This window comes from Sciurus carolinensis, chromosome 5, assembly GCF_902686445.1.
Source record: "Sciurus carolinensis chromosome 5, mSciCar1.2, whole genome shotgun sequence".
Lineage (NCBI taxonomy): Eukaryota > Metazoa > Chordata > Mammalia > Rodentia > Sciuridae > Sciurus > Sciurus carolinensis.
In genome coordinates, this window is record NC_062217.1 from 103,726,827 (window position 1) to 103,798,915 (window position 72,089).

The following is a 72,089-nucleotide window of genomic DNA, read 5'->3' on the forward strand; positions in this document are numbered from 1 at the left end:
CCTCTGAAACTGAACCAAAATATACTCTTCCTTCTCTCTGTGTTCTTGTCAGGATATTTGGTCACTGAGACTAAAAGGCTAAAACGTGTCTTCTTGATAGTATGCTTTCTAACAAGAATGAGGTGATATTTCATCGTGGTTTTAATCTGCCTTACTGTTCATTATTCACACATCTTTAGTTTTGATGAAGATAATAAGATAATATTTTATTCATGCCACTTGCTTACTTTTCAGCTGGGCTATTTATTTCTTAAATTTTAGTTAAGTTCCTCAGATATTTTGGATATTAAACACTTATTAGATAAATTCTTGTAAAGATATTCTCCAATTTTAGGGAGATTTTTCTCTTCATTCTATTAATTGTTAGCTGTGCAGAACCACTTCATTTGATGTAATCTAATTTTGTAATCTTGCTTTTGTAGCCTAGATGTTTATGTTCAAATCTGAATATCATTGGATGTTAACTTTTCTGTTTAGCTTTCTTCTAGTATTTTCAGTTTTGGAACCTACATTTGTGAGTTGACTTTTGACTATAATGTAACATAAGTATGTAATTCCTTATTCTGAATTTGAATATTCAATTTTCTCTAAATCAAAGAAAATTTATTTGGTTTATTAAAGAAACATCCCATATCTCATTGGATATTCTTGGCATCTTTGTCAAAAATCAATCACCATAAGTGTGTGGATTTATTTCTGGGTTTTTGATTCTGTTGCATGGTCCATTTTTAAATTTTTGTATCATTACCACATTGTATTAATTACCTTAGCTTTCTAATACAGTTTGATTACAACTAGTGTGATACCTGCATTTTTTTCTTTACTCATGAGTGCTTTAGGTTTTCAGGATATTTTGCGCTACTATATTATTGGTATTTGGGACAGAAGTCCCACTGAGAATGAGGATGGCGATGTCTCCCAATGAACACAGACATGGGAGACCAGGCTCAGAAGACACAGATCTAATTTTCTTATGATTGTACAAGACACATATAGGTACATTATTCAATCAGGTTAAGATGCTTGTTCAAATGTAACAGAATCAACCTATAGGTAAGCTATACATCCTATTAATGTAAACAAACCAATTATCCCTAAGTGCTTCTGTCTGGCAACAAGTCTGAGACAAAGGACAGGGGGAAGGTCAAGCTCCATCACACAGCATGCGACAAGGCAACATAGGCACACTCACACCACAGCTTGCCGTGATGCCTATTGAGCGAGGCATTCCCTCAGCTCGTAGCTCAGCCTCAGTAACCGCAAAGGCCTATAATCCATGGCGAGTCTTTACCTTTTCCTCAGTTTCTCCATCCAGACTGTTTGGTTTATTTAAACCATGGTGTCAGTGACTGCTGACATATAACCTTGAGGAATGTTCCCTACACTATATGAACTTTTGGATAGTTTTTTTTTTTTTTTTTTTTTTGTGTGTGTGTGTGTGTGTTTGTGTGTGAAAAACTACTTTAGAATTTTGGTAGAGATTGCCCTGAATCTCTAAATCATTTGGGGTAGTATACATATCCATAAGCATGGAATATTTTTAATTAGTTTGCATTTTCATTCATCAATATTTTATAGTTTTCCATGTACAGATCATTTACCTTGTTGGTAAAATTTATTTCTCAATATTTATTCTTGTTTGTAAGCTATTGCAAATGAATTATTTGGTTCATTTATTTTTCTAATACTTCACTGTTAGTGCATGGAATTGCTACCCATACTTCTATTTAAGTTGGTGTTGCACAATACTACTCAAATTGTAAGATCTAATAGATTTCTCCTTCACTTCCCAATTTTTAAACCATACACTTTAAGAAAACTTTTAAATAATCCTTTTTCTCTTCATTCTTTAATATGTAACTCTACTCCCAGTCTCATGCCAGATTTACATCCCAGGAATGCATGTCACAAAAATCAGAAGTCATACCTTTAAAATGGAATCATCATGAAAGACAGCACCACAGTCTGCCAGTTCCTTTGGGAGATTAGTAACCTAAATTTAATAAGGAGTAGTTAGCAATCACAATGACATAATCACAATGACTCATTTCTTCCCCCAACATCCCTGAGTACCTTTTCACTTCCTCACTAGTCATTAATATTCCTCCAACCTTTGTTTCCAGAGTTGAAGTTAGTATCTTTCCAATATAGCAAAAGTCTGTTTAACTCTGGATCAACTTTCCAATGACATTTCTGATCTTACTATGGATATCAGGATATTCAGGATATCTAGGAGGTCTTCCTCATACACAAGCCATTCCCAATACTGTAGCTAAACTGCTACTGAAAATTATTTTCCCCATTCAATGAATCTCTTCAGTTCCTTCTAGTAACTGAGCAAATCACTCCACTGCTCAGGTTATTCAGGATATGTGATGAGCATTTCTATTCTCACAAAAGCTACAGTGTACTTCCCACTGACAGTCCTCAGAAAAATAGAATGGGCCAAGATGATTCTTAAATAAAAACTAGCCAAACTCTATGGGAAACTCAATCAATTTCACAAAAGTCTAACTTTATTCTTAACTTGATGATAACTTGATCCCTCCTATTCAAATAAATTATCTATTTGCAAAATGACAGTCAAGCCAATAAAGATCACTACACCATCTGTGCCTTAAAGAACTCTTTTCTGACCTACCTGCCATCTTTAATTACTACTAAGGGCTTATTATATATGTTCATACTTACCACTAACTGATCAAATCTCTACATCCTACATATACATGCTCATATTATCCAATAATGTAATCACTTCTATTATAACTATATCCACTAAAATTTAGTGACATCACTGATTTAAAGAGAAAATGATCTTAAAATTTTATCCTTAACTCCCTCTTGTATTTCAGATCATATTTCCAGGACAATTTTCCTCTTAATTTAGACAATAGACAAATTTAGACAATAGACATGTCTGCAATGAAAATCTACAACATTCATTTTTTGATAATCTAAACATCTTTGCTTTATATATGGTCTTTTGAAGTAATATTATTATTATGTGCTAAACCTATACTTTCTTTACATTTTTAAAAGACTTAAGGCAAAATTTTATTTTCATAATAAATTAATTTCCATGACAGACATTTTTTTCACACTGGCAAATACACTTTAATTGTCTCCAAAACTTTGTCCCATCTGCCAAGCATGATTATCATTCCTTAAGGCAGGTAACACTATCCTTATTTTACATTCCTTTTAGAATATACCTCACAGAGCAGCACATACCTCTGAGCATTGAGAAGATTAAAAATATAGCCAGAAACCTAAATTCCAGGTTATATTCACAGCCTCAGAGCCACTCAACAAGCATATTTATAGGTAAAATCTGAAGTTCCAACAGATCCATCACAGGACAGAAACCCATCTCCAGGGATGAAGTGAACATTTGTCCCAGCCAAAGCAAACCTAAGAAACCCAGCCTAAGCCCTACTGGTTTGAACTTGATGAGACTGCAAAAGGACATGCCCACCTGGCAAACCTTATGTGGCCTCTACACCCTCTATTAGCAACAAAGAGGACCTCTCCACAAGAAACGTGAAGTGACTGGTCAGCACTAGGAGGAAAGTAGGGATTCCAGCTCTGGCTCTTCAACTGCCATAGTTACGATTTATATGACTGGTTAGTAAGGGATACAATGAGCTTTTAATCCACTCATTTGAAAAATTACTAAGGAATGTAATGTCACAAAATACTATTTTGCATACATGATGATAATATTGAGAAAATATTGTATATATATCATGTGGAACATTTTTATTTCTAATTTATACTTTGTAAGATGTGTGTCAATGTACAAAAATGTCCAATGCTGGTGGTGATTTTTTTGTATTGATTTATTTATAATATTTTACCACATAATAAGAACTACCTTTAAGAAATTTGGCTTTGGTTCTATAAAGGACACTAGGATAATTTTTCTTTAGTTGTACATGGACACAATACCATTATTTTACTTATTTATTTTTATGTGGTTCTGAGGATTGAACCCCGTGCCTCACACATGCTTTGCAAAAGTGCTCTACCACTGAGCTACATCTCTAGCTCCACATTAGAATAAATTCTTAAGCCTACAAAAGACACCTTGGTACCATTGCTGCCAGGCACATCTGACTCCAAAGCAGCATGCATGTAGTTTCTGGTTCTAATGATACACAGTCATTCTGAAGCACAACCATTTAATTCGATAGGCAGGGACAGTGGAAGTCTAGGCAGTCCTATATACCTCTGTGAGAGGTATACATGAGCCTATCAGTAATGTCCTTCTACCTGTGCCAACTTTGGAATGGGAGCACCATGCAATCTTATCACACTAACCGTGGTTCCCCTGGGAAAAAAAGAAGCAATTTTCTTAATTTTGGAAAATATTTTCCCAATAAATTTCTGAATTGCTCTGTCATTACTCATAAATCATTTGGTATCCTAAAAATCTTTTTCGATTTATATATCTAAATTTTTTTTAGATTTATATACCTCATAGAACAGCACATACCTCTGAGCATTTACTGACAAGATCAAAAATATAGCTAGAAACCTAAATTCCAGGTTAGATTCACAGTCTCAGAGTCACTCAACAACCATTTATATTTGTTGATTTAGAATCATTTTATCTTTGCTCTTCTTCTATTTATCCTGGAAAGTAATCTTTCAAATTCCTGATTCTGTATGTACATTTCTTCCTTTGGACAAGAAAAATTGCCATTACATCTTTGGCTATTTTCTTTGATTAATTTCTGCATTTTCTATTTATTCTGCTTTTAGATTAGGAGATTATAGAATCTTTCTTTCAAAATAATTAAATGATTAAGTTACATATTAAAAAGTAACATAGGGGGCTGGGGAGATAGCTCAGTTGGCAGAGTGCTTGCCTGTGAAGCACTAGGCCCTGGGTTCGATCCCCAGCACCGAAAAAAAAAAAAGTAACATAGGAAATTGTATAATCAGAAATTTCCAAACAACAAAAACTGATAAAAATTCTCCAGTGGCCGCTGCCGCTGCCTCTGCTGTGCTAGTGCTGCTGCGGCTGCTGCTGGTGAGTTGAAGTGAGGTGAGCTATGGTGTTGTTGGGCTGGTGCCGCTGCTGCAGCCCCGGAACAGGGTGAAAAGCTGGGCCATCACGGGCTGGCGAGGGCGGCGAATCAGCTGCAGCGTTGTTTCCTTAGGTCCGGTCCTGTCTGCATTACCGCAGGGAGATCGCCTGGGCCCAGGGAGTCGAACCAATGCTGGATCTGGAGGTGGTGCCTGAACGCCCTCTGGGGAGGGAGCAATGGGAATTCACGCTGGGAATGCATCTAGCTCAGGCAGTAGTCATTCTTCAGAAGCACTGTCGCATCATCAAAAACTTCCAGGTTCTCTACAGTGAGCAGTGTCCTCTAAGCCATGACCTTATCCTTTACCTGACTCAGGACAGGATCAAACTACTGTTTGATGCTTTCAATCAAAGACTTAAGGTAAACGAAGTATATGACTTGACCAAAGTAAAGTTAAATATTGTGGAGTACATTTTAACTCTCAGGTCATCGCTCCTACCATTGAGCAGATTGACCAGTCTTTTGGCGCAACCCATCTGGGAGTGTACAACTTCGCTGAACAGCTCTTCCACCTCAACTTCAGAGGTCTGTCTTTCTCTTTTCAGTTAGACTCATGGACTGAGGCTCCCAAATATGAGCCCAATTTTGCGCATGGTGTAGCTTCTCTCCAGATACCCCACGGAGCAACAGTAAAACGAATATACATCTACAGCAGAAATAGTCTACAAGATACCAAGGTTCCTGTGATGCCCCTGAGCTGTTTCCTGGGCAATGTGTATGCTGAGAGTGTAGATGTTTTTGAGATGGAACAGGATCCTCAGGTTTAAGACTTTGCCTACTTGCTGCAGGTTGTGGGGCTGGCCTACTAGCAGAGGCCAAAATGCGGGTATTTGAATGCTCAGTGTATTTTGGTGATTCCTGCCAAGATGTTCTTAGCATGCTTGGTTCTCCACACAAGGTCTTCTACAAGTCAGAAGACAAGATGAAAATTCATTCTCCTTCCCTTCATAAGCGAGTTCCATCCAAGTGCAATGACTACTTTTTTAACTACTTCACTCTTGGGGTGGACATCCTCTTTGATGCAAATACAAAGTGAAGAAATTAGTCCTACACACCAATTACCCTGGGCATTATAATTTTAACATTTATCACCGCTGTGAGTTCAAGATCTCATGAGTCATAAAGAAAGAAAATGCAGATGGTCAAACAGAAACATGTACGACCTACAGCAAGTGGGACAATATCCAGGAGCTCCTGGGCCACCCTGTAGAGAAGCCTGTTGTCTTGCACAGGTCCTCCTGCCCAAACAACACTAAACCATTTGGCTCCACATTCTGCTTTGGTCTTCAGTAAATGATCTTTGAGGTCATGCAGAACAACCACATTGCCTCAGTGACCCTGTATGCGTGCTCCCCCCCCCCCCGCCGCCTGGTGCCCACCTGAGAACTGCAGAACTCCCCTAGAGACATCACCACCCTTGCCCATCTGCCCATGGAATTGTGTGTTGCATCCTGCTCAGTGGGTCTCTGTGCCACCTCTGGGTATTCTTGGACACCTTGCCAGTGTTGAAAGGCTCTTGGGATGTTCTGAGGTGGGACTCAGGCTGGGTGCTCTGCCATGAGACAAAGGGCCCAGATGTTCTTCTGTCCATCCTAAGCCTGCTGCTGCCAGCAGGGAACACAGACTGCAAAGAGAAGCACAAACTTTGATCCTTGATATCTGGACACAGAAACTCTCTAACATATAAGGAAGCAAGACACATCAGCCCCTGTCCCACACACATTGGGGAAACTTAGGGCTCTTTCTGTGGCTGGAAACATAGGCACCCAGGATGAGGACAAAGTCCTGCTTTTGGCCCCACATTGCCATGTGACCCTACGGCAAGCAGGTAGCATGTCCATTAGTTGCAACATTTGCACTACATCCACTTTAGTTATTGATGAGCTGGCTGTGGCCAAGGTAGCCTACCTACCCTTCCTGGTTCCTTTCTTGGACCCATTCCCCACCAGACCTAGGAAACACACCCAAGTGGTTGAAACAGCTTTCTACCATCCAGGTATGTGCTCGGGCCTGGTTCCCACCACTCTTGGAGCCAGCTTTCAAGGTTTCCTGTGCCCTGTTCTGCCCAGCCTGGCTGGCAGGGCTGCATGTTTCCATGCTGTTTGCCTCTTTTATTTAATGCCAAAGTTTTAGCCAAAGACATCTTCCTTCTTTTGTTGTGTTTTAGCATTCTGACCGTACTATGGACCAACTCCCTGCCCCAAACCTAGGCATTGTCCTTTGGCCAGGCCATTCATGACTTGAAGCTGGGGGCCTCAAGGGATGTTGGGTTGCTTGGTCTCTTCATGGGTCTGTCTAATGGAAAGTAGCATATATATGCTTTAAAAATTATTAATCTTTTTGGAAAGAATTAAGAAGAGAAATGTATAATTTTATCCCATTTTTAATATTTTGGTTTAGCAACTTGTGATACATAGATGAAAATTTTGTGAGTTTTTTAAATGTGTGTACGGATTTTTGTAAATATGACTTTTTTGTAATTAAAAAAAAAATGCTCCAGTAAGGAGCCAAGAAGCTCACTGATCTGGAACCAATCAATCTCTCTTAGCATGCTGACGTACTGTATATATGAATATGCCTTAGCTTCCTACCCTTACTAGCTTATCTCTGATGGTTCTTTTTCTACAATTTATTTAAGTCTTCAAGGGAACCACATCTTATTTGTGGTTTATGTCTTGCTCTTCTCATATGTAGATTTAAGTCATATTTCATGAGTATCCAAATATTTTGCAGTAAAGGGGTCACGAAAAAATTTTAATTATAGATATTACTTAACACAAATTTTTAATAGTGCTATTTCAATATCAAATAACACATTTAGATCTTACCACATTTCATCATTAAATCTTTTGCTTAATAGTGCTATTTCAATATCAAATAACACATTTTAGCTCTTACCACATTTTATCATTAAATCTTTTGCTTAGGGACCATATAATTTCTCATAGTAAATTTAGAGATAGAAAAACTATTTGCTATTCCCCTGAGAAGAATAGAATCTTAGATAGCATATATATTAGTAGTAAGCCTGGTAAGTTAATTCCTCCCTTATTCAGTGTTGTTGAAATAAGTAACATAAATTCTAGTTGTTTGAACTATGAAATGCATATTTCTTAAAATCTGTGTGGTCATTCATGAAATAAATTTTAAGCAAGATTTGTTTCCTCTGTGAGCTTTATGCAAGTTAAAAATATTTCATGTTGAATATTGAGATATATACTGTTTTAACTGTATGTAATATAACACTGGGGTTATTTTACTCAGATGTGTGTAGTATTCACTGTTTTGACATCTCTGTCTTAAAAGATATCCACAACTTTCCTCTCTGTTTACAATTTTGCACAAAGAACAGGGGATATTCCTTGGTATTTACTCTTCCTGCTCTATGATGAACCATGATTATTTCATTGGCCAATTTCCATTATGGCCAGTATTACATATGGGTGACCCTATTTGCATAAATTTAACATTTACTGCTCTGTGGTAAAGTCAAGTCTTTCCTATATTTCTGGGTATGCAAATAGCTTCTAGATATTACATTACCTTGAGTGTTTTACTATCCATTTTCATTCCACTAACCTCTGTAACTATGTCTCTGAATATTTAGTGAATTTTTAGTAAATTATCTAGTAAATACAGCTTTTGATTATTTCATCAATTTCCTGTCAGGTTTGAAAAATTAATAAATAGGCTAACTGAATTTCAGCAAGATTACATTCAAATAATTAGTATTTTATCCATTATATAATGCTAAGTTATTGAAAGTAGTACAGAAAATGATTCTGAGCATTTTCATCCTACTTGAAAGATTAGGAGGAAATGAGTCAATTAGATTTGTCCTATAACATTATCCCTTTTCCTCCCAAGATGCTTCAATGTTAAACAGTTAAAATTTGAAGATAGAAAAAAAAAATACCCTGAGCATAGAAGCAAGTATGAACTGCTACAATTAGTTTGACTTTAATCTATTTAGTGTGGAATAAATAAATGCACTTCTTTAGACTCTGCTCTTATAAGTAAAGACATGTATTCGGCACAGTTGGAAATAGTTTAGAATAGACTTTTTATAAATATCCTTTCTGTGTAAATCACACATCTTCTGTGAAGGAGAACTAAATTTCTAACGTATGGGAATCTTGTACTATGAATGCCCGGTATTTAATATCAATTTCTACTTGTCATTTTTGCATGCATGATAAAATATTTCTATTCTTTGTAAAATTCACTTTATTTTGAAGCCCAAAATTCTATTGCTTAATGAGACCAAGATAGAGAAATTTTCAGCTGCAGATAAAGTTATTTAGCAAGTGTTTCTGAAGCCCCAGTGTTTCAGGTCCATTTCCTTCTGGATTGTAAAGAGATATTTGAAGTTCATATACATTTTCTCTCTATTGAACCATTATTTGAGAACTCAGAGGCAGAATTAAGGTTTGTTGACTTCTAATGCTTTATTTTACCAAAAAAAAAATCAATTTAATAGCACTTAGTCTCTGATTTTGTTATGGTTTTAATTTAAGATATACACTAAAAACTCCTGTGTTGATGCAGGAATATTCAGAGGTGAGATGACTAATTTGTGAGAGCTATAACCTAATCAGTCTATCCTAATTTGAATGTACTGAGTGGGTGGTAACTGTAAGCAGGTGTGGCACAGTTGGAGGAATATGTCACTGGACCCATGCCATTTGAAATGTTCATTGTATTTTCCTGCACTCTCTCTGCTTCCCAGTTGTCATGAGGTGAGCAGAACTCTTCTGAAGGAGGCTTCCTCCATGATGTTTGGCCTCACCTTGGACCCAAGAGCAATGGTGTAGGCTCTGTTGGATTAAATATTTGAAATCATGAGCCTTAAACTTTTTTATTCTATGTAACTCTTATCAGGTGGAATGGATTTCTAGGGAACCAAAACAGAGACATATGACATTGAAGATGGGAACATTTAAAAATGATCACTTCAGTGCATATTAAATCATAAAAGAATTTCAAAAAGACTAGAGCCACATAATAGAAACATAAATGTGAATGTGTTCTCCTCAATGGAGAATAATGTATTAAATTAATAAACCAAAAGTAATCTAACTTCTTAATTCAAAATTTTAATACAGTTAGTAAACATAAATATCAGCTAGTTCTTTTGGATTTATTTTTGCAATTATGCTTAATCTATCTCTATGTTATACTCTTTTATGTCTAAATTTTCTTTTTTCCATCTTTTTGTTTTGTTTTGATTTTAGCTTGTCAATTCTTCATTTTAGTTTTTCCCACCCATTAAAATTTTCAGCATTACATTTTTGTATTGGCTATGCTATATATTTCATCTTCACAAAATTAGCAAATATTGGAGTTATTGGCTCAGTTTACTAATCATACCATAAAGTCAGGTTTGTCAACTGAAATTCATTATCAAGTAGAATTGGTGTAGTCAGAATCACAGTGTAATTCTCAAATGAAATAGTCATTTATATTTCTAGATAGTTCACACTTCTGTGGCAAGTTATATTTGTCAACCTGACTAGGGTAGGCCATATTACCTACCTATTTAATCATATAGCATCTATGTTTTGCTATAAAGTCATCTTGTAAATGTGTTTATCATCTATATTAGATGATTTAAGTAAGATTACCTTTAATAATGTGATTGAACAAAAAGATCAAATGAATCCCAATTTTATGTATAATTATAATGTTCCAATAAAAATAGTGTGGTTACTTTTCATCTAATTAGTTGAAAGATCTTAAAGCCAAAAGACATACTCCTAGAGAAAAGATTTATTATAAAAAAAGGACTCCTGGGATTGTGGCTTTGTCAAGATGGAAATCCCTAGATCAGGCAGGAAGCTCAGGCAAGAATTAACTATTTTCTTGAGACAGAATTTCTCCTTTTCCAGAAATCTTGGTTTTTCCTCTTAGGGCCTTTCAACTAATTAGTTTTGTTGTATTTCCTAGAGAACTCTGACACTGATACTCACTTCCAATGTTCCAACTTCTGCAGCACTGGTATTACACAATGGAATGGAAGTGATCACAAGGCCATCTTTCCTCTCCTTTTACTGTGAACTTTGTCTGTAATAAAAATAATGTAGCTTATAAATTCTGTGCACAAGTAAGTGACACAAGTCCTTTGTGGAAGAACACCAGGCTTGGATAAGGACCTACACACATAACCTCATTTTACATTAATAGCCTCTTTCGAGATCTGTTCTCTAAACAAAAGTGTCATTCTCAGCTAATGGGATTAGGAGTGCAGCATATGAATTTTACAGGACACACTCTCGACTATAGCAATGCAACCTGGGAATGTTTCTTCAAATTTCCAATATCTCATTTTTCATGCTTGATCTGGGTTGTCCTTTGTTTCTATGGGGCTAGTTGACTGACAATGGGATCTCAAATAACTTGCAGAGCACAATAGTATTTAAGATAAAAAAAAATCTAAATTTTTTTAAAGTCTTCACCCTCTCCCCTCCAAGTCTCTAACTCTTTGTCCTGACATTCCAGAAGCTGATCATCTTCCATGACTAGAGTGTACTTTGGATATGAGTCATTTAGGCTGACTTTTATAGCTGAGACAATTCATCCTCAGAATATTAAAGGACACAGAAGTGGAAACCGTCAGGGTGAAACCAAACCAGTTTTAATGTTAAGACATAATTCTAGAATGCCATTATTATAAATACCACAATGTTTTGATCCATTCTTAAAATATTTTTAGGCAATCTCATATACTAAACTTTCAACTCAAAAAGTACAAGAAATAAATCATGTTCATTTTAAAATAACATTGTATGATTTGTGACCAATTTTGGGAAGCTTCCTGAGGACATGAGTTTGAATGCTTAAATAGGGGTGCTAGTCTTTTGTTATGATTTGTGTATCTGTGGTTTATGAGATATTTTTCTCTGCTTTTCACCTATGTAATGCAGTTATTTGTTCTACTATATAAAGAAAGAGGGAGGTTGGTGAGATCTTTAATTTGTGCTTTAATTTGAAAGTTCAATACTTTTGAGATCCAGAAACCCAATTATTTAATTTAGGTATTTTGAAATGTAAACACAGGTATATATAAGAAAACCAAAAATCCCTGCTGGATGGTACTGGAACAATGTCAGTGACATTAAATACAAATGTAAAGATGTTCTAGAATGTTCTTTACACTATAAGCAATGACATAATCTGATAAAAGAGGCTTTAAAATATTGGTAATGAGGTTGGTGATGGTGACTAACACCAAGGCACAGGAAAACATACAAGTTCTTTACATTTTAATTTTATTGTATCCTCATTAAAAAAGTGATCAGGTATTTCATTACAGACTTGACAAATTCAGGGAGAAAAAGTTCATGACCTGTCCAAGAAAACCCTGCTACCAAGTGGCAGACTTCTAGTTTAAAAATCAGATACAAACATACACTAATATGCAGATGAACACATTCTCATCTTTTTAGATTAATATTTTCATTTGAATGAGTCATGCGTAAAGTGTAAAAGTCAAATTGTTGCTCCATTAATTACCAGTAAATTAAATGAATTCATGGAATCCCCACAGATGTAAAATTAAACACTAACAGCATCTCAACATTTGTCTGCCCACCATTTGTTGCAGAGCATTTATTACTATCTTATATTATATTATTACATTTTTGTTTATGTGTATATTGTTACTGTTCCCCACTAAAACATAAGAAATAGGAAATATGCTTACTGCAATAAACTCAGAGCCTAGGCCACTGCCTGGCATCCAGGTACTCAATAAATATTTACCAAATAAGCAAATGACAAATTAAGCACTGCTGAATCAAAGAAACAAAGCATTCAAATAAAACACATCAGACAGTGCACAGTAACCAACAAAAGTTCCAGGGTTAAATTCATCCATGGAATTCAAACCCCTATAATTTCAACAGGCAGACACCTATACTAATGGAAAACTTGCTACTTGAAGGAGCCACTTCTTCAGAATCATATGATGAGAGCTCAAATTAGTATTAGAAATCTTCTTAAATATGCCATGTATCACCAGTGAAAGCAATGTTAGAAAATCAGAATAGCAATTATCAAGAATACAAGCAACAATAAATGTTGGTGAGAATGTGGATGAAAAGGTACACTAATACATTGCTGGTGGGAATGCAAATTGGTGCAACCATTATGGAAAGCAGTATGAAGATTCCTAAGAAAAGATGGAATGGAGCCACCCTCTGACCCAGTTATCCCGCTCCTTGGTTTATATCCAAAGGACTTAAAATCAACATACTACAGTGGCACAGTCACATCCATGTTTATAGCAGCTCAATTCATAAGAGCTTAACTATGAAACCAACCTAGATACCTAGATGCCCTTCAACAGATGAATAGATAAAGAAAATGTGCTACACACACACACACACACACACACACACACACGTGCACACACACACACTCACGCACACACACACACACTGGAATATTACTCAGTTTTAAAGAACAATGAAATTGTGGCATTTACTGGTAAATGGATGGAGTTAGAGAATATCATGCCATATGAAATAAGCCAAACCCAAAAAACCAAAGTCTAAATTTTTCTCTGATATTCAGGCACTAATCCACAATAAGAGTGGGGGATAGGGAAGAATAGAGTTACTTTATATTAGGTAGAGGGGATTGAAGGAAGGGAAAGGGAATGGGGGAAGGAATGATATTAGAGTGAAACAGACTTTATTACCTCATGTACATGTATGACTGCATGACCGATGTGACCTTGCAATATGTATAATCAAGGGTTTGATTCTCAGCACCACATGTAAATAAATGAATAAATAAAACTCTATCAACATCTAAAAAAGTTTTCAAAAGAAACCTCACTTAAAACTCAATTACTTCACAATTACTTGGGCCACCTGACACTAGGGCAGAGTAAGTAGTACTGCCAAATACTCATGATTAGCTTACACCAGATGTAACCTAATAAGAGGGTTAATACCTTTTATGGATGAATAATCCAAAAGGGCTACTGTACTGGGTAAAAACCACAGACAGGGAATTGGAGGAAGTAGATCATCAAGGTTGTGCCTTTAGGGTTTGCATTTTGTCCCTGGCACCTCATGCTCTGCTTCCTGGTCCCCATGAGGTAAGCAGCATTCCTCTACCATGCTGTTTTACCATGATGTTCTGGCCTTATCTGGGATGCAGAGCAACAGAGTCATTGACCATGAACTGAGACCTCTGAAATGCTGAGCCCAAAGTACATTTTTTCCCTCTGAGGTGTTCTTGACAGTTCCCTTTAGTCACAGAGATGTATATATATAAATAATACACAATATTAGTGGAGAAGGATCTTGACAAGAACTAAAATACCCACAACTGTAAAATTTCCAACCTTAAATTCAAATGTTTTGTAAAAATGTCAGATACTAAAAGTTACTGTTCAAATGACGCAAAGCAAGACAATGCAGAACAGCAAATGAAATCCTAGAGCAATGCCTTTGGCATCTAGGAATACCTAATTGCAACCCTCTGACACATGTCAAATTTTTTGAACTTTAAAAAGTTTTAGTATATCATATTCAAGTTCTTAGGAATATTTTACTTCATGCTGGAGATTAAAAATCTATATTCATATGATCACTTGAATTTCTGAAAGCTTCAAATGATTTCTTCTCAATTAGATTGACTAGTAGAATTTATCTAATAAAATATTTGATTCTACCCTAAGAAAAATAAGTACAGAGGACCTAAGAGTCTGGCAAATGGACATGAGATTCTCCACTACCAATCATGTGCCTCCTCCATCCTGACTATTCAGAGCCAGCCCAGGAGCAGACACTATAGATGTGATGACACTAGATCTGAATGGAATTAAGAGTCATTCTACTCTCAGAAAAAGTGGAGCCACAGAATAATTGGGGAAGATCACTGGAAAGAAGGTTGCTACATTTTTTTCTCTGGAACTTCTTCCTCTAGCCCTGCCATTTCAGGACCAAGGGTATTCATTCCTTCTGGGAAGAAAGACGTACCTGAGAAAAAGAGATCATTCCTGAGTTTCCAGTAGAAAATTGGATTTCTCTTAATATCTCTAGTGAGATGATAGTATCAAAAGGTATGTGGTTCACTGTGAGAGCTGAGTACTTAACAGAGGGAAAATATCAATGCTCTCACAAGTTGTTTTTCCTAGCAGGCTAGGAAGGATGCAGAATATAAGGGAAAAAAAAGAGACAGGCAAGACACAAAAGTCCTTCCTGGGTCAAGGGAGAACTTACAAGGAACCACAGAGACAGAATCAGGATTTAAATGCCACTCTATAGGGTGTGCTCCTTTCCTCCTCCCCAGATAGAAATGAGCTGGGGAAGAGGAATCTGTGGAGCAAAAGAAGGAAAAGTGAAACTGGGAAGCCCAGATCATAGTAATTTGTACCCAATTTCCTGTTTGGACCTCAATGAAAAGTTTATTGCATGTCTTATTAACAATACGAGCAACTTCTGGAGAGTAAGAGTGGTGCCTGGCACATTTAGACATGAAGCACTTCTGAGAAAGTGTCTGGATTTGGAAGCAGTAAAGGGATGACATGCAAGTGTTTAATCAGTGGACATATTTTCAGGAATCTGTGCTACATCACACATTTTTCAAGTGACTGAGAAATTCACATTAGATATAAATGTGTGGACAACTCTACAAGGGGAGAGAGAGAAAGAGAGATTGTACTATATTATAGGCAAATATTATGTTATATTTCAAATTTCAAAGAATAAGATGGTGGGATGTCCTGCAGAGGAAAACCATTTCTTCCCAAACTGTACATGAAAATCCCAAAAGGGGGATATAACAATGCATTTCCATTGAACTATATAAAACTCAAGCTCAAAACAAATATCAAGTTTAAAATCTCAGTCCCGTCCTTAGCCCTCTTAGTTGCTGGAGTACTCATAATGCTTTCTTGACTTTTCACAAGGTGCTCTTTCTAAACCTGAGGAAATTCCTAAACATAATTGTTTAAGGTAAAACAAATGACTCACATACATTGTTAAAGATTTTAAGATTGCTTTGACAAAGTCACACCTTTTAACTTTCTAGTTAACCAATTCTATATAAATAAGGATTCAAGGACAAAAGTCAACATACCATCACAGCTAATTGCGCTACTAATCTGGACTTGCCCTTTTGGAAAAATTAATTTTTTAAAAATGCATTGAAAAATATTTCAATCAATATACAAGGGCATAAAAAGTAAAAGTTTCTCACACATTAGTATAAATATTATCCAAACACAGTCATGGTAACTTTCTACAAGGCTACACAGATTAATGTGGGGTGGGCAGTACACAAAAACACAAGATGTTTACTTATATACAAATAAGTGGTTTAGTTTTTTCTTCACAAATCAAATGAGCCAGTACCATATTTGTTATTTTGTATTTTACATATTTTGCAAAGCAATAATCCCAGAAAATTTGCCCAGGTTCATATGTATAGATCAACAAACATTCTTTTCAACAGCTTCAACATAACATAATTCAGATGTAATATCATCAAGTAGTTATTTTTCTTATTGATGAGCATTTGTTGTTTCTAAACCTTTCCTATCACACTATTACAGCAAACATTGTTATATTACTATTTCCCCAAATGTTTAAGTATGTGTTGGGTCTACTTTTAGTCATACCTAAGTAATAATCTCATTCCCTTATGAGAAGATACATGACATGTTTACCACCGGTAGCACAGTTCCTTTAGTGTTGAGTCTGAATGCAATGATCTATTGGTGTTTGTTCAAAGTTTTGCTTTGGTAGTTTCTCTCTTAATCATAATGAGGATCAGAATTTTCAAAGAATCCTGGAATGTTCAGTGAGAAGAAACGCTGGTATATTTGTAATTGAGAGTTGAAAAACAGACTTCCAAGGCAACACAGCTACTCAGCAGTCAATGAAAGACTAGAAATAAGCTTCCTAATTCCAGGCCACCCTCACTGGATGGTACTCCACCTGCTTGCTGGAGGAGACACCCACAACAAGAAACCTTATTACTAAAGCAGCAACTGGAACTGTAAGAGCTCCTGATGTGGAGCTTCCCCAGGGGCTCCCTTCTCACCACAGAAGATCTTAAGCAGTTTCTTTTATTCACTTAATTCATCACAAGACACTGATAGGGTCTGCATGGCTGGATATAGAAAAGCAAACTGTGTGCTTTATTTTTAAAATACTTCATTTGAAATAGGAACAATGAGGTTAGTAAATTTTTCAAAGGATTTCTTTTGCCTCAATTCATTGAGGTCAATCAAGGAAAAAGAAAAAAGATCAATGGACCACTTTGGAGGTTCAAAGCAGTCAAAAATAACATCTCACTTGATGAGTCAGAAAAGTCTTCATGGAGTGTATTACCTGTGGCCTTTAAAGATCAATAGGGGAGAGGATTAACAATGTGATCCTTTTCTCTCTCCCCTATGAAGTCACTTTCTAAATGTAAACATTTTCATTTGCATACATACACACAAAGAAGTAACATAAAATTCTAAGAAAGTCTTATATAGATGTAGAAAAAATGTTGAGTAAAAAGTACATACATTCAAAAGGCAAGAGCTTAAGAAATTTCCAGTCCTATTCAGTACAAATTGAAGAACAGAAAAGCTTTGTTCAAAAACTTACCATCCCACATGCACTCCTCTGGCATCTGCAGGATGAAGACACACCAGTCCTCACAGGCAAGCAGAATTGAAATGATCCAATTTAGAGAGAGGAACTGATTGATGGATTTGATTCCTTCTGCCTCCAGTCTCTTATGTACAGTAGGATTTTTGATAGTTTGTTTAAAAATACATATTAGGTAGAGATAAAAACTCCTGTGCTGAATACTAATTTCTTTCAAATAGGATTTTCTCTGTGTTAGAGAGAAAACAGCTTTGGTACTTTCCACCTCTTTCTGAAGAGGAGAGAGGGAAAGACTCTGGAAAGAACTTGCCCTTGGCAATCAATCTTGCCAGGCTTGTAATTGGTCACTAATTAGCCTTTAACACTATAGTCCATCTTGCAGGCCAGAAACACTTTCATCATCATCCACGTTCCTGTGCCCTAGGTAGGGAGGCATTTCAGTAGTGTAACAATCTTCCTCTGCCCAAACAATTCCTACTGCTGGACAGCTCTCCTTTCTCCCTATTCTCAAAAATCATGTATTCATCATTTAAAGCATTTCAAGTGTTCCTCTGAAGCTTTTGCAAAGAAGCCAGGCCTCATACTTCATGCTGACATTGTCCCCCTCACATAATATGCTTCAGTCATACTGAAATGATGATGGATCCTAGGTTCTTTCCAACTTAAGGATCCCTGTTCATATTATTTCCTACATTCAGAGCTCTTATCCTTCAATTCCTTGGTTGGCTAATTCATACTTTTCCTTTGAGTCTCCATTTAAAATCATGACTTCAGAGGCCTTCAGTGTGACCCTCTCCTAACCAGCACCCACCCACACACACATGGTTCATTACTAGCAAAGCACATTCAAAAACCATGGTCATTTTTTGTTGTTGTTGTTGTTCCATGTCTTATAAATGTTCTCAGTGAAAAGACTTTTATAAGAATGTTTTATTTGAGAAAATTTCAAAACATATGTTTTTAAATTTTTTTACATTCTTAATAATTTCTTTTATTTTTACAGACTGCATTTTGATTCATTGTACACAAATGGGGTACATCTTTTCATTTCTATGATTGTACACAATGTAGATTCATACCATTCGTGTAATCATACATGTACATAGGATAATGATGTCTGTTTTGTTCCACCATTTTTCATACCCCCCTCCCTCGCATTTTCTTCTACATAATCTAAAGTTCCTCCATTCTTCTCGCACTCCCCACCCCCAACTCCCATTATATATCATCATCCACTTATCAGGGAAAACATTTGGCCTTTGGTTTTTTGGGGATTCACTTATTTCACTTAGCATGATATTCTCCAGTTCCACCCATTTATCTGCAAATGCCATAATATTCTTCTTTATGACTGGACAATATTCCATTTGTATATATACCACAGTGCCTGTTCAAAAAATGGTTCTGGGAAAACTGGAAACCCATATGCAGTAAAATGAAATTAAACCTCTGTCTCTCACCCTGCACAAAACTCAGTTTGAAATGGATCAAGGACTTAGGAATTATACCAGAGATCCTGCACCAAATAGAAGACAAAGTAGGACTGAATCTTCATCATGTTGGCCTAGGATATATATATATATATATATATATACCTAATTTCAATTACCTTACATATAAACAGCAAGTGCCAAAGAAAACACTAGGGTCATTATTTCAAAGACCGGCAAACACATGAAAAAGAGTAACATATTGCTAGTAAGTACTGGTCCGTGTTTATCTACTTATCTGTGTGAAACATTTTGTCTAATAATACTTGGAATTGAAATTTTTTTCCAAAAACACAAGTACATACCTGTGGGAAACCATCCATGTTGATTCATCTGAGAACCAAGCATAGTTTGAGCCTTTAACCAAGAATATTTGAACTCAGGAACTCACAGTTGGATAATGACTGTTCAAAACACCTGAGTCCCACATTTGTCCTGTGATAGCTCACCACTCAAGTTCAAATACAAGCATTGGATGTGGGAGTGACCTGCCAGAGGCAAATGTCTTGCTTACCTCCACACTCATCCTGTTTTTCTTGAAGAAGCTCCTACTGTTTCCCTTTGATCTGTACCACTATAAATAAAGCAAGCTCAGGCGCCATCCTTTGTTAGAGCTAGACACTTCTGGACAGCTCAATTGGTCACACCCCTGCTCTTAAGATAATTTTGCCTTCTGTCTTTATTTTTGATACATAAATTTCATGCATTTATTTTGCAGCCAGTCCATCCCTCCAACAGGAACCATTTCTCTTGCCCACGCAGGACGTGCAAGAGACATACCTGTTAATGGTTCCCTTCCTTTGTGTGTTTTCAATTCTGCCACACTACCAGGCTCACCTTTAAAATAATGGGTAATACAAAAATGAGGGAGTTTGAAAATCTGGTACCAGAGGAACAAAATTAAAGATGCAAAATAAAAGCAATGCTGAAAGCTTAGGATGCACCCAGGGATCAACACACTACTATTCAACTGAAACATAGAATTTGCTGCTGGATACCATTTTAGTGTTAAATCAAAAACTGTCAATCAGCACCATTTATTTATAATCCCTCATCAGAGAGCACATTTCTTCAGTCTGAGTATTCATAATAAGAATGCAGAGACTATATCAACAACCACCTAATCTTCATCAACCACATTGGTAAATGCTCATTAACATTTTATCATCCCACTTTCCAGTGTGACATAATTCATAAAGAATAACTTTCTGATGATTGTTCAAGAAAACAGCTGAACAGGCAGAGTGCTGAGGTGAACACTCATAGATTATATGGTACAATAATGCATTACAATTGGTATAAACAATCATCAGCTCATGTTCAATAGTTTTGAAAAGAAGGAAATGTCACTAACACAAACAGCAATCTCCTCTAACTTTAATTGTGCATAGCCTGTCATCTGGTTCTCTTAACACTTTACTATTCTGAAATAAATCACTGACACTGATTACTGTACTTTCATGAATGGTATGAATACTTTTGATGTAGTACAGTCAAATGTAATCTAAGCTTATGATGTATGCATTTTTTACCAATGTATACATGTTTTACCAAGAAACACAGGAGAGTTTCATCTCTTTCTAATAATAACTGCTTAGTATTACATCTCATAAAATTATTTTATTTTTTTAAAGTCAGGTTTTTTCTTTATTCGATACATTCTAATCAAACAGTAACAGCAGTAAATAAACACTTTGAAAAACAGGCAAGTATTCCCCTATATCTGGAAGAAAATTAAGTCAAAGTATTCTACATGGTAGAAGGGAGACAACTACTGATGTCTGTGGTGAGACAATTCAAGGACTGGGAACTTTCTAAAGCCAACAATGGCAACAGATTGGGACACAGCTACTTCAAAGAGTAGAATGTCTATATCTACACTGTTTTTTTTTTTTTGTAATCATACGTTTACATAGGGCAATGATGTTTATTTTTTCCCTTCCCCCCCACCCCTCCCACCCCTCTTTTCCCTCTATACAGTCCTTCTTTCCTTCATTCTTACCGCTCTCCTTATCCCTAACCCTAAACCTAATGCTAACCCCTCCTACACTGGTTTTTATTTACAGGAATTGGGTTTCACCTGTAGAGCCTGATATTCTTGTTTAGCCTTAAAGGAAAAGAAAGTATTTTCCATTTGCACCAGTTTGAAATATTTCTGAAATAAGCCTCTCTTGAAATGGATTACTACAGTACTCTTCACAGGAGAGAGTTGATACCTGTAGTAAAAAGACAAATACAGAATTTCATAGTCAACTTTTTTTTTAGGTTGATTTGGTTAATTCCATAAAATGAGGGCCAAATACTCACAAGCATGATGTGTTTGACAAAACTATGTACATCAGAATGCAACATGTAAAATGTCCTTAAAGATACTGATCACCAGGCACATAAACTCAAGGTAAGCCTGCTTCAGCTTGGTTTCTTTTGCTTCTTCAGTACTCTACTTGGAGCTCTATGTTACTGGTGCTTGGAGCTTGGACCTTGGACCTAATGCAAAGAAACTTCAGAAAGACAAATGATCTGATAAAATGCTTCCTCAGCCTTCACTTGGGGCATTTTATTTTTAATTTGAAAGGATCCAACTGGTCTTGGTCAGCCTTAGGAAAAGAAGCCTCACTCAGATGAAAATATCCAGGAGAACTTTAGCTACCTCTTCATTCCTTTAGATTAGGTTGACCAGCTGTTCTCAGAATTTTGTGCAGTTATCCAGTGGCTCATAGCTATATTCAGAGATACTCTATATGATGATGCTTAGAAAAACAGAAACACTTATACCTGGAAATTAAATTCTTCCAAGTAATCTTTTAGTGTTGTTAAAGGCAGTCCCCAGATGGTACCAGTACATTTGTTAATGGTGAGTGACATAGATGCTGAAGAAATGGTGCGGATGTGTAGAGTGGTTTCATCAGTTAAAGGTGACCAGTGCCATTCCGGGGGTCTTCTGGGCGAGATCACTTATCCTCGTACATCTTAACATACTAGTCAATCAGATGAACCATACTGTCAAATTGCTTAAGCTTGGACTTGAAACATATGATAGAATCCAATTGAAATTTCTCATCTTGGTACTCATTTTGCATATAGTTGGTCCAGTTGATGTTTCAGCAGATATCGTTAGTAGGTAGTTTGAATGCTAACTATCTCTAATCAAGGAAGTTCCTTTTGGGACCTCTTTTAATTTCTCTTTGGCTTCACTAACAGTCATACTGCCCCAGGGCTATGCATTTGACCCAGTTGGGCAGGACCTCTCCAGAGGCCCACCTGGGGATGGTTCCTGGGCTGACCCAGTGGTCCCCCACTGGCTCCATACAATTTGCGCCATTCCCAGAGGCCACCAGGCACCACAAGGTCATGAAAGAAGGGTCACCGCGGCAGACAGATGGCCACCTGAGCTGAGGTCACAGAGGGGCTCCAGTCCTTCCTGGAACTCAGAGGGAACTCCAAGACGCATCCCTGCAGAGTGTCCAAACTGGTGGCGGAGGGGAAGGGTTGGGGAGTTGCTGGTTATTTCTTCCCAAGTCCCAGCGGTGGGATGGTAAAATCTCCTGCAGAAGCGGTCACCCACAGGTCGCCTTGGCCAATGCTGTCGCCTCTGCTTCCGCACCAGGCAGCCTCCACAGAGGACATGGGACAGGGAGGGGGACCGGCAGGAGAGGAGGGGTGTCCGCCTGAGTTTCCCCTGTTGACGTTTAATTTGGGACTCAAATGCCTGGGGATACGACTGACCCTGTGCTCTGCGGAGATGGCCGGACTTCTTGGTCGAGCGCCCTGGCTCCGTGCTCCAAGGATCCTGAGTAGGTGCGTCCGGGTTCTGGCGCATACACTCCGCGGCCAGCGCGCGCTGGTGGCTGCGGGCGAGAAGGCTCATGCTTCAAGGGAAACCCAAGGCCCACGAGCAGCGGTAGCGAGGTGACTTGGCAAGAGTTCAACGTTGGTCCCCTGGGCAGTGTGTGTGTGTGACGACTTTCAACCCCGAATCGCCTCCCTAGCTTCCTGCCTCCCTCCCGCTTCTGCGCTCAGCAGGAGCCCTGCCCAGCGCCTGCAAAGCTGCTTTCCGGGAACTTTCCAGGAATCCACCTCACTTCACCACAGCTCCCAGCTCCCAGCCCCCAGCCCCCAGTTCCCCAGTCCCCAGTCCCCCAGCCCCGGTACCACTTTAAAGAGACCCTGCGTTACTGTGCAGGCTTCAAGAGAGAACCGCTCAGAGCTCCCTGGTGTGGACCGCTGCCTTAGTGACGCCTGAGATATGCCCTCCAGTGACCTCACACCTCGGGGACCTATGGGGGAACGGGGGAAGTTGGAGAAGTTCCCTGTTACCACCAACCGAGTTTTGGCTGCCTGAACATGCCGCCACCAGCGCCAGCTGGACACCCTGGTCCAGTGAATAGTACCAGTCCTTGCCCTTCTGCGGGGAGGAGTTTCTCTTTTCCACTCCCTTGTCACCTCCTGGACTTGACCCTCCAGGCCGCACTTTGCTGGGGCGGCCTAGAAGACTGCCAAAATTATTATTTTAAACAGTAGAATATTAGGCTTAAAATGTCAATTTAGAAAAATTATTTAATACACAGAAAAATCTGGAATGATAATAAAGGAATTCTAGATATAGAAGGGAACTCAGAATATCCAGTTTAAGTCCCACTTGTAGCAACTGTGAAAGGTTCTCTAATTATCTGCCATGCTGCAGTATGCATAAAATGAAATTAATGTAATGATAATACAAGTTGTTATTCATGGAGTACTGGGAATCAGGGACTCAATATACTATCTTTTAATAATCCCATCATTAGCTATTAACCATCAGTTTCCGATGAGAAAATCAAAGCTAATCTGAAACATATTGAAAATAGACAACAACTCCAAAAATCAGAGAAAAGATTCTAACACGTAGTCTGATTCCAAAACTGAAGTTTTTCACCTGCTTCATTGACAATTTCTCCATTAGACTCCCATTTATAGTTCCATTATTCTTTCCAAAACTTGTACAGTCCTTTGCAGAATTAGACCTACTGCTATAAGGTCTTTGTTTCTCTGTTTGTACATGGAGTCAAGGCAAACCATTTGTATAATCATAAATTTACATAGGGTAATGTTTGATTCATTCTGTTATTTTTTCCTTCCCCCCATCGCTCCCACCCCTCCCTCTCCTCTTTTCCCTCTATACAGTCCTTCCTTCCTCCATTCTTGCCACCCTCCTTAACCCTAACCCTAAACCTAACCCTATCCCTAATGCTAACCCCTCCCACCCCCCCATTATATGTCATCATCGGCTTATCAGCGAGATCATTTGTCCTTTACTTTTTTGAGATTGGCTTATCTCACTTAGCATGATATTCTCCAATTTCATCCATTTGCCTGCAAATGCCATAGTTTTATCATTCTTTATGGCTGAGTAATATTCCATTGTGTATATATATATATATATATATATATATATATATATGCCACAGTTTCTTTATCCATTCATCAATTGAAGGACATCTAGGTTGGTTCCACAATCTGGCTATTGTGAATTGAGCCTCTATGAACATTCATGCGGCTGTATCTCTGCAGTATGCTGATTTTAAGTCCTTTGGGTATAGGCCAAGGAGTGCAATAGATGGGTCAAATGGTGGTTCCATTCCAAGCTTTCTGAGGAATCTCCATACTGATTTTCAGAGTGGCTGCACTAATTTGCAACCCCACCAGCAATGTATGAGTGTACCTTTTCCCCCACATCCTCTCCAACACCTATTGTTGCTTGTGTTCTTGATAATCGCCATTCTAATTGGGGTGAGATGGAATCTTAGGGTAGTTTTGATTTGCATGTCTCTTATTACTAGAGATGTTGAACATTTTTTCATTTATCTGTTGATTGCTTGTACATCTTCTGTGAAGTGTCTGTTCATTTCCTTAGCCCTATGTTGAATGGATTATCTGTATTCTTGGTGTAGAGTTTTTTGAGTTGTTTATAGATTCTGGAAATTAGCGCTCTATCTGAAGTATGAGTGGCAAAGATATTCTTCCACTCTGTAGGCGCCCTCTTAACATTACTGATAGTTTCCTTTGCTGAGAGAAACCTTTTTAGTTTGAATCTATCTCAGTTGTTGATTCTTGCTTTTATTTCTTGTGCTATGGGAGTCCTGTTAAGGAAGTCTGATCCTAAGCCAACAAGTTGAAGATTTGGACCTACTTTTTCTTCTGTAAGATGCAGTCTCTGGTCTTCCGAGGTCCTTGATCCATTTTGAGTTGAGTTTTATGCAGGGTGAGAGATAGGGGTTTAATTTCATTCTGTTGCATATGGTTTTTCAGTTTTCCCAGCACCATTTGTTGAAGAGACTTTCTTTTCTCCATTGCATATTTTTGGACCCTTTGACCAGTATGAGAAAATTGTATTTATTTGGGTTTGTGTCCATGTCCTCTATTCTGTACCATTGATCTACCTTTCTATTTTGGTACCAATACCATGCCGTTTCTGTTACTACTGTTTTGTAGTAGAGTTGAAGATCTGGTTTTGCGATACCCCCTGCTTCACTCTTTCTGCTGAGGATTGCTTTAGCTATTCTGGGTTTCTTATTCTTCCAGATGAATTTCATAATTGCTTGCTCTATTTCTGTAAGGTACATCATTGGGATTTTAATTGGAATTGCATTGAGTCTGTATAGCACTTTAGGTAGTATGGCCATTTTGACAATATTAATTCTGCCTATCCAAGAACATGGGAGATCTTTCCATTTCCTAAGGTTTTCTTTAATCTCTTTCTTTAGTGTTCTGTAGTTCTCATTGTAGAGGTCTTTCACCTCTTTTGTGAGATTGATTCCCAAGTATTTTATATTTTTTGATGCTATTGTGAATGGGGTAGTTTTCCTAAATTCTCTTTCTGAAGATTCATCACTTATGTATAAAAATGCATTGGATTTATGAGTATTTATCTTGTAACCTGCTACTTTACTGAATTCACTTATGAGTTCAAAATTTTTCTGGTGGAATTTCCAGGTACCTCTAAATACATAATCATGTCATCAGCAAACAGGGATAGTTTGTGTTCTTCTTTTCCTATTCATATCCCTTTAATTTCTTTGGTTTGTCTAATCGCTCTGGCTACAGTTTCAAGGCAATGTTGAATAGAAGTGGAGAAAGAAGGCATCCCTGCCTTGTCCCAGTTTTTAGGGGGAATGCGTACAGTTTTTCACCATTTAGAATGATATTGGCCATGAGCTTAGCGTAGTTGGCCTTTACAATGTTCAGGAATGTTCCCTATATCCCAATTTTTTCTAGTGTTTTGAGCATGAAGGGCTGTATTTTGAGTGCTTTTTCTGCATCTATCAAAATAATCATGTGATTCTTAACTCTAGTCTGTTGATATGGTGAATGACATTTATTGATTTCTGGATGTTGAACCAACCTTGCATCCCTGGGATAAAACCCACTTGATCGTGGTGCACTATCTTTTTAATATATTTTTGTATGCAATTTGCTCAAATTTTGTTGAGAAATTTTGCGTCGATGTTCATTAAGGATATTGGTCTGAAATTTTCTTTCCTCAATGTTTCTCTGTCTGGTTTAGGTATCAGGATGATATTGGCTTCATAGAATGAGTTTGGGAGGCTTCCCTTCTCTTCTATTTCATGGAATACTTTGAGGAGTATTGGAAGGAGCTCTTCTTTAAAGGTTTTGTAGAACTCTGCTGAGAACCCATCTGGTCCGGGACTTTCCTTGTTGGTAGACTTTTAATGATCTCTTCTATATCATTGCTTGAAATTGATTTATTTAAGTTGTGTATATCCTCCTCGTTCAGTTTAGGTAATTCATTTGTCTCTAGAAACTTGTTGATGTCTTTGAGGTTTTCTGTTTTGTTGGAGTATAGATTTTCAAAATAGTTTCTAATTATGTTTTGTATTTCACTCATGTTTGTTGTGATATTTCCTTGTTCATTCCGAATTTTAGTAATTTGAGTTTTCTCTCTCTTTCTCTTTGTTAGTGTGGCTAAGGGTTTATCAATTTTGTTGATTTTTTCAAAGAACCAACTCTTTATTTTGTTAATTTTTCTGATTGTTTCTTTTGTTTCAATTTCGTTGATTTCGGCTCTGATTTTACCTATTTCCTGTCTTCTAACTACTTTTGGTGTTGGTCTGCTCTTCTTTCTCTAGGGCTTTGAGCTGCACTCTTAAGTCATTTATTTGTTGATTTCTACTTCTTTTGTTGAATGCGCCCCATGAAATAAATCTTCCTCTAAGTACTGCTTTCATAGCGTCCCAGAGATTTTGATATGATTGTCATTGTTCTCGTTTACTTCTAAGAATTTATTTATTTCCCTCTTGATGTCTTCTGTTATCCATTCATCATATAATAGCTTGTTATTTAATCTCCAGGTATTGGAGAAGTTTCTGCTTTTTATTCTGTCATTTATTTCTAATTTCAAACCATTATGAACTGATAGAATACAAGGTAGTATCTCTATCTTCTTGTATTTGCTAACAGTAGCTTTGTGGCATAAAATATGGTGTATTTTAGAGAATGATCCATGTGCTTCTGAGAAGAAAGTGTATTCGCTCTTTGTTGGTTGGTATATTCTATATATGTCCATTAAGTCTAAATTGTTGATTGTGTTATTGAGATGTGTGGTTTCTTTATTCAATTTTTGTTTGGAATTTCTATCCAGTGGTGAGAGAGGTGTGTTAAAATCACCTATTATTATTGTATTGTGGTCTATTTGATTTCTGGAATTGAGAAGGATTTGTTTTATGTACATGGATGAACCAATGTTCAGGGCATAGATATTTATGATTGTTATGTCTTGATGATTTATGCTTCCCTTAAGCAGTATTTAATGTCCTTCTTTATCCCTTCTGATTAGTTTTGGCTTGAAGTCCACATTATCTGAAATGAAGATGGATACTCCAGCTTTTTTGCTGTGTCCATGTGCATGGTATGTTTTTCCCCATCCTTTCACCTTTAGTCTATGGGTATGTCTTTCTATGAGATGAGTCTCTTACAGGCAGCATATTATTGGATTTTTCTTTTTAATCCAATCTGCCAGTCTATGTCTTTTGATTGATGAGTTCAGGCCATTAACATTCAGGGTTATTATTGTGATATGATTTGTATTTTCAGTCATTTGACTCATTTTTGTTTTTTGACATGATTTGGTTTCTCCTTTATTTGGCTATCCCTTTCAGCTAGTTCCTCCCGTTGCTGATTTACATCATTGTTTTTCATCTCTTCCTTATGGAATATTTTGCTGAGAATGTTCTGTAATGCCGGCTTTCTTTTGTAAATTCCTTTAGCTTTTGTTTATCATGGAAGGATTTTATTTCATTGTCAAATCTGAAATTAAGTTTTGCTGGGTATAAGATTCTTGGTTGGCATCCGTTTTCTTTCAGTGCTTGGTAAATGTTTTTCCAGGCCCTTCTAGCTTTTAGGTTCTGGATTGAAAAATCTGCTGATATTCTTATTGGTTTCCCCCTGAGTGTAATTTGATTCTTTTCTCTCGTGGCCTTTAAAATTCTGTCTTTGTTTTGTATGTTAGGTATTTTCATAATAATGTGCCTTGGTGTGGGTCTGTTGTAATTTTATATATTTGGAGTCCTATAAGCCTCTTGTACCTGGTTTTCCATTTCATTCTTCAGATTTGGGAAATTTTCTGATATTATTTATTTGAATAGATTGTTTTTTCCTTTGGTTTGTTTCTCTAAGCCTTCCTCAATTCCAATAATATTTAAATTTGGCCTTTTCATGATGTCCCATAATTTTTGTAGATTCTGTTCATGATTTCTTACCATCTTCTCTGTTTTGTCAACTTTGTTTTCAAGATTAAATATTTTTTCTTCAGTGTCTGAGCTTCCGTCTTCCAGGTGTTCTATCGTATTGGTTATGCTTTCTATGGAGTTTTTAACTTGGTTTATTGTTTCCTTCATTTCAAGGATTTTTGTTTGTTTGTTTGTTTTCAGTATGTCTAACTCTTTATTGAAACAATCTTTTGGTTCCCGTATTTGCTCTTTTAACTGTTGATTGGTGTGATCATTTAATGCCTGCATTTGCTCTTTCATCTCTTCCTTCAATGCCTGCATTTGCTCTTTCATCTCCTTGTTTGCTTCCCTGATTGTTTTAATTATGTACATTCTGAACTCCCTTACTGACATTTCTTCTGCTCTGCTGTCTTTGGGTTTTATTGATATAGTATCTAGGTTTGTTTGGAACATTTTCTTCCCTTGTTCTCTCACATTGGTCAGATATCTGTGGGACTCTGAGATATTGCAGATTTCCTCTATTGGCTTATAGTGTCCCTAGATTTCTAGTATATCACCTCCCAGTCTTCAGTAGCCTGAAATCTTGGAGGAACTTGATAATTCAGTGCTTCCAAAGAAAGCTGCCCCTAGCCCGCTACTGGTTCCAGGTCTTGGAGCTTGCTCTGTGCGGAAAGGCTCTCACTGGGCAGCCTGCTCCAAGTAGCTGGCTGTGTGGAAGGAGCCTGCCACCAGAGGGAGCAGGGCTGCCTGGGGAAGTCTCTAGCTGCCCTGCCCTGCTCTGAGAAGCTGCCCCTCTCCAGGCCGCCACCCAGGCCGTGCTTCACCCAGTGAGGGAGACTCACCCCATGGCTCTATGTTAGTCCGAGTCTCTCACTGCCTCGCCTACTTGAATCCTGAGTTCTAGAACGACAGGAGATGCAGTCACCCTCTAGTCTGCCATCTTGGATCACCCCGTGGAAGGAGCCTGCTGCCAGAGGTAGCGGGGCTGCTTGGAGAAGTCTCTGGCTACCCTGCCCTGGTCCCAGAGGCTGCCTGCAGGACGGAGGTTCCCGCTGGCTCCAGGACTTGGAGCTGGTTCTGTGTAGAAAGGCTCTCACTGGGCGGTCTGCTCTGAGAAGCTGACTGTGAAAGGAGCCTGCTCCTGGAGGGAGCAGGGCTGCTTGGGGAAGACCCTGGCTGCCCTGTCCTGATCCCTGAAGCTGCCTGTGGGCTGGAGCTCGCCCCTGGCTCCGGGACTTGGAGTTGCTTCTGTCCAGAAAGACTCTCACTGGGGGGCCTGCTCTGAGAAGCTGGCCATGGAAGGAGTCTGCCCCGGAGGGAGCAGGGCTGCCTGGGGAAGACTCTAGCTGCCCTGCCCTGCTCTGAGAAGCCGCCCCTGTCCGGGCCTGCCACCCAGGCCAAACTTCACCCAGTGGGGGAGACTCACCCCATGGCTCTATGTTAGTCTGAGTCTCTCAATGCCTCCCCTTCCTTCTTAAATCCTGAGTTCTGGAGCGACAGGAGATACAGTCACCCTCTCGTCCACCATCTTGGATCGCCTGCTATAAGGTCTTTATTACAAGATGTGGAACTTACAATTCCACATTTTTATACTCTTCTCATGTCCAAGAAACCTACTCTTAAATGCTCAGAAAATCCCTTATCACTGAACTTCTACCAAGTTTCCCTTTGGCAGGTTTCTACCTATATTTTCTCCACCACTCAAATTAGATTTTCGGATCAATATTCTTTTTTAAAAAATACTTTTTAGTTGTACATGGACACAATACCTTTATTTTATTTATTCATTTTTATGTGGTGCAGAGAATCAAACCCAGTACCTCACACAGGCTAAGCAAGAACTCTGCAACTGAGCCACACCCCCAGCCCTCAAAATTCTGATTGTACCTCTTACTATAGGCTTTCTTTATTTTTCTTATTGGACATTGTTTTATTTTTAGAGAAACACAGTTTTAACAATTTTAATGATCTGTATGGCTTTTACAACAATTCATACATCAAGCAGCCTTTCATAAAAAGTTTGATTCAATGATCTGAGCAGATGTCAGGGACCAAGAAGTTCTTATTCTGAGAACATTCTGATCTTTACAATAAGCAGCAGCGCCCCTCCCTTCCCGCCGGCGCAAACTTCACCTTCCCGGCGGCGCGAACCTCACCTCCCGGCCGGCGCGAATTTGCACCCTATCAGGAACCCAGCAGAAGAACACAGCCAACCAGCCTGCACCTTGTCACACCCCTCCTTCCCTCAGTATAAATACCCCTGTGTGAACAATAAAAATTTGCAGCTTGATCAGAATTCCTGTCCTGCTGCCTCTCCCTGCGTCTCTTGTCCCTTCATTCCTTCTCTCTCAGGTTTGCGGTCCCGTGTTGATGTCCCGCGGGCCGGGACAGTTGGCGCCCAACGTGGTCGATTGGAAACTTTGAGAAGCGGAACGCTGCCCTCCGGGGAAGACTTGGCCAAGCAGGATTCGGGATCGCCCTGGTAGACGCAACCGGGAGTCAGATCCAGGAGGAGAGTGAGGTCAGCGCAAGGTAAGTGACGTACCATGGGACAAGCAGTCTCGTCACATGATTTGTTTCTGACGGGTCTCGAGGAGGCCCTCAAGACTCGGGGAGCGCGTGTTAAGAAAAAGGATTTAAGATTATTCTTTTCATACATAGAGGATTTGTGTCCTTGGTTTCCCCTCGAGGGATCGATTGATGGTAAAAGGTGGCTCAGAGTAGGAGACTGCCTCAAAGATTATTATGAGACTTTTGGTCCTCAAAAGGTGCCCGTCACTGTCTTTTCTTATTGGAATTTAATTAATGAGATTCTTAAAAGTTCACCCTTTGACAGTGGTACTTTAAAACTTGTAAAGATTGGGGAGCAGGCAATGCAATCTACCTCTCGCCCCCCATCGGCATGCCCTTCGGTTAGCATTCAAATGCCCCCTGCTCAGCCTTCTCAGGACCCTGGGACCCTCCCAGACCCTGGGAACCTCCCAGACCCCACCTTACCAAAGGAGTCCCCTAAAAATCCCCCTAAGATTTATCCGGTTTTAAATCCCCATGATGAGTTGACCCCAGAGGATGAGGCCACCCTGGAGGAGGCAGTGGCTCAACACCATTTTCCAGACCTGCCACCTCTTACAAATCCACTTCCCACTTATACACCCCCTGCCTTTCGTGCTCCGGTCCCTCAGGGACCTACTGCCCCCCCAGACATTTTTTCCCCGCTTCCCTTGCCTAATCTAACCCCTTTACGCGAGTCTCTCCAACATAGGCGGGAACAAATCCAACTTTTAAAAGAACTAAAAGCCCTTGATGCCGAGCTTCGCTCACTGGCCTTGGGCACGGAGTTAACACAAACTGGCCCAAAACCCCTTAATACTCGTAAGGTGAAGCCACGTGGTCAGCCTGTTCTTGCCTTTCCAGTCACTCGCAGTCAAGCAGATCAGCCCCCCCAAACTGAAGCAGAGAATTTAGAAGGAAGTCAGGAAGAGGAACCAGGGGAGGAACAAGAGGTAGAACCAGAGAGGGAACAAGAGGAGGACCAGGAATCAGGGGATGAGGAGGAGCCCACCTCTGGACAGAGTGGAGCCCTTGGTTCTTATAAAAGGCTGAGCCTCCGCTTTCTTGAAAGACTTAAAAAGGCTTGTACACAGTATGGCCCCACTGCACCTTATACACTGGCCTTGCTAGAGAACCATAGTACACAGTGGCTCACCCCTAATGATTGGAAATTTTTGGCCCGAGCCACCCTCAGTGCAGGTGACTTCCTGTTGTGGAACGCAGACTTTAGGGAATACTGTCGGGAAACTGCCCAAAAAAATTCAACCAAGGCTTCCTCTAAATCCTGGACCTATGTTAAACTAGTGGGTAATGCGCCATTTGATACTAACCCTAAACAGGCATGCTTTCCTACTGGGCTCCTAGCACAGGTTCAAACTGCTGGTTTGCATGCTTGGAGACGGCTCCCTCAAAAGGGCTCGGCCACCACCTCCCTAGCAAAAATTTGTCAGGGTCCTGACGAGCCTTACAGTGACTTTGTTGCCCGGCTTAATCTAACTGCAGAGCGCTTACTTGGACCAAGTGAAAACGAGAGCTCCTTTGTAAAATATCTTGCCTTTGAAAATGCCAACCCAATATGTCAAGATGTTCTTCGGCCCCACAAAGATAAAGGGGACCTTTCTGACTTCATTAGGCTGTGTGCCGGGGTAGGAACAGCCCATGCCATGGGTCTCGCCATTGGTGCCGCCTTCACCAAGGCCCTTCACCACCCTGGCCCACGTACTTGCTTTACTTGCAAACAACCTGGCCATTTTGCGCGAGACTGCCCAACAGGGAAACTGGGTCAAGGACCCATATTTCCTCAAACAGGGGCTAAACCACCTCCGCTCACCCTTTGCCCTAAATGTGGTAAAGGTCGCCACTGGGCCAAGGAATGTAGATCCAAGACCAATGCCCTTGGACAGCCTATTCCCTCTAACTTCTCGGGAAACTCCTCTCAGGGCCAGCCCCTGGCCCCGACCACCCCCAGAGCAAACCTAGGGGCAATAAGGTTTGTTCCCTCTCAGACTCCCAACCCAATCCAGGCTCCCTGTCCTTCTCCACAATCACCTCCCTCCAACGTGCTACCCCAGGCAGCGCAGGATTGGACCTCTGTGCCTCCACCGATACAATATTAGACTCTATGCAAGGACCTCAAATAATACCCACTGGGGTTGTAGGCCCCCCTCCACCTCATATGTGTGCTCTTATTCTTGGGAGAGCTCCTACCACCTTACAAGGTGTTCAGGTCTTCCCTGGCATCATTGATGATGATTACACTGGAGAAATTAAAATACTGGCCACAGCTGTTAACGGAGTAGCTGCCATCCCTGCAGGAACAAAAATTGCACAATTAATACTCCTTCCCCTCAATTCAGGAAATTCACCAGGAAACACAGCCTCCTTAGGTTCCTCTGATGTGTATTGGGTCCAACCTATCTCCCACAAAAGACCCACTCTTACCTTATTTATTGAAGGAAAGAAATTCCGAGGGATCCTAGATACTGGTGCGGATGCCACAGTTATTTCTCAAAAATATTGGCCATCAGAATGGCCCCTCACCTCATCACTAACTGACCTTAAAGGAATAGGGCAATCAAGAAACCCCTTAGTTAGCTCCAGGGTGCTTAATTGGACTGACGCAAAAGATAACACAGGGAATAAAGGAACCGTTACCCCCTTTGTTGTTCCTGATCTCCCTGTCAACCTTTGGGGACGAGACATTCTAAGCCAAATGAAAGTTATTCTTGCTAGTCCCGACTCTTTAGTCACTCATCAAATGCTTCGTATGGGCTTTATCCCTGATACAGGCCTTGGGAGGCTAGGACAAGGACAGGTTGAGCCTGTACAGCCCATACAAAAAACAGACAAATTTGGACTTGGGTATGTGGATTTTTAGTGTCGGTCCCTGACCCTCCTGTACCCCATGCAGACAAAATTATTTGGGAAACTCAAACTCCTGTGTGGGTGGATCAGTGGCCCCTTACCCAAGAAAAATTAGAGGCTGCCTCCATGTTAGTACAGGAACAGTTGACAGCCGGCCATGTGGAACCCTCAACCTCACCCTGGAATACTCCTATTTTTGTTATTAAGAAGAAATCAGGCAAATGGCGCCTTTTACAGGATTTGCGCGCTATCAATAAGGTTATGCGCCCGATGGGGGCATTACAGCCAGGCATCCCTACACCGGTAGCTATTCCTAGGGACTATTATAAAATGGTCATCGACTTAAAAGATTGCTTTTTTACTATTCCTTTACATCCTGATGACAGACCCTATTTTGCTTTCAGCCTCCCCCGCATCAATTTTCAGGGCCCTATGCAAAGATTTCAATGGAAGGTCCTTCCCCAGGGTATGGCTAACAGCCCTAGTCTTTGCCAAAAATATGTTGCTCAAGCAGTAGACCCTGTGAGAGAGCGGTGGCCACAAGTTTATATATTACATTATATGGATGATTTGTTAATTGCTGCACCTAATACCTATGATCTTAATAATTGTTATTTGGATCTCTATAAAGCCCTTACTGCCTTGGGGCTTCAGATAGCCCCTGATAAGGTTCAGACACAGGACCCCTACACCTACTTGGGCCTCAAACTTCAAACTAATCAAATTCAAATCCCTAATATACAATTGCGTGTGGACCATCTCCACACTCTTAACGATTTCCAAAAACTACTAGGGGATATCCAATGGCTAAGACCATATTTAAAACTACCCACCTATGTGCTTTTGCCTCTTAATGATATTTTAAGGGGAGATTCTGACCCTTCTTCTCCTCGAGAGCTTACTCCCGAGGCACAGCAAGCATTAATTCAAGTCACAGAAGCCATTGCTCAACAATTTGTTACACAAATATCTTATAACCTTCCTTTGGTTTTGGTTATATTACACACCCCTCATACACCCACAGGACTATTCTGGCAGCGGGATCCATATTTTAAAAATAAAGGTTGCCCCTTGCTTTGGGTTCATTTGCCCGCCACATCCTCTAAAGTTATTGCTGTCTATCCTGCTCAGGTAGCTTCTATCATTATTAAAGGTCGCTTGCTTTCTCGACAACATTTTGGCAAAGACCCTGATAGCATTCTGATTCCATACACTAAGGATCAAACCCAATTTTTGCTACAGACGAGGGATGAATGGGGTATTGCTCTATCAGGCTTTTTGGGAATAATCGATAACCACCTTCCCAATGACCCCCTTTTGCATTTTGCTCAGTTACATCCATTTATTTTTCCTCGGGTTACTCGGAAGGCTCCTATTCCACAAGCCCTTACTGTTTTTACAGATGGCTCCAGCAATGGCCGTGCAGCCTTTGTTGTTGATAATCAGCCCACCACCTTTGACACTGCCTATCGATCAGCACAGCTTGTAGAATTGTTTGCTATAACACAAGTCTTTATGACATTTTTTGATAAACCTATTAATATTTATACAGACAGTGCTTACATTGCCCATTCTGTGCCCCTATTGGAGATTTCACCCGCCATTAAGGCTTCCTCCAACGCAGCCTTTTTGTTTAACCAGCTTCAACGACTAATTCAGGCTAGAAAACATCCATTTTTCTTAGGACACATTAGAGCACATTCTGATCTTCCCGGTCCCCTATCACGGGGTAATGCTCAGGCTGATGCAGCCACTCGGTCCCTTTTCCCAGTTCTTATTGGATCCATCCGAGAGGCCACAGATTTACACAAACTTCACCACTTAAATTCTCAGAGCCTTCGGCTACTTTGTAAAATTACCAGGCAACAAGCAAGGGAAATTGTAAAAGCGTGTCCTGCTTGCGTTGTCTCCCTTCCTATTCAACATCTGGGTGTTAACCCTCGAGGATTACTGCCCAATCAGATTTGGCAGATGGATGTTACTCACTTTCCTGAATTTGGGAAAACAAAGTACATACATGTTTCCATAGATACCTTTAGTGGCTTTATTTTTGCATCACCGCATTGCGGAGAAGCTACCAAGGATGTCATTTCTCATCTTGTCTCAGCCTTTTCCATAATGGGAAAGCCAGCACATATTAAGACAGATAATGGCCCTGCATATACCAGTACCAAGTTCAAACAGTTTTGTGCCACTCTTCAAATCTCTCATACTACTGGAATTCCATATAACCCTCAAGGTCAAGGCATTGTGGAACGTGCACACCTCACCTTAAAAACCTGGCTTACCCGCCTTAAGGCCTCTTCCCTTGCATTTACCACTCCCAGGGATCGCCTTAATCATGCATTATTTGCTCTTAACTTTCTTACCCTAGACAATGAAGGACATTCGACCGCAGACAGACATTGGCATCCCTCTTCTAGTTCTGCTCGCCCATCTGTTATGTGGCGCGATCCTTTAACAAATAAATGGAAAGGCCCAGATCCCGTCCTCATTTGGGGACGAGGCTCAGCTTGTATTTTAGATCAAGAACAAGCAGCCCCAAGATGGTTACCAGAACGCCTGGTCAAACAGGTCAATGATTTACCACAACCCAGGGACGGAAACCTTCCCCCTGAGGATGAATCTTCCTCTCTTATAGATGCAGCTAACAATCTATGCGAAAAATCCCCTGAATGACAGACCCTGTTCTTGCACAACCTCTACAGCAGTGGCCTCAGGTACTGCTGGTTTGGGGGTCTCTCTTACTCAATATACAAAATTATCCAGACAATTGATTTCTGATGTATAGATACTCTCAAGCACCATACAAGATCTTCAAGATCAGGTGGATTCCTTAGCAGAAGTGGTCCTACAAAATAGGAGAGGTTTAGACCTTCTAACTGCCGAACAGGGAGGCATTTGTCTGTCTTTGCAGGAAAAATGCTGTTTCTATGCCAACAAGTCAGGAATTGTTAAGGACAAGATCAAACAGCTGCAGGAAGACTCAGAAAAACGCCGACAAGCACTGGCTGATAATCCACTATGGACTGGATTCAGTGGACTCCTTCCCTATCTTCTTCCCTTCTTAGGTCCGCTCCTTTGCTTGCTGCTTATTGTATCTATAGGTCCTTTGATATTCAACAAGATCATGGCTTTTCTTAAAGCTCAAATTGAGGCTATACAGGCGAAACCTATTCAGGTTCATTACCATCGACTGGAGATGATGGATCGTGATGATGATCTTAAAAGACCATCACCCCTGTGAGCTGAACTGGACAGCCAATGACGGGTAAGATTCGTGAGAGCTCATACCAACCTAAGACAGGAAATGAGGGCTAGAGCCTCATTATCCAATGACGGGTAAGGATGCTGCTCTGCCACGGACAACCTAAGACAGGCGCAGTTCCCGAGGGATTGTCACTCCAGCTCTGTACCTGTTCGGGCAAGCCGCGCCCCCCGCCTCAGCGCATAGCCTCTATCACCCCCTTAAAATATGGCTATCGAAAAATGGTCAATAATTTTATATAAGAAAGGGGGAAATGTCAGGGACCAAGAAGTTCTTATTCTGAGAACATTCTGATCTTTACAATAAGCAGCAGCGCCCCTCCCTTCCCGCCGGCGCAAACTTCACCTTCCCGGCGGCGCGAACCTCACCTCCCGGCCGGCGCGAATTTGCACCCTATCAGGAACCCAGCAGAAGAACACAGCCAACCAGCCTGCACCTTGTCACACCCCTCCTTCCCTCAGTATAAATACCCCTGTGTGAACAATAAAAATTTGCAGCTTGATCAGGATTCCTGTCTTGCTGCCTCTCCCTGCGTCTCTTGTCCCTTCATTCCTTCTCTCTCAGGTTTGCGGTCCCGTGTTGATGTCCCGCGGGCCGGGACAAGCAGAGGGCATTGACTTTAGAGGTAAAAAAGGAATGAAGAAAGCTGAAATAAGGACCAAAAAATGTACTGGCTATTTTATAGTTATATTCTTTATTGGTAAATAGAGGACTTCTTCTTTATTATGGCAGCCTAGGAGAACAGAATCTCTTCTGACTGGCTGCTGGGAATCTTCTGTTGCCCCTACCCTGCCTTTGGAAAATGGTCCATTTCAAAGTCCAGTTTGATTATGTGGCACCCATCATGAGTTACTCCATTCTGTTCTGATTTATTGGGGCCCAATGCAGAAGTTCAGTCCAAAATAATGGCCTCCAATAAACTTTGTTTTAACAATGCCTAGTCACAAAATTCTGGAAATTGGATCACAAAACCTAAATACAACATCCTTGAAAGTCCAACTTTCAATTAGTGGTTGTCATGTCTTAGATATTTGATGTCCCTCTAAAGCTCATGTGTAAGAAAATGCAAGAAGGATTAGAGGCAAAATGATTGGGTTAGGAGAGCTTTACACCAATCATGCATTAATCCCATGTTAGGGATTTACTGACTGTACAAAGGTAAGGTGTGGATGGGGGAGGTGAGTCATTGAGTTCATGCCTATGGGGGTCTGTAGTTTGCAAGCTGAATTTATTGTCTCTCTGCTGCCTGGAGCCATGCTCCTAGCTGCTTCCCTCAACTACACACTTTTACCATGATGTTCTGCCTCACCTTGTACCCTAAGAAATGGAGACAACTGTTTATGAACTGAAACCTCTGAAACTGTGAGCTACCAAATAAACTTTTCCTCCTCTAATTGTTCTTGTCAGGATTTTTTGTCACAGAAGGAAAATAACACCTCAGTTACATAACCTAGGGGTTGGGGAAAAAAAGCACAGTGGACCAAATTTTATCTGTCACCTGTTTTGTGCATAGACTATGATAGGAACACAGCCAAATCATTGATTTACATAGAGTCTGTGACTGTTTTCTAACAACAGTTCAGCTAAATAGCTGAGACAGAGACCATATGACAATGAGGATTAAATATGTACTATTTTGCTTTGTATAGAAAAATTCTAACAACCTGTAATATAACCTACAGTGGAGATCAATAATAGTATCTCAAGTTAACAGGAGAAAAATAAATTTCATTTGTCTTCACTTTCTAATCTACAGACATCAGCCTAATACTCTCTATATATGCAACTCATTTTCATCTGTTTTCTTTCTAAAATCTATCAACTAATGATTGTCTACACCTGCTTGATTATACATGAATCTCTTATATCTTCTATACTCCCATGTAAGTAAAATAAACTTAGGACTTCATAACCAATCTCCTAAGTAATTAAAGCAGTGTCTTTATTAGTACTCCAACTTCTGGACTTTACCTCCTCCAACAGGAAATTGCCTGAAAATGAAGTATCTTGCTAAGACAGAAAGTTGTTTTATATTCTTATTAAAGAAATTTCAATGATTTTGAGAGAATGCAACATAAAATATTAAATGTATTGAATTATTTACAAAAAGTGACAGAAGTTTAAATAGCTAAATTTTACAAATGAAGACTACCCTATTAAGAACACAGCCTTACAGATTCACTTTCCAATAACATTGCTCCATTTTTCTCCCCACTTCCCTGCACAATAAAGTAGTAACTCTGTCCCTGCTCTTGAGCTCCCAAGCCCACACATTTCTCCAAGGACCCAGCAGCAAAGTGTTCACACAGGTTTCCCTCTTCCTGTTTGTTCTCTCACTGATTATCTAACATACTCAGTAGGCACCAGTGAACATCACACACAACCCTGAGCAAAGAGAATAGAAGGCAGAAGACAAATATAACATCTGCCCTTGGAAAGCTTACAGCCTAATAGAAAAGGAGGGCATTAATAAATACTCACATAGGTAAGAACTTTATTAGAATCAGAAACCACTGCAATAAATGACAAAGGGAACTGTTTGATGGAGTGATAATGAGATCTGTCCTATCTGGGGAGTAAGAGAAGTCATTTCTCCAAAGAAATGATGACACTTAAGACATGAAGTATATCTAGTGTCAGCAGGTAAATATGGTCCCTTAAGGAAATCTGTTCTGATTACTGCAATCTAAACCAACAGATCTTAACAGGCCTAAGAGCTGGGATATAATTATTAATGGTAGTACTATAGGGCCAGTGAAGATGGACATCATAAAGTTATTGAACTGCATGAGACATTATAAAGTCATTGAAATGCATGTGGTATGGGAATAAGTCCGCACATGGATTGACATAAACATTATTAACAAAACAAGAATTCAAGATAATTAAAGTAAATATATCCAAATTCTGCAATGAATTTGAGTAGGATAATGAGATTTAGGGTGGCAATCTTTCTTGAGAAAGCAACACCTGAGTCAAGACTTGGAGCAGCTTATGGAGTAGATTTGTGGGCCATGAATGTTACAGGCAGGAAGACCGCCAAGGCAGGAGTATACCTGGCATACATGAGGTCTGTTATAGGGGCTGAGTAGAGTGACTGAAGTCAAGGAACTGAGTGAAAGATGGTATGAAATGAACTTAGCAAAGGAGCAGGAGCAAGAAAAGTTTGTCAAGGTTCAGCATTTTCTGGGCACTAAGCTAAACCATGTAAAGGTAGAAAAGACAATTACCATGGAAGGGGCAGGCCAGAACTGGATGCCTAATCCACTGAAGGACATATTGTCAATATGGCAGATGCCACTCCCAGTGAGAATTTTCCTAGGAGATAAAAAATGGGTAGGGACTTCAAATTAAAGCAATCCGGACTGTGTGATGAAGGCACAAGGCAGGGTCACTGTAAAGTATAACTGAACTAGACCGATGTTACTGATGCAGAGGTTTTCTACAGCAAGAACAACACAGCCAAAAATTCACATTGGAATTGATGGCAGAGGGGTACAAATGGGGAATGAAAACTCATTTTTAATCCATTAGTATGGGTGCATGCTTAGGATATTATAAATGTGATATTTAGAGAAATGATACATTCAAAGATTACTTGGATTACTGCCTTAAAATAAGAAAGAATATGAGAATAGAAAAGAGTTGGTAAGGAAGTTTTAGAAAGGATTGAAGAATGTAGGTAATAAATGAAACAGCTACCACAGCTTTCAAAAGTATAAAGGAGGACTGGGGTTGTGACTCAGTGGTAGAGTGCATGCTTAGCAAGTATTCCTAGCCAGCATACCATGAAGCACTGGGTTCAATTCTCAGCACCACATAAAAAATAAATAAAGATATTGTGTCCATTTACAACTAAAAATATTTTTAAATAAAATTGTAAAGGACCAAAATAAAACAAAATGGAAGCCCTACTGTTGTGCACAGATAGTCAGGACACCTCATGCCAAGGTCATCTCCCTACCAATACATAATGGCTACCAGGATACTCCCTCCAATTAGCTTTCATGCATCCCCCCCCTTTTTTCTCCAGTGTCCCAACAGGACAGAAAAGAAATGAACACAACTTATGATATCAAGTAGAAGTAGATTCTGACAACTCCTTCCTAATGAAGTGATCTTGAGAGTTAAATGTTTAACTTCTCTGAGTCTCAGTCTCTTCACCCTGAAATAGTAAAAGACCTAAATTATACATTGTGAAGATTAGGAAGTCCCAGGGTTTAGCAGGCACTCACTTCCCCTTTATTAAGTCTGCTGCTCTCTCTCCCAAGTTTTTGCTTCCAACAAATCGTATGATCTTCTTAAAACCCTACTACAAGCAGGAATAATGAGGAATTTTGATTCATTGAAGTTGTAGGTTGAATTCCTTTACCAAGAACACATTCGCAAAATTAACTTTCTTAGTTGACAAAGGTCAGGTGGTGATCTGCCTTCTCTGCACTCAATTATCTTACTGAGTAAAAAGAATGTGAACAAATGAACAATCAGTACAACTCAACTTAGGACTAACTGGCTTATAGAAGAGTCCTTTTCGTATGTACACAAACACACTTTTATAAATTTATATACTGTGTTATGTCTCCATGCATACACATACATAAACATATCATCAATTCTATTATAAAACTACTGTTTCCAGGATGAAGTGAAAAACTGAAGTTTTCCTTCCTGTTGCTACTAATAACACTGCTAAAGCACTCAATGAAAATATGAATAACTGGGCCAATTTTTAAAGTTATTTAAAAAAGTAAAATTATTAAAATTTAAAGTTAGTTTTATACAGATACATTAGACTCAAGATGAAGTAAATGAAAACTTGGGAAAGTAAAAAATGTTATTCAAAAAAAGCATAAACTTGAAACAGGAAAACTAAAGACAAATACCTCTGATTCAAAAGCAAACACCATTCCCCCACTGGTTATTTCAATTCTCCTGAGTTAAATGAATCTCATGCTACAGGGGCAGATACCCAAGCTATCCCACTGTGACCTGCAACACCACTGAAAAATAGTTAGATCTCTAATTGAAAAAGAAAAGAAGGAAAAAGAGCCCTGCTTCAGGGTTAACTCACCTAAGGCAATATGATGATAGAAGAGTAGAGTGACATGTGACTAAGAGTCAACAATTAAATTTTATAAATGGCTTTTTTTTGTGAAATTGGGTTGCATTGGATCTGTTGAAAAATGTGATTTCTCAGTGATGAATATTTGCAATTAAAATGGAATTTGTAAAGATTGTATTTTAAATTATCCATTGAAATATGCAGTTAAAACATTTTGCAGGTTGTAATGAAATTATATATTCATAACCAAGTTCATTTGCTCATTAGGTTTGAGTCATATTTGGACCAGGAAAAAAAGAATCCCTCCCAAGATCCCTATCATTAGAAAAGAAATATTATTCAGATAAAATATGTTGTAAAATATCAAAGGGCAAGAATAACAATATGTATCTTAAAATATGATTAACATTCAAAATAAAAAAAAAATCTGGTTCCTCAAAAATTCAAAGTAAAACTGTCAGATGATCCAGCATTCCCCTCTGGGTGTGTATCTAGATGAGTTGAAATCAGTATATGGAAGGGTCATCTGCATTCCCATGCTTGCTGAAGCTCTCTAAGAAATGGAAACAAGCTATATGCTCTATATGCTCATCAACTGGTGAATGAATAAAGTGTGCTGCATATACACAATGTAATGTCATTCAGGCCCAGAAAAAGAATAAAATTCTGGCACTTGTGACAACTGGGATAAAACTGGAAATGATAACATGTGAAATAAGCTAGGCAAGGAAGATATGCAACAAATGATCTTACTCTATCTGAAAAAGTTTGCCATAGGTTTTTAAAGTACAATGTTCTCAGAAACTGGGAAAGAACAGAACAAGAAGACAGAATGGGAGAGAGGTTGATTGGTGGGTATTAAGTTATAGTTAGGAGCATTAAGTGCTATTGCATACTAGGGTGACTGCAGATGATAATGTAAAATGTATTTCAAAAAGCTAGGAGGATTTTGAATGTTTTCTTCATAAAGATATCATAAATATTTAAGAAAACAGTTGTTTACACTGACTTAAACGTCATACAGTGGAAATTTATGGAAACATCACATGGTATACCATAATTATGTACAATTTTTATTTTTGTTTTTAATGAAATATTTAATGCAGTTGTAGGAATGGAATAAATGCAATACAATTACAATTTTATAGCATACATTATTTATGTACAAGATGTTTCATTTTTCAAAGAAATTTCCCCTATTTTCTTCTTTTTTTTCCCTGAGAGCAATAAACCATAGTTACTTACTCTTACACATAAACTGCTCCATTGTATTGGACAGTAATTTTATGTTTATGTTTCACATCATTATCATCTGTACTATTTCCCAGTAAAACTTACTCCATTCAAAATAGAAGGACCCATAGAATTAGAACAAACAGAGTCAAATTCATGTGGATGAATGCTGGAGGCTCAAGGACTTTAAGTACTAGTGTTTACTGACATAAAACTATTCATATTATTAAAACAGCAAAGATAGAAATAAAAGCTACTGAAATGAAGATGGAACTCAGGAGTGAGGTCATTAAATAAAACTAAACTCGTCATAAACAAATACTATACATTTCCTGGCAAGTTTCAGGTAGAAAAACTATCTGGATTTCTAGTTTCAGAGAAAAAGTTCAGGGACAATGACAACAGGTGCTTTGTATTCTCAGGTCCATTTTAAAACAATTGAGATCTGATCCTTTGGGAAAACTGCACTAGCCTTTTATTTTTTTATCATAGAGTCCTACTGGAACTTTTCTTGGTCATCCATTTCTGTCTGAACAAATTATAATCTACTTTGCCTTTGTTTTAAATTATTGGATTCTAGTTCTGCTTTACTAGGCCATATATGAGTAATAAAAGGGGAAATCAGTAGGTATATGTACAACTCATGCAATTTTTTGTAGATCCAGAGAAAGGCATGTACACCATTTCCCAGGCTTGAGCTACTAAACTTGAGGCTGGGTTTGTGTGTGTGCATGTAGGGGGTGGGGGGGGGCAGGGTGCACCCAGAGCTCAGACTTCTGGGAAGGTGGTTGGCAGGGAGGGAAGACTGGCTGTGTCCTTGCCTGGGGCTCTTTCAGAGGCCTTCAGGGATGAGCCTGCAGAGCTGAAGAAAGCCTGAAGTGTGGAAAATAAACCCACCATCCCCCACCCCAACCCCCAAGGTACCCACCTAAGCCTGACTCATCTTTGATAGTGAAGTCGCAATTTTTGTTTGTAAAAATAGGTCTAAAAACAAAATTAATAAAATTAATACAAAAACCCCTCAAAGACCAAAGATTAATAGAATTATTATTTTTATTTACATTGTGTAAAATCCAGAGAAGACACACAAACCCCTACAGGTGGTAATGAGTTGTGCATTATCAAAACTTAAGCTCAGTTAACATTTCCTGCACAACACAAAAAGCCAGGTACTGCAAAAAATGATTGAGTACTGTCTTCTGGAGAGTAGCTGCTTTTTTTTAGCTGACCTTTACTTGAATATAACATTTTCTAATATATAAAATATATCTAATATTTCCCTTGGTTCTTTCATTGAATTTTTGGGGGGAACAAATAGAAGAATAAAAAGGAAGTAAATGTTCAAATGCTCTAAAAACATCAACAACAAAAAGAAAATGCTATAATTAACGTAGACTATTAGAGCAAGATAGGTGGGAGCTAGAGAGGTGGCACATGCCTGTAGTCCCAGCTACAGGCATCAACTTGAACCCAGGAGTTCAAAGCTGGCATGGGCAAGTAATATGACCTTACTCCCCCCCACATGAAAAAAAAAGAAAAGAAAAGAAAGAAAGAAGAAAGGAAAAGAATAAGCTGATATCAAACTGCCTTAAAATATTATTCTAAGCTACATGATAAATAATGTTTTGGTCCCATGAAATACCAAGAAAAATATCATTTCAATGGGCATGAGTCAAGCCAAGGCCCCTGAAATTCACCTCCCTTTTACCAGTGCACAAATCAGAAAGGTTGATGTTAGCTCAAAAAGAGCAGGCAGGATGCAAACCTCACGCGTCATCTCAGCTCTTTATTTGGGGGGATGAAATGGTGCCCGTGGACCTACTCTTCTGGGGAAAAATGAGCCACTGAACAAAGAAAGGGACTGGGTTTATATACGTTATTTTGAGGGGTGGCCTAGTGACCATATATCAGTTTGCTTGCACACTCAGGTATGTGGGCCTTTTTTGGTCAAGGTCTGTGTGATATTTTTGAAGAGGATTTACTTTGGAGGAGATTAATGCCTGTTAGCGACTGTTTCTTTTAAGGGTGATAAAACATTTCCTCTTTGCCTGCAGTCAGCATCTGGAAAATATTTGTCTTGGGAGATGAAAGCTGTCAATGCATTGTCTTCATTTTTACTCCCTTTTCCTTTTCTCAGGTCTCATTATCTTGGGAATTTTTCATTCTCCATATCCATTAGTGGAAGTAATATTCCTAATCTTTCCTGCCAAAGACTCCAATGTCAGTCAGAGAAGTAAAAACCTTTCAGGATAGATTTTTAAATACATAAGATAAAATACTTTAAACTTCAAAGAAAGTAAATTACACATGAATGCAGCTTTGTTCAGGATTTTGCATGTCAGGCAGTGAAGGTTAGGTGATGTACAGTGTGAAATTGTTGTAACCAGTCGCTCAGTGTAATGGGTAGCATGAGCCAACCCAGAACAGCTGTAACCAATTAAGACATCATGATAAAGAAGCACTGAAAATCAGACCAAGAAATACTAGGATATCTTATCCTTAACTTTTATACACCACCTTGTATGGATAACTTCAATTTTCCAAAAAGTGTGATTTTTCGACTTTCTGAAGGCATTAGTATTAATTTTGAGTTGGCAAAGGGAACCTAACCAGTTACCTCTGGTTGTATTTGTAATAAGGGGCATGCTTCTCAATAAAGTTATTGAATTGAAAAAAAAAATTAAAAAGGAAAGAAAAGAAAAACACCAAAAGTCAGCTTTCAAAAGAGTGGAGGCAGCTTTGAAGATGTCCTGCTCAAATTTCCTTTAGGAAAAGACTTTGTGTTCCACAGGAAGGAGTGCACTAGATGACAGACACTAAACTGTTTGCACCTTTAGCCTCCTTTTTAGCTTTTAAGATCAGGCTTAGCTTTTAAGATCAGGCTAAGCTCTTCCTGGGCAGCCCCTAGCCAGTGACTGAGTACAGCATGGGTGATAGGAATGACCATTAGGGCCTCAGTTAGTCTCCTTTAGCAGGCATTATTTGTTCTAGTGTGCCCTCCTGGCTGAGTTAACTGAGAATCTGTCACATTTGCACCATGATCTAAAGATTGTCAATGCCCTGTCCAGTTCTACTTTCCCACCTTTGACTTTTCAAATGCATTATCCACTCCCTATCCCATTTAAAAACAAAACAATAGCAAGAGCTAGGGATGAAGCCCAATGGTACACGGATGCCTAGCACTGCAAAGAAATAACAACTCTTGCATGGCAACATCTCAGTCTCTTCTTCTGGGAATGCCATGCTGATAAAATATAATTTTCTAATAGATCTAACTGCAGATCTAATGATTGTAATAATTTTAAAGTAATGATGACTGTAAATGAGATTTTCATGAATCCAAAACCCTTCAAATGTGAATGAGACTCTACTGGTGGAACAGTCATAGGTACTACTATTTTGTTTCCTATATTTGTAATTTGAAATTGAAGGAAAATCTGAGTTTCAATTAGAAGTTAGTCAAAGCTGTTATTGATATTAAGGATCACAGACACCTAAATTATACCCACAGAACTCAAATTAAGAACTCCCAGACCAAGGAATGTCTAAGTTTGAAAACCCCATTCTTTTAACAATCAGAGATTCACCTGAACAAATTAGAGCCATGGTGACCAAAGGTCTCTAACCTGAACTTCCTACCTAGACATCTTGAAATGCAAAAACTTGGGTTAGCACACAGACTGGCAGAGTGAATAAGATCATATGCCCAAATATGATTTAACCTTGAGGGACAAAAAAGCACCCAACTTACTGAAACTTATGAACACATAATCACCTCAAAAACTAAGTTGTGTATCTTATAAACTTGCATTTCATAATTGTTATATATATACATATATATATAACTAATATATATTAGTTGTAGGTGGACACACTACCTTTATTTTTATGTGGTGCTGAGAACCAAACCTAGGGCCTCATGAGTGCTAGATGAGCATGCTGCTGCTGAAACACAACCCCAGACCTGTTATTTTTACATTGAAAGTTTCTTTTTTCTGTTACAAAAAGAATCATAATACTATTTAATATCCAATTTCTATATAGCATAAAATCCAGCTAGAAGTCCACTGCACCTAATTGAGAGTCCCCTACTGTGCCCCACCCTCTTCCCATGTTTCAACTATGGAAACAATTTATATTGCTAACTCCAGGGGATTCTATGTGTTCCAAGAAAAACTATGTGTGTACGGTGTGCATAGCACATTCAGAGACATAAACCTCCTTTATATTTTCAAGTGAATAAGGTGCAGCAATTAAAGTGGAAATCCAGAGTGAGATACTATGAGGCAGATCAGGCAAAGAACTACCTGTAAGAGAGAAGCATACTCCAAGCAATCAAAAGCAAGAGGAGATGCCCTTGTTAAATGATGAAGAAAGGCAGAAGATCAAGGAAATGGAAATGAAATCCTGAGAAAAAGGTGTGCAGTAACAAAGAAGGAAACAACCATACAATTTGTTAAGGCATGATAGCTACAGGCACACCAATGAAAATTGCTATCAGAATTACAACACCAAGGTGAATTTTATGGAAGAGACAGCATTCCCCAATCCACCACTAGACAAGTGGTTCCACTCAAGTCCACCTCAATAATACCAATCCTTGTTGCAACAAAAAAAAGAGAAAGGTGGGAGAAAGAAAGAGAAAGGTGATGTTTATTCACACACATGCTCAGGACACACACACACACACACACACACACACACACACATCTCCCCATTTGCAGCATCTGTGCAGTATCCAAGGAAAATGTCTTTATTTGTGAACCAATACAATTTTGATTCCTGTACATCATAAAATATTCTATATAGCAAAGCAGGTAACCAAAGTGGTTATGGATCCCACACTTTTGAAAGTCTACTGTGGCTACAGGCAACATAAACTCACTTTTTAAAAGCCTCTTAACACTATAGGGAATGCAGTGTACATGGTGTCAATGTGGACTTTCCCATGGTGGAACAAGATATCCTTGGCCCATATCATAAGTTAAGTATATCTTCAGTTTTTTAGAGATTCAGCCAGACAAGGACCAAGTGATATATTTCCTTCTTCTCCAATATTTCCAAATTACTATTCCTCAAATGTTCTTTTCAGAAATCCTTAGGATGGGCAAGATGCATAGCATTCACCTTGGCATCCTTGCTTTACTACAAGGCATTCCCCAGTTATACATTATGGTATTCTTCTTATTGTAGGTTTGGTGAGGTGGCTTAGGACTTTATTTATAGACTTGTGTGTACAAAAGTCATGAACTGTGTTTTAAATACAAAATGACATCTTGAACACAGTAAATTCACTGGAATAATCTATGGCTTATCATATGCTACCTGAATACTCTATCCACTGAACTATGATGTCAAAAATGTAAACTTGATTTGTTTTAAGGGCATAATCCATTAACTGTTTCCATACATCCACTATTCACTTAAGAAATTATTTATAAGTTAGTTTGGTTGCCCTTCCTGCAAATATGATGCACCTGTCATAAAGTGTGATTAATTAAAAAAAACTAACAATTGTGGAACCAGATTTTCATAATGAATTAACTTAAGACTATTCTAATACTTCCAGAAAGACTTTTAATCCCCATTAACAGTCTGTGACTAAAGAAGCCTATTAAAATTAATTTTAATTTGAAAATACAACACCAATAACCTGTTAGAATAAATCAATCTATTTCCTGACATCCTGTAAAAATTAACCAATAGGTGCTTTTAATCTAGTAAAAAATACACAGGTCATTAGTACTATTTTGATGATACAAATGTTCAATATGTGAAGGTTGTGATTAATTTTCATGGAGACATTTAAACAATGTTCTTTTATAAACCTGTAAAGTCTCAGCAGAAGCCAAATATATAGCAGTCCCTTAGTTATGGCTTGGATATTAGGTCTCCCCAAGAACTTATGTGTGAGTTAATTCAACAAAGAGTAAAATGATTGTTTTATGAGATTTAAGCTAATCAGTACATTAATACCCTGATAGGGATTAACTGAGTGGTGATATAGGCAGGAGTGTTGGGGCTGAAGAAAGGCACTGGGGGCATGTCTTTGGGGAATCTATTTTGTTCTGGTTGAGAGGAATTCCCTCTCTCTTCTTCCTGGTGTGATGTCTTGACTTGCTTCCTCAATCACACCACTCCACCATTATGTGGTGCCATACCTGGAGTCCACAGGAGTGGAGCTGGCTGTCTATAGGCTGAGGCTAGAAACTCTGAGTCCCCAAATAAACTTTTCCTCCTTCTAATTGTTCTTGTAAGGTCATTTTATTACAGCAGAGAAAAAGCTGCCTAAAACACTCTTCTAACATAAAAATCAGTATTTTATGTTCCATGTTTCACTACATTCATGTGCTTCAATAGAGAACTTGACTCTGTTTTACTAAAATTTTAAAAGCAACAGAAGTATAAGAAACATGGTTTTCTTGTTCACTCCTGTTCTCCCAGTGCCTACCACAAGGCCAAGGAACATATAATAAACAGTTGTCAAGTGGAATATTGATAGCTATATGGAAAAATGAGAGAAGAAGAAATGAGAAAAAGAAAAAAGATAAATCTGGAAAGAATGGCTATATATGCCAAACACAGTGGCAGATGCCCGTAATCTCAGCACCTTGGGAGGCTGAGGCAGGTGGAACACAAGTTTGAGTGCACTGTCATCAACTTAGCAAGACTCTGTCTAAATAAAAAGAACTGGGGGTGTACCTCAGTAGTAAAGCAACTCTGGGTTTAATCCCCAGTAAAAAAAATAAAATTAAAAAAAGTCCATAGAAATTTTCAGAAGAATTTAAAATATGGAAGCATAAAATATGTCTCAACAACTTGGGAAAAAAAAAAAAAAAAGAAACCGAAGTGCAATATTTAACAGCAAAATCAAGTATGAAAGAGACAATGCTGTGGGAAATGTTGAATCCATTGAAAAATGTTGACTTCTTTAGATATGTCCTTCCTGAGATTTGATAAACTTACCAGCATATTTGCATATAATAGAAATGAAATAAGAGCTATGATTGTGTTAAGGAAATTTCTTGTGGAAACTTTTCATTAAATTATTTATAGAAAATTTTAGATTTCTTTTGTTATTCCTAAAATATGATAATTTTCTTCTGCAAAATACAAAATAAAAAATAACTAATAAATGACAGATTACTCACTACATATTACACCAAGGTTAATTCCTTGACCATGACAGGTGTGAGCTCATGGAGTACAAATTGCCAGTGCTTTTAATTTCTCATTAAGACATTAAGCTTATGTGTACCATTGGGACAATTCTAATAGGAACATGTGGTATCTTTTTATGCTATTTCTTCAGAGTTTATGCCACTGGTCTATAGCAGACAGCAACGAGATAGCTCTAGACATAAATGAAACAAAAGCAGAACTGTGTTCTAGTTGGAATGTTAATCTGTCTTTGGATTCAAGCTTCAAGTTTCCCAATTAATCTTTGAAGAGTTTCTAACACACTCTGGTCAATCAGATTGATCTTCCAAATGAAAAATAAAATCCTTAAAGAAATATGACCTCATTTCCCTATAAGGAGGAGGGATGTTGACTGGGAAGTCACATAGAAGGTTCTTCTACAGTGGAATCAACATAGGTGGTGTGCACATGGTGGTTTTCTTATAATTAAAGTTTCATGGACGTCAACATATATACACTTTGCCTTACATATGCTGAAATTCCAGAGTAAAACACTTTCTTCAACTGAAGAAAACAATTAAGATAAATAAGCCACAGACTGATGCTGTTTGCAGGGTATTTAAAAACCTAGTACACAAAAGAACTCCGACTGATAGAGTGCTGCCAAAGAACCCATTTTCAGAATCAACAATAAATTCCCTCTTTCCAAATCGAAAGGAAACATGTGCTTGGTCAGAAGTATAAAATTAAATACCCATCCTATGCTGGAAACATTTGGTGAGTTTCCACATACCAAAAACATGCTGTTTTCTTGGCACATATCTCTTATTTTTTCTTCTTATAACCAATATTGGAGCTGCTTGAGGCTACATTCTGGTCTGTGTTACTTTCTTTGTTTTATACTACTTTCTTAACTGATCTTATCAAGTTTGTTAAAGTTTTAAATGTCATTTCATTGCTGCTTCCTCCACAATTTATGCCAGTTGTTCCAACGCTACTTGAATATCTGAAATGAGCACCAAATTTCCCACTTAATCCACTCAAACATGAAGTATCAATATAGGTTCTCAAAGTTTCCTCTGAAAGTTTCCAAACTTCTCTCAGTAAAATTTATTCAATTTATTAAAATATTTAATGGTCCTAATTCACCCTTTTTATTCATGTGTTCAACCAATATACCAGCAAGTTATGGCAGTAAGACTTCTAGAATGTATCTCAATTATTTTTAGTTTTGTATATTTGCACCAAGATTCTAGAAGAATCTAGAAGTTTTGTAACATTTAAATTGTTTAACCAGTGAATCATCCCAAAGTTTCCACTTAGCCATCCCTTTCATCATATGAAAGACTTGTTACATCAAAAATGTATTTTTTAATTTTATACATGATTATTAAAATTAACATTTAGCAATATATATTTCAAATAAAGATAAAATGCTTGTTATGAATTGGGAAAAATTGTGGTTTTTTAATTTTTATTGTTTTATGTTCTAATTGCAGGAAGAGCCCAAAATGTGAAACAATTGAAGCCATCCCATTTGGGGCAAACATTTTTCAGTATTTTAAGCTCATCAACAACTTTAAACTGGCAGAAGTTTTTTTTTTTAATTATTATTTTAATCCAAGATAGGTATTATAAATCAACCAGTTGGACCACCTAGTAAGTCACTACTAATTGAAAACTTGTTTCAATCGTGAATCAACTATTAAAACATTTTAAACAAATACTACAGGAAAATTTTCTCTTACTAAAAAATAAATCTTTGTGAAACTGGCATCCAATATAACCTAAGAGTAATGTACTAAATTTTTAATAATATGAACTATCCTACATATAGGTATTTATTACTTTCTTGGAAAAGTACATCAAAAAAGGAACATGTTCAGAAAATGTGTATTCTCTAAGTATCTGAGGAAGACATTAAAAATAATGCCTCAAAGGAAAACCAAAGATACTAAAGAGAACTGAAAGAATCATAATTATTCCATAATGATAAATTGTCTAACATACCCTTTGATTGAGTTCTTCTTTTCAAAGGAATCAGTACACTAACAGATCTCAACAAGCACATTTCATGAATGTTATATTTGATTTTATACTTGATTTTAGACTGCACCGAGATCTATGATATTGTCTTTCTAAAGTGTAACTTCTAAATTTCCAAAGATATCCTCAATGTTTATTTTCAGAAATGTAAAGATGGAGGAGAAATAAATAATATTTAGTTACAAAAATACTCTGCAATGTATTAGTCTTATACTACCAATTCCTTTATTTGACATAAACTTTGCAACATATATACTTTCTTTAGCTTAAAATGAAGGACACTTTGTATAATGCCTTGTGGATACTTTTTTAAAATTTCTACATCATTTATTATTATATTTTGATTCATTGTACACAAATGGGGTACCTTGTGGATACTTTAATATATCACCTCATATACATTCTAGCAATGTATAATAATGGCATCTTCATCAAGATTCTCCTAAAAAGCAGAATTAATCATATGTAGTGGGGAGGGGTTGAGAGAAAGAAAGAGAGGTATTTTAAGTAATTGACTCACCTAATATAGAAGGGCTCCTACTTTTGAAATCTGTACAGCAGGATGGTAGGCAGCAGATCCAAGAAGAGCAGATGTTAATATCTCATGTACAGAAGTACATAATACCATCCTTCCAAGGGACTTCATTTTTTCTTCTTAAGGTCTTCAACTGACTGCAAAAGCCCCATCACATTGTAGTGTGAGTTCATATGTTTGACTTAAAGTCTACTAATTTATATGTTAGTCACATTATTCATATTTCAAAGCAACATTGAGACTTTGTTTAGGCCAAAAAAAAAAAAAAAAAAAAAAAACACTGGGTATCATGTCCGACCTATGTTGACAAACTTAATTTTCACCATATAAAATGTGAAAAACCACAAAATGTAAATTTGAAATGTAATTAATTAATTAATTAATTAATTTTTAATTGTAAACAAATGGGATACATTTTGTTTCTATGTACATGGAGTATAGGCATACCATTCGTGTAATCATAAATTTAGACAGGGCAATGTTGTCTGATTCATTCTGCCATGTTTTCCCTTCCCCTCCACCGCACCCACCCCTCTTTTCCCTCTATACAGTCCTTCCTTCCTCCATTCTTGCTACCCTCCTTAACCCTAAACCTAAACCTATTCCTCACCATAATGCTAACCCCTCCCACCCCCCACTATATGTCATCATTCGCTTATTAGCAAGAACATTCATCCTTTGGTTTTTTGAGATTGGCTTATCTCACTTAGCATGATATTCTCCAATTTCATCCATTTGTCTGCAAATACCATAATTTTATCATTCTTTATGGCTGAGTAATATTCCATTATATATATATATATATATATATATATGCCACAGTTTCTTTATCTATTCATCAATTGAAGGACATCTAGGTTGGTTCCACAATCTGGCTATGGTGAATTGAACAGCAATGAACATTGAGGTATAGCACTTTAGGTAGTATGGCCATTTTGACAATATTAATTCTGCCTATCCAAGAACATGGGAGATCTTTCCATCTTCTCAGGTTTTCTTTAATTTCTTTCTTTAGTGTTCTGTAGTTCTCATTGTAGAGGTCTTTCACCTCTTTTGTGAGATTGATTCCCAAGTATTTTATTTTTTTCGATGCTATTGTGAATGGGGTAGTGTTTCTAACTTCTCTTTCTGAAGATTCATCGCTTAGCGTAGATGGCCTTTACAATGTTAAGGAATGTTCCCACTATCCCAATTTTTTCTAGTGTTTTGAGCATGAAGGGATGTGTCGCTGATTCTTTGTGGTACCCAATCTGCAGATATTTGTCACCGTCTGCAGCAACAATTTGTGTGGGTCTTTATGGGTGGTGGACTGGAAACTGAGCTACTTCTATTTCTGTATTGCTTCCTTTCTTGCTTCCTTGTTTATAGAGGATAGAGGAAATGAGGCTTACTTGCTTTGAGAGGAGAGAGAGAGAGAGAGAGGCTTTGCATAAGAGAGAAAGAGAGACTTTGTTTAAGAGAGAGAGACTACACTTTCATAGATCTATATCTTCTTAGTTCTGCTGCTTCTTAAAGGTTCATCCTACATCTTGTGAACTAAGGGTGCGTCTACCTAAGGTGTTTTAGTGATGTGTCCCATGTACTGCAATCTGTGATCTGCAACCTAAAGGTGTGTTCTCATTTCTCCGCTCTGCGATCTGCCTTCTGCCGCTGCCTGCTGTCTCTTTCCGCTAGCTGCTACTCTGTGCTTGCTGCTTCTTCTTCTTCCTTTCTGCTAGTGGCTTCTCTCTGCTTCTTTCTGCTAGCTGCTGCTTCTTACTGTCACGCCCACCTTCCGTCTATGACATGCTTATATCACCTACAGGAGGCAGAGAGTAGGGCCATGCCTCTTATGCAAAGATTAGGCAAGAAGCTAGATGCCCGAGCAGGCACAATTAGGAGTGCTTGAGAATATGTGTGCATGCATTGTGTACATGGAAAATAAATCACCTGAGTGTGCTTATGTCAATTAACCTCCTCGCTGCCCGACAACCTCTGGCTGACTGCCAGCGCCGTCCGCATGGCACAGTCCCCAACAGGGATGCTGTATTTTATCGAGTGCTTTTTCTGCATCTATCGAAATAATCATGTGATTCTTAAGTTTAAGTCTGCTGATATGGTGAATGACATTTATTGATTTCCAGATGTTGAACCAACCTAGGATCCCTTGGGTGAAACCAACTTGATCATGGTGCATCATCTTTTTTTTTTTTTTTTTTTTACGTTTACATAGGGTAATGATGTTTATTATATTTATCCCCTCCCCCCCACCCCTCTCACCCCTCCCACCCCTCCCACCCCTCCCACCCCTCTTTTCCCTCTACACAGTGCTTCTTTCCTTCATTCTTACCGCTCTCCTTAGCCTAACTCTAAACCTAACCCTAAACCTAATGCTAGCCCGTCCCACCCCCCATTATATGTCCTCATCCGCTTATCAGCGAGATCATTCGTCCTTTAGTTTTTTGAGATTGGCTTATCTCACTTAGCATGATATTCTCCAATTTCGACCATTTGCCTACAAATGCCATAATTTTATCATTCTTCATTGCGGAGTAATATTCCATTGTATAAATATGCCATAGTTTCTTTATCCATTCATCAACTGAAGGGCATCTAGGTTGGTTCCACAATCTGGCTATGGTGAATTGAGCAGCAATGAACATTGATGTGGCTGTATCTCTGTAGTATGCTGATTTTAAGTCCTTTGGGTATAGGCCAAGGAGTGGGATAGCTGGGTCAAATGGTGTTTCCATTCCAAGCTTTCTGAGGAATCTCCACACTGCTTTCCAGAGTGGCTGCACTAATTTGCAACCCCACCAGCAATGTATGAGTGTTCCTTTTTCACCACATCCTCGCCAACACCTATTGTTGCTTGTATTCTTGATAATCGCCATTCTAATTGGGGTGAGATGAAATCTTAGGGTAGTTTTGATTTGCATTTCCCTTATTACTAGGGATGTTGAACATTTTTTCATATATCTGGTGATTACTTGTACATCTTCTTCTGTGAAGTGTCTGTTCATTTCCTTAGCCCATTTGTTGATTGGATTATTTGTATTCTTCGTGTAGAGTTTTTTGAGTTCTTTATAGATTCTGGAAATTAGCGCTCTATCTGAGGTATGGTTGGCAAAGATATTCTCCCACTCTGTAGGCTCTCTCTTCACATTTCTGATAGTTTCCTTTGCTGAGAGAAAGCTTTTTAGTTTGAATCTATCCCAGTTGTTGATTCTTGCTTTTATTTCTTGTGCTATGGGAGTCCTGTTAAGGAAATCTGATCCTGAGCCAACAAGTTGAAGATTTGGACCTACTTTTTCTTCTATAAGATGCAGGGTCTCTGGTCTGATTCCGAGGTCCTTGATCCATTTTGAGTTGAGTTTTGTGTAGGGTGAGAGATAGGGGTTTAATTTCATTCTATTGCATATAGTTTTCCAGTTTTCCCAGCACCATTTGTTGAAGAGGCTATCTTTTCTCCATTGCATATTGTTGGAACCTTTGTCTAGTATGAGAAAATTGTATTTATTTGGGTTTGTGTCCATGTCCTCTATTCTGTACCATTGATCTACCTGTCTATTTTGGTACCAATACCATGCCGTTTTTGTTACTATTGCTTTGTAGTAGAGTTGAAGATCTGGTATTGCAATACCCCCTGCTTCGCTCTTGCTACTGAGGATTGCTTTAGCTATTCTAGGTTTTTTATTCTTCCAGATGAATTTCATAATTGCTTGCTCTATTTCTGCAAGGTACATCATTGGGATTTTAATTGGAATTGCATTGAATCTGTATAGCACTTTAGGTAGTATAGCCATTTTGACAATATTAATTCTGCCTATCCAGGAACATGGGAGATCTTTCCATCTTCTAAGGTTTTCTTGAATTTCTTTCTTTAGTGTTCTGTAGTTCTCATTGTAGAGGTCTTTCACCTCTTTTGTGAGATTGATTCCCAAGTATTTTATTTTTTTCGATGCTATTGTGAATGGGGTAGTTTTCCTAATTTCTCTTTCTGAAGATTCATCACTTATGTATAAAAATGCATTGGATTTATGAGCTTTGATCTTGTAACCTGCTACTTTACTGAATTCACTTATGAGTTCTAAAAGTTTTCTGGTGGAATTTCCAGGTTCCTCTAAATATATAATCATGTCATCAGCGAACAGGGATAGTTTGAGTTCTTCTTTTCCTATTCGTATCCCTTTAATTTCTTTGGTTTGTCTGATTGCTCTGGCTAGAGTCTCAAGGACGATGTTGAATAGAAGCGGTGAAAGAGGGCATCCCTGCCTTGTTCCAGTTTTTAGGGGGAACGCTTTCAGTTTTTCACCATTTAGAATGATATTAGCCATGGGCTTAGCGTAGATGGCCTTTATAATGTTTAGGAATGTTCCCACTACCCCAATTTTTTCTAGTGTTTTGAGCATGAAGGGATGCAGTATTTTATCAAATGCTTTTTCTGCATCTATTGAAATAATCATGTGATTCTTAACTTTAAGTCTGTTGATATGGTGAATGACATTTATTGATTTCCGAATGTTGAACCAACCTTGCATCCCTGGGATAAAACCCACTTGGTCGTGGTGCACTATCTTTTTAATATATATTTGTATGCGATTTGCTAAAATTTTGTTGAGAATTTTTGCATCGATGTTCATTAAGGATATTGGTCTGAAATTTTCTTTCCTTGATGTGTCTCTGTCTGGTTTAGGTATCAGGGTGATATTGGCTTCATAGAACGAGTTTGGTAGGGTTCCCTCCTCTTCTATTTCATGGAATAGTTTGAGGAGTATTGGAATGAGCTCTTCTTTAAAGGTTTTGTAGAACTCGGCTGAGAACCCATCTGGTCCTGGACTTTTCTTTGTTGGTAGGCTTTTGATGACCTCTTCTATTTCATTGCTTGAAATTGGTTTATTTAAGTTGTGTATGTCCTCCTCATTCAGTTTAGGTAGTTCATATGTCTCTAGAAATTTGTTGATGTCTTCGAGGTTTTCTGTTTTGTTGGAGTATCGATTTTCAAAATAGCTTCTAATTATGTTTTGTATTTCACTCGTGTCTGTTGTGATGTTTCCTTGTTCATTCCGAATTTTAGTAATTTGAGTTTTCTCCCTCTTTCTCTTTGTTAGTGTGGCTAAGGGTTTATCAATTTTGTTGATTTTTTCAAAGAACCAACTATTTATTTTATTAATTTTTCCGATTGTTTCTTTTGTTTCAATTTCGTTGATTTCGGCTCTGATTTTAACTATTTCCTGTCTTCTACTACTTTTGGTATTGGTCTCCTCTTCTTTTTCTAGTGCTTTGAGCTGTAGTGTTAAGTCGTTTATTTGTTGATTTCTACTTCTTTTATTGAATGTGCCCCATGAAATAAATCTTCCTCTAAGTACTGCTTCATAGTGTCCCAGAGATTTTGATATGATGTGTCTTTGTTCTCGTTTACTTCTAAGAATTTTTTTATTTCCCTCCTGATGTCTTCTGTTATCCATTCATCATATAATAGTGTATTATTTAGTCTCCAGGTATTGGAGAAGTTTCTGTTTTTTATTCTGTCATTTATTTCTAATTTCAATCCATTATGATCTGATAGAGTACAAGGTAGTATCTCTATCTTCTTGTATTTACTAACAGTAGCTTTGGGGCATAAAATATGGTCTATTTTAGAGAAGGATCCATGTGCTGCTGAGAAGAAAGTGTATTCGTTCTTTGTTGGATGGTATATTCTATATATGTCCGTTAAGTCTAAATTGCTGATTGTGTTGTTGAGATCTATAGTTTCTTTATTCAATTTTTGTTTGGACGATCTATCCAGTGGTGAGAGAGGTGTGTTAAAATCGCCTAGTATTATTGTGTTGTGGTCTATTTGATTTCTGTAATTGAGAAGGATTTGTTTGACGTACGTGGATGAGCCAATGTTCGGGGCATAGATATTTATGATTGTTATGTCTTGCTGATTTATGCTTCCCTTAAGCAGCATGTAATGTCCTTCTTTATCCCTTCTGACTAGTTTTGGTTTGAAGTCCACATTATCTGAGATGAGGATGGATACTCCAGCTTTTTTGCTGTGTCCGTGTGCATGGTATGTTTTTCCCCATCCTTTCACCTTTAGTCTATGGGTGTCTCTTTCTATGAGATGAGTCTCTTGCAGGCAGCATATTGTTGGATTTTTCTTTTTAATCCAATCTGCCAGTCTGTGTCTTTTGATTGATGAATTCAGGCCGTTAACATTCAGGGTTATTATTGTGATATGATTTGTATTCCCAGTCAATTGACTCATATTTGTTTTTGACATGATTTGGTTTCTCCTTTATTTGGCTATTCCTTTAGGCTAGCGCCTCCTGTTGCTGATTTGCATCGTTGTTTTTCATCTCTTCCTCATGGAATATTTTGCTGAGAATGTTCTGTAATGCTGGCTTTCTTTTTGTAAATTCCTTTAGCTTTTGTTTATCATGGAAGGATCTTTTTTCATCGTCAAATTTGAAGGTAAGTTTTGCTGGGTATAAGATTCTTGGTTGGCATCCGTTTTCTTTCAGGGCTTGGTATATGTTGTTCCAGGCCCTTCTAGCTTTTAGGGTCTGGATTGAAAAATCTGCTGATATTCTTATTGGTTTCCCTCTGAATGTAATTTGATTCTTTTCTCTCGCGGCCTTTAATATTCTGTCTTTATTTTGTATGTTAGGTATTTTCATAATAATGTGCCTTGGTGTGGGTCTGTTGTAATTTTGTATGTTTGGAGTTCTATAAGCCTCTTGTACTTGGTTTTCCATTTCATTCTTCAGATTTGGGAAATTTTCTGTTATTATTTCATTGAATAGATTGTTCATTCCTTTGGTTTGTTTCTCTAAGCCTTCCTCAATCCCAATAATTCTCAAATTTGGCCTTTTCATGATATCCCATAGTTCTTGGAGATTCTGTTCATGATTTCTTACCATCTTCTCTGTTTGTTCAACTTTGTTTTCAAGGTTAAATATTTTGTCTTCAATGTCTGAGGTTCTGTCTTCCAGGTGTTCTATCCTATTGGTTATGCTTTCTATGGAGTTTTTAACTTGGTTTATTGTCGGGGTACTGCAGACCCCCAGCCCTTTGGCGTGGCCAAGATGGCGCTTGGCAAGGTGCCAAGGAAGTGCTGAGAACAAAACCAGGTACCTCCAGCAGACTAATACTCTCTGCCAACAAGTGGCATATTTTGAGGAAATTAATGTGATTGGCCATGGGTCCTCGTGGACATTGCATGATTGCTATATCCACACTATTGTGCTCCATTACTGTCCATGCTTTCCCCTCATGATCTATAAGCTGATTGGTTGTTGTATGTAATGTAAGGCGCTTGCAAGAGCGGCCCGCAGCTGCTGGCCAGCCAGAAGAAGCAGACTGCAGAAAATAAAGAACTTGCCCTGATCCGGTTTCGTGTTTCTCTGCGGGCAGGGGACGCGATAGATGGTGCCGAAACACCCGGGAACGAGAAAAAATATAAGGGTAAGTTCACATAAGTTTTCAAATCAAGAAAAATTAGTTTGAGAGTTCAAAAGGTGAGACGTCTCGAGGTTCGCGGAGCAGCGGACAATTCATTACAGGAGGTTCCCCAGCAGAGGGACAATTCATTACAGGAGGTTCCCCAGCAGAGGGACAATTCATTACAGGAGGTTCCCCAGCAGAGGGACAATTCATTACAGGAGGTTCCCCAGCAGAGGGACAATTCATTACAGGAGGTTCCCCAGCAGAGGGACAATTCATTACAGGAGGTTCCCCAGCAGAGGGACAATTCATCACAGGAGGTTCCCCAGCGGAGGGACAATTCATCATAAGAGGTTCCCCAGAGGAGGGACGATTCATCATAAAAGGTTCCCCGTGGGAGGGACGATTCAAGTGGTACCAAACTGTGTGCGTGTGTGAGTGAGCGTGTGTGCGTGCGAGCGCCTGTCTTTTGTTTGTGTGTTTAAACTAGTAAACTACCTCGTAGTCATGGGAACGGATCTGTCTAAGATTAGAATGCAGCGGCCTCTTAGAGAACTTTTAAAAAATCACGGAACACCATTGAAGGCAAACACGGCCTTCAAGTTCCTAGATACTGTAGAGAAAGTCTCTCCGTGGTTTTTAGACGAGGGATTATTAAATCTTCCTCAGTGGGAACAGCTAGGAGAGGATTTGCGCGACGCAGAGAGACGCGAGCCTTTGCCAATGGGAACTCTGGCAATATGGTCACTTGTTAATAATCTTGTTTGATGCAGCAAGGTAAATCAAAAAACCCTTTTAGGGACTTAAAGGGGCCTTTAGAAGAAGGAAGTCAGATCTTAGAAGAAATTAAAGAGGAACGATCATGTTCTCAGACTTCAGAAAGAGAGTTATACGGAAAGAGAAAGTTCTGAGGAAGAACTTACTGGGGAGGAGCTTGAGGAAGCTATGGGAAAGTTAAGCGTGCAACCTGAGCGCCATCTAGCGTCTAAACGGCTTAGTACACCTATTGCCCCCAGAAGGCTTAGTACACCTATTGCTTCCAGTGCACCACCTATGGAGTTTAAGGAAAAGGAAAACCATAGCAGACATAGAGGGTGGGCCTCCTTACAGAATGCTACATATCCAGTATTTGAGGATGCTCAAAATCAAAGATTTCATCAGCTATTAGATTTTAAAATGGTTAAACAGCTAAAAGAAGCAGTGAGCACTTATGGGCCTCAATCGGCTTTTACAGTCTCACTGGTAGAGACCATGATGTCTTTAAATATGCTACCTTTGGATTGGACTAATTTAGCTAGAGCAACCTTGTCAGGGGGACAGTATCTTATGTGGAAAACAGCTTGGCAGGAAATTTCAATGGACACTGCAAGGCGCAATGCAGCTTCAGGGAATCTGCAGGTAGACAGAGACATGTTGATGGGAACAGGGCCTTATGAGGGAGTCCAGGCACAGATTAATTATCATCCTGCAGTGTATGCTCAAATTGCTGTGGCTGCTATTAAAGCATGGAAAACCCTACAAGGGTCAGGAGATTTACAAGGACAGTTGTCAAAAGTTACCCAAGGAAGTAATGAGCCCTATGCAGACTTTGTTGATAGATTAATTCAAACAGCTTCTAGAATTTTTGGAGATGCTGATCAAGCAATGCCCTTAATAAAACAGTTAGCCTACGAACAAGCCAATAAATGGTGTAAAGATGCCATCAGGCCATGGAGAAATAAAGATTTGACTACTTATTTAAGAGTCTGCAAAGACATTAATGAGGCCTCTGGAAATAGTGCTGCATTTATTGCTGCACTCGACAGACAAACCTCTGTTCTTGCCACAGCATTAGAACAAAGAGGAGGGAATAAAAAAGGAGGACCTCCTGGTTCCTGCTTCACATGTGGACAAATGGGACATTTCAAAGCATGTTGCCCTTCCAAGAACAATGGCCAAGGAAAGGGGCCTAAGTTATGTCCGCGGTGTAAAAGAGGAAATCATTGGCTTAATGAATGTTATTCTGTTAGGGACAATGAAGGGAATCCTTTACCAACTAACCCCAGGTTACAAAAAAAACGGGGTGAGGGGCCCGCCCCGGGGCCCACAACAAATATACGGGGTGATTCAACAAGTGCCACGACAGTGGTATCCTCCAACCGAGAAGGGAATGAAGCTCAGGAAAGAAGAGCCACCTCAGGAAGTGCAGGATTGGACATCTGTGCCACCTCCAGACTCGTATTAACCCCTGATATGGGTGTACAAATGGTAGACACAGATTGGGAAGGAAATATTCCGGCAAATTCAGTAGGATTGCTTCTAGGCAGAAGTTCTTCTACCTTAAGAGGTCTTATAGTCCACCCAGGAGTAATTGACCCTGATTTTCAAGGACAAGTTAGGGCTATGGTTTCTTCACCCAAAGGAATTACAGTCATTTCTCCAGGAGATAGGATAGCACAAATGTTAATTTTACCTAGTCAGCATTCCTTGTGGCCTAGTAAGAAGACAATAAGGGGAAATAACGGATTTGGGTCTACAGGAGGACCCTGGGCTAATTTTACTATGGACCTCCAAGATAGGCCCATAATGCAGTTAATAGTGGGACATAAACCTTTTATAGGATTACTGGACACAGGAGCTGATAAAAGTATAATAAGTGAAGCAGTTTGGCCCAAAGGTTGGCCTGTAGTTACAGCTAATCAAAATTTACAAGGTTTGGGTGTGGCTCAATCACCTAACCAGAGTGCTGCTTCACTGTCCTGGAGGGATAATGAAGGCCATTCAGGGATTTTTCAACCATATATCTGTAAAATACCTATTTCCTTATGGGGGAGGGATGTCTTAACTCAAATGAATGCTAAATTAACAACAAATATTAATTCTAAACCTGTGACACATATGATGAAAAAGATGCAATATACAGAAAATCAAGGGTTAGGTCGAGAACAACAGGGATCACTACAACCCTTGCCCTTACCTCCTCCAAAAAATGATTTCAGAGGGCTGGGTTTTACATAGGGGCCACTGTTATTACACCAATTCCAATAGTTTGGAAAAATGATGAGCCACAATGGATTCAACAGTGGCCCCTTACTACAGTAAAGTTAGAAGCGGCTCATAAATTAGTACAAGAACAAGTACAGGCAGGACATTTACAACCTTCCACTTCTCCCTGGAATACTCCCATCTTTGTTATTAAAAAAAGGTCTGGAAAGTGGAGACTATTACATGATTTAAGAGCCATTAATGCACAGATGTTCCCTATGGGTCCTATACAACGGGGATTGCCTTTAATTACAGCTTTACCTAAAAATTGGCCCACTGTCATTTTAGATTTAAAAGATTGTTTTTTCTCAATCCCATTACATAGAAGGGATTGTTGGCGATTTGCTTTTACCTTACCTTCTCTCAATCATACACAGCCTGACCAAAGATTTGAGTGGACTGTATTGCCTCAAGGCATGACTAATAGTCCCACATTATGCCAAATGTATGTAGATAAAGCCTTAAAACCTACAAGAGACAATTTTCCAGACTTGTTGATTTATCATTATATGGATGATATCCTTATCTGCCACAAAAACAAACAATTCTTGGAAAAGGCTTTGCAATTTTTAATTTCCACTTTACAACAGTATGGTTTAAATATTTCTCCAGAAAAGCTACAAATGGGAGAAACTCAAGAATATCTAGGTACTAAGCTTACAGCTACTATGGTAAAGCCTTTAAAATTAACCATTAGAACCGATAAGCTTAAAAATCTAAATGATTTTCAAAGACTCCTTGGAGATATAAATTGGATTAGGCCATATTTAAGAATTACCACAGGAGAGCTGAAACCTCTATTTAATATACTTAAAGGAGACCCTAATCTCCATTCTCCGAGAGTCCTTACTTCGGAAGCACAAAAGGTTCTCACGTTGGTAGAACAGAGATTACAATCAGATTATACAGAAAGATGTGATCCATCCCAACCTCTAATGTTGATTATTATCCCAGAACAACATAGCCCATATGGAATTCTATGGCAAGGAGAACCTCTACAGAGTATCAATCTTCCAGCATCGCCCACAAAACAGTTACAAACATTTCCTAAGGCAATAGCTCAGTTGATATACAAAGGGTTGGAAGCCTGTATTACCATATTTGGAAGTCACCCTAAGGTTATTGTTATTCCCTATACTAAACTACAAATGCAGTGGTTGATTCAGCATGATGATGATTGGGCTATTTTATATTGCTCAACCACAGCAACATTTGATAATCATTATCCTAAACATCCATGGATACAATTTTGTAAAAATACTCCAATTGTATTTCCAAAAATTACAAAGACGCAGCCTTTGCATCATTGTCAAACAATATTTACTGATGGATCTAAAAATGGAGTGGGAGCAGTAATAGTTGGAGATAAAACTGAAACCATCATTCTCCCTTCCTCATCTGCCCAAGTAGTAGAGCTTGCTGCAGTAGTCTTAGCTTTTAATATCATGAAAGATCAACCTTTTAATCTGTTATCTGACAGTTATTATATAGTACAATCAGTACCTTGTTTAGAAACTGTGCCTTATATTCCCGATGGATCCACAGTTGCTCCTTACTTTCGAACCTTACATGCCCTAATTTTAGACCGCAAATACCCCTTTTATGTAGGACATATTAGAGCTCATTCTGGCCTACCAGGACCACTTGCCAAGGCAAATGCTAAGGCTGATAAAGCCACAAAAACCATCTTTGCTTTCACACTATTTGAACAAGCTAAGATGTTTCATTCACAATTTCATGTTAATTCTACTACTCTTAGAAGAAAGTTCAATATTTCTAAAGATGTTGCTAGACAAATTGTTAAAACATGTCAACATTGTGCCACCCTATTGCCAGTACAGTCTGTTGGAGTAAATCCCAGAGGACTGTTACCTAATCATATTTGGCAAATGGATGTAACTCATATTCCTGAATTCGGTACTGTAAAGTATGTACATGTTTCAGTAGACACCGCTTCAGGAGTAATTATGGCCTCAGCTCACACTGGTGAAAAGGTTAAAGATGTTATACAACATTGTTTACAAGCATTTGCAGCCTGGGGCATTCCAAAAACCATCAAAACTGATAATGGGCCAGCTTACACATCCAAAAGTTTTCTTCTATTCACAAAAAATTTTGGTATACAACTTATCACAGGAATTCCTTATAATCCTCAAGGACAAGGAATAGTGGAACGCACTCATTTAACATTAAAAAATTGTTTAATAAAACAAAAAGGGGGAATAGGTGCTGACTTTAGAGCACCTAAAGACAAACTAAATTTAGTACTTTTTATTTTAAATTTTTTAAATGTGGACAAAAATGGAAGCACAGCTGCAGAGAGACATACTAATCCCACAAGTACTCAAATGTGGGTAAAGTGGAAAGATATTCTCACAGGTACATGGAGAGGTCCAGATCTAGTTCTTTGGTGGGTCCGAGGGTCTGTTTGTGTCTTCCCACAGGATCAACAAACACCAATTTGGATACCTGAAAGGTTGACCAGACTGGTGCATCAAAGTAATGATGAAGAACATCGTGCTGATAAGCGCCCTGCTAATGACGATGTTGACACTGGTGAAGACACGAGAATTATGGGCGATAGTTAAAGCCTGGCCATATCCTTTACCGTTAACTAATACTTCCTCTTTACTTCCTCCATTGTTCACCACCAATGCGGCTACAGGATTACCCACCACGTCTTTTGATCCAGCTACTCATCTATATAATTTTTCCACTTTCTCCCTTCCTGGAACCTTGTGCTTTGATATACCTGAAGATAATGCTATTAGTAGTAATGACTTTAACCCTTGTATTGTTCTCCAAAAGCAGGTACAGGGTTTCTTTACATCTAAGGATTCTCCTGATGATCTACCCCAAGGCTATAATACGCTTGGTGTTCACCTTAGTAATGGTACACAAATAACCACATCAATGGAATATAGGGAAGGGGCAGCCACTTTGATTACAGGACTTATACCTCACAGATTACCACTTCCCACTAATGGATTTAAAACTCCTAGACTTTTTCCTCCATGTAAACCAAAATTTTCCACACTTCCTACCTGGACAGGTTGTCAAGATGCTGAGCAAGCAGCCCCAGTTCAATATGGATTTTTCTTCACACCAAATTTTACTTCTCAGCACACTACTGATGACTTTCATGATTATGATGGCAAATTTGGCAGAAGGCGCACTAACCCCTTTGATAATTGGTTGCTATTTACCTCGACTTCAGGATATACTAACTTACAACCCCTTTTTGCTCTTAAAGGAGGTTCTTTCAGACAATGCGAATGGACTTCTAGGAAGTGGACTGGAATTGACAAGAGTGGAGCCAAGACTACTACTAATTGTACTCAAAATCTTTCATTCTTGTCCACCCCAGTCTGTGTGTTCCCTCCTTTTATGTTTTTACTAACTAACACTAATAGCACAAATCTTAATTGCTCTCAATCTAGATGCTACCTTTCTCAATGCTGGAATGCTACCAATTTCTCCCGAGCGGTCATCATGCGAATTCCTACTTTTCTGCCTATGCCAGTTTCTGTTACAGATGTTGAATTGCCAGTATTGCTTTCCAGAAATAAGAGGGACTTTGGAATCACCGTAGCAGTCATTACCACCATAGTTGCAGCAGCAGCAGCAGCCGCCGCAGCAGCTATAGCCTTGACGACATCAGTACAGTCAACAACTAAGCTTAATGAAGTGGTCCAGCAGACAGCTACTGCTCTGTCTACTCAACAAACAGTGGATCAACACCTAAAAGCAGGACTACTTTTGGTGAACCAGCGTGTGGACTTACTTCAAGAACAAATGGACCTTTTACAAGAACTGTTAAGCGTGGGGTGTATTTATCATCTGCCGGGACTGTGCATTACACCTGTAGCTTATCATAATCTTAGTTATGCAGCAAATTTGTCTAAAATCATATCTACTCAGCTACGTGCCAATTGGTCTTATAAATTTGATAATCTTACTGCCATTCTTAGATCACAAATTGTTAGCCTTAATTCTACTAGAGTTAATGTAGCCCCTATATCTGAAATGCAAAATTGGTTATCTTCTTCCTTCAGTTTTGTAAAGCAATGGGCAGGAATGGGAGCATTGTGTGTGTTTATGATCATTGCAATTGTCTTCCTCACACGCTTTATCATGCGTATACGCCAAGTTCATGCCAGAGATCGCATCATTTTCCATCAAGCCATGATGGCCTTAGAGGCTGGCAGCTCTCCTCAAGTCTGGCTGAGCATGCTGGATCGGTAGTCAACGACGGGTAAGGAAGGAGGTAACCGCGTACCGACCTAAGACAGGAGCTGTAGCATGCTCTGCAGTTATCCGATGACGGGTAAGGACGATGGTTGACCACTCCGCCTAAGACAGGCACGATCCCAAGCCAGCATTCTTTTAATAAATAAAAAAGGGGGAGCTGTCGGGGTACTGCAGACCCCCAGCCCTTCGGCGTGGCCAAGATGGCGCCTGGCAAGGTGCCAAGGAAGTGCTGAGAACAAAACCAGGTACCTCCAGCAGACTAATACTCTCTGCCAACAAGTGGCGTATTTTGAGGAAATTAATGTGATTGGCCATGGGTCCTCGTGGACACTGCATGATTGCTATATCCACACTATTGTGCTCCATTACTGTCCGTGCTTTCCCCTCGTGATCTATAAGCTGATTGGTTGTTGTATGTAATGTAAGGCGCTTGCAAGAGCGGCCCGCAGCTGCTGGCCAGCCAGAAGAAGCAGACTGCAGAAAATAAAGAACTTGCCCTGATCCGGTTTCGTGTTTCTCTGCGGGCAGGGGACGCGATAGTTTATTGTTTCCTTCATTTCAAGGATTTCAGTTTGGTTTTTTTTTCAGTATCTCTAACTCTTTATTGAAATGATCTCTTGCTTCCCATATTTGGTCTTTTAACTGTTGATTGGTGCGATCATTTAATGCCTGCATTTGCTCTTTCATCTCCTCCTTCAATGCCTGCATTTGCTCTTTCATCTCCTCATTAGCTTCCCTGATCGTTTTAATTACGTACATTCTGAACTCCCTTTCTGACATTTCTTCTGCTGTGCTGTCATTGGGTTTTATTGATGTAGTATCTAGGTTTGTTTGGGACATTTTCTTCCCTTGTTTTCTCATAATGGTCAGTTGTCAGTGGGACCCTGAGATATTGCAGTTTTCCACTATTGGCTTATAGTGTCCCAGTAGATTTCCAGTGTATCACCTCCCAGCCTTCAGTAGCCTGATGTCTTGGAGGAATCTGATAAAGCAGTTCATTCGAAGAATACTGCCCCTAGCCCCCTACTGGTTCCACGTTTTGGAACTGGCTCTGTGCGGAAATGCTCTCACTGTGGGCCTGCACCGTGCAGCTGGCCGTGTGGGAAGAGCCCACTGCCGGAGTGTGGAAGACTACCTTGGGAAGACTCAAGCTGCCCTGCCCGGCTCCGCTAAGCCACCTCTATCTGGGCCTGCCACCCGGGCTGAGCTTTACCCAGTGGGCAGACTCACCCGTGGCTCTATTTCAGTCCGAGTCTCTCTATGCCTCCCCCTCTTAGCTCCTGGGTTCTGGAGCGACCGGGGGTGCAGTCTCCCTCTAGGCCGCCATCTTGGATCGCCCCGTGAAGAGAGCCTGCAGCCGGAGTGGGCAGAGCCGCCTGAAGAGGTCTCCGGCTGCCCTGCCCTTATCCCTGGGGCTGTTTGCAGATCGAGGCTCTCCGCTGGTTCTTTGCAGGAGTACACTGCGCTTCGGCAGCTCCGGGACTCGGAGCCTGCTCTGTTCAGAAAGGCTCTCACTAGCGGGCCAGTTCCGTTCCGAGAACCTGGAGAAGCTGGCTGTGTGGGCGGGGCCCACCGCCGGAGTGCCTGTGGATGACTCTAGCTGCCCTGCCCGGCTCCGATAAGCCACCTCTATCTGGGCCTGCCACCCGGGCCGAGCTTTACCCAGTGGGCAGACTCACCCGTGGCTCCACTTCAGTCCGAGTCTCTCAATGCCTCCCCTTCTTAACTCCTGCGATCTGGAGCGACCGGGGGTGCAGTCTCCCTCTAGGCCGCCATCTTGGATCGCCCCGTGAAGAGAGCCCGCCCATCTTTTTAATATATTTTTGTATGCGATTTGCTAAAATTTTGTTGAGAATTTTTGTGTTGATATTCATTAAGGATATTGGTCTGAAATTTTCTTTCCTTGATGTGTCTCTGTCTGGTTTAGATATCAGGGTGATATTGACTTCAAAGAATGAGTTTAGGAGGGTTCCCTCCTCTTCTATTTCATGGAATAGTTTGAGGAGTATTGGAATGAGCTCTTCTTTAAAGGTTTTGTAGAACTCGGCTGAGAACCCATCTGGTCCTAGACTTTTCTTTGTTGGTAGGCTTTTGATGACCTCTTCTATTTCATTGCTTGAAATTGATTTATTTAAGTTGTGTATGTCCTCCTGGTTCAGTTTAGGTAATTCATATGTCTCTAGAAACTTGTTGATGTCTTCGAGGTTTTTTTTGTTTTGTTGGAGTATAGATTTTCAAAATAGCTTCTAATTATGTTTTGTATTTCACTGGTGTCCGTTGTGATATTTCCTTGTTCATTCTGAATTTTAGTAATTTGAGTTTTCTCTCTCTTTCTCTTTGTTAGTGTGGCTAAGAGTTTATAAATTTTGTTGATTTTTTCAAAGAACCAACTCTTTATTTTATTAATTTTTCTGATTGTTTCTTTTGTTTCAATTTCGTTGATTTTGGCTGATTTTAACTATTTCCTGTCTTCTACTACTTTTGGTGTTGGTCTGCTCTTCTTTTTCTAGGGTTTTGAGCTGTAGTGTTAAGTCGTTTATTTGTTAATTTCTACTTCTTTTATTGAATGGCTCCATGAAATAAATCTTCCTCTAAGAACTGCTTTGCTAAATTACCCCATTCAGTCAGAGTAAGATTTTGACTTGCAACATTCTCTAATAAAGAAACAGTAAATGCAGCTTGTACTCCATAGGACATAACTGCCTTTTTAAACTGTTTTCCTAATTTTGTATATAATATTTGATGATATCTCTGATTGTTTTGATCTTCAAATACCAGGAATATTGGTAACACTGATCAAGATTCTACATCAGCCCACTGTCTGGGGGCCACCCCTGTGCAGCAAGTACATGCGCCCCTACAACTTGGAAAAGAGTCGTGATCTGGATTATATGCTGGAGGGCATGGTGAGGTAGGGGTTAAATGCCACTGAGAGAATTTCTTTTCTAACTCTATCTCAGATAGCTCCTGTTCTTCAGCTATCTTCCCTGTTCTGAGTCTGAACATCTACTTTCTCTTTTAGAAGCTCTACTTGATTGTTCTTCTTTTACAGTTTCTAATATCTTTTCCCCTTCTCTTAACTGTTCTTGAAATTTTGGTTTTTTGGAAGTCAGACAGAAACGAACAAATATCCATATCACCACAACAACAACAAACAGAAACCAAACAAGAAAAGGTAACACAAATAACACCTTACACATATCCATTTACTACAGGACGTCCTTTGCTGTCTCTTAGGACAGTCTTCCGTTATGCTCCCTCACTAGGGAAACCTTTTGTTATGCTCCCTCACTAGGGGAACCTTCTGTTACACTCCCTCACTAGGGGAACCTTCCGTTAAACCTTAAGGCTTGACTACTAGTTGACTGTGCTAGTGAAAAATTTTCTTCTTTATTACTTTCCTGAGCACTCACTGCTCCTTGTACAGGCCACCACTTGCTGCTTGCCGCTGACCAGTGGGACAAATGACACGTACACTTCAGAAGTTCATGAAGCAGCTTCCGCTTTATTCAGATAACACCCTCAATATATAAGTAGTCTCATGCATAAGCAATTGTAATCAGATATGTCCATCCAATCCTATTAAAAGTCAAACGATCACAAGCTCAAGCATACATATAAGATATATCTGTCCACGCGCTAAACAGCTGAACTAATTATCATACAGCCAATGGTAAACGGTTCCTGTTTTTCTCAAGGCGCATTCAGCATGCCCTTTGGCTCTCTGCCAGTCGCCATCTTGGATGCATGTGGCATGACCCTGGGCCCAGGTCTTGC

General features: G+C 39.0%; 2 pseudogenes; one reads left to right on the plus strand and one right to left on the minus strand.

Annotated features, from left to right (window-relative positions):
* The first annotated feature begins 5,222 nt into the window (after positions 1–5,222).
* Positions 5,223–6,496, plus strand: LOC124984419 (phagosome assembly factor 1-like; annotated as a pseudogene).
* Positions 6,497–21,969: 15,473 nt separating this feature from the next.
* On the minus strand, positions 21,970–22,553 carry LOC124985514 (suppressor of cytokine signaling 2-like; annotated as a pseudogene).
* Positions 22,554–72,089: the final 49,536 nt, after the last annotated feature.